Raw genomic sequence first — 72,089 nt, forward strand, 5'->3', positions numbered from 1 at the left:
AATCAGATAAACCCGAGTAAAGAATGTGTTAGGCTGACTATCCGAGAAGCAATATCCAAATGATTAAATCAGGCGGATGGTGAAACAGTCTATTAAGTGGAGTGGTTAGCAGTGCCACCTCCGGGGCCGTAAGAACGGACCGCACCGGGCATTTCCCGAGGAGGTTCGTCCGCCGCTCCACGAGATAAGCACACGTCAAGTCCGTCTCCAGTTTCCAGGAACGCTACCGCCTTTTGTTCTGGCATCCATTAATCATCCGTTCAGTGACCCAAAGTCAGATCTTCGCCAGTCCTTCTGTTCTGACTCAAGTAACCTCAGTGAAATATATAATAATATTTTAGGTAGATGCCCCCCTGCTCCCCCCGACATGCAGGACAAAAAGGTTCTTTGGAGACAATTATGCATTCAAAACACTTAATCGACACACAGAATTTCAAATAAGCAGGGAAATAGTGAAAACAAGTGACTAACCAGGCCATGCTGTCGATCAGAAAAACTACCTTTGAAATTTTTTTGGCCTATAGTATTGTTTATCAGTATTTATTTCCAATGGCTCAATATATGACTTAATGTATCCAATTTTAAGAGACTTCTTATTGTGTTATCTTACAAATCTATAAAACGATATTCAATCATGAATAAAAAGCACAAAAGAATCCTTAAAAAAAGATAAATAATTTTCAAAAGAGACACTACCCTCAAACTCACATGGAACTCAGTTAGGAATTTCATTTGCAGATACAAGAACGTGGAGCCAACATGGATTGCAAGTAATTCTTTGACATTAGAAATAGCAAGAGACCTTGACTTTTCTAATAAGGATAATTTCATGCAATAACCGTTACTCGTCTGCCCATTTGCAATTCACTAAGCTGAGTATCAGCATCAGTAGCTGCTTTGAATCCCTTTAAAGAACCGAACGCATAGATTGTCTTTGCAAACATGGCCGTTGGTTCCGTGTAACTTGGCCCCTCAGAGCACGTGCTTGTCTTTTTGTGTGGCTCTCCAGAATGCCTGTGAAAGCAGCTAGCGTGTTTCTATGTAACCCCCTTCCTCATCCTCGTGTCTTCTGTCCAAGCATTTTGGCAAGCTGTTGTCTGGGGGTCATGTTCATAAAAGATCCAGATATCATAGGATGACCAATACATGGCTGTCTACCACAGTCCCTGGATCACATTGTATAGTTTAGGGTTCAGCTCCCTTCTATGTGCTTTGATGTGCTATCGACATATTTGGTTTTACTCGTTCTAAAATCTTCCTTCTTTTCATTGCGTTTCGAGTTAGGGAACGCTGTAGAAATACCGAGGCCGCCAAATCAAGTGTCCGGGGGCCCTGGGCGGCAGTCAGCAGGCACGTGAGGAAGTGTGAGGGGAAGCGGCTTTCAAGGAGCGCCCACTCACCTGGTGTTCTGCTCAGAATCACACCCGCAGAGCCTAGCCATCTTCCATCTCTAAGGTGCTTAGTCCACGTTTCAGAATCAACAGAAGCTAGATCATTAGCATATCTAATCACGCACTTACATGTCGGGTGGGCAGTAAACCCTTTAGGACAGCAAGAAAACCTCTTTGGCACTTGCTTTGTTGCGGTTTTGTTGCTGCTGCGTGGGATTGACCAACAAAAGGGCCGAGAGAAGGCAGGAACAAGAGGCCGTTGTGCAGAACTGCGAAGTCACGCCCAAAACCTAAATCTCTGCCCTGCGCAGTTGAGACGGTGCCCCGTTCCTGAGGGCTCTGCTCCTTTCTTAGATTTCTGACCTCCTGACGTTTACTGTTGTCACTTAGTCACCTGCTTTCACTCTCTGCTCTTGACTGGGTCCCCAAAGTGTCCGATGAAACTATCGCCTCCTCGGGAAGATCTGGTTCTGACCATTCATTCCCTGCGTCATCCCTGAAATAAACCACGCCTGACTTGAATCTGCCACCAACTATCAATTCTGAGCGGCACCATGGGGGAGATTCGCATTTTCTCTCTGCCCCTTTCATTTCTGTCCTTAAATGATTGGCCCCTCTTGCAAAACCTTACTTGCTACCATTCCATGTAAAAGGAATTAATGGAGTATGTTAGAGAGTAGCAGATCTAGAAAAATACCTAAAAATAATAAACATCCAATGTGTTTTTTGACTAGGTAAACACTTCTGAGAGTTTTCTATTGTCTTTTCTCTGTAGGCCCTTCCGTGCTGCAACAATGGGCAAAGACAACATACCGTGTATGTAGCCTACACGCTTAGGAACGGCTAGCCTAGCTCTCTGCTCGCATTTGCAATTTGGCCCGAACAATAAAAAGTCCCGTGGGTCCTACCTGCTACCGGGCTTCCACACACACGTTCTCAGGGAAGGGCAAGTCTCAGGACCAGCTCTGTTTTGGGGCTCACCCTCTGACAACACAATGGCTCCCCTCAGTGTTCAACACTTAGCAAGAGGTCAAATGCAGTTCCTGGGCCTGAACTTTCATCTGGTACCTTAGGGGCATCAGTTTCTGCTGCCAGGAGTAAACATTTTAAAACTTTTTTATTGAACTTATTGGAGTGGCATTGATTAATAAAATTGTGTAGATTTCAGGTGTACAGGAGTAAAATTGTTTAAAAAGAGGAATTCCTCAGGGATTCTATGCTGTCTGCTGTAACGCATCCCAGACTTGCTGAGTTCCCACCTCGTGTGTGGCTTAGGGTAAAGCCTGTGTCTTCTTGTCAGGAAGCACCGAGAAGGCTCCCCCCCCAAAGCCAAAAGATGCAACCTGTCAGGATAACGAGGTGTTCACGTGGTATCAGACAGTACGATTGTTATTCTTCAAGTTACTCCCATATTTCAAAGTGCTCACAGAGGCTTCGGTTTGGAAAGCAACTGTTCAGTGAAGCGTCAGGACCACCTTCCAACCCCAATCTCCACTTCAGCGTTTAGATTTAGTCAAGCTCAGTAGGAAGGAGAGGCACGGAGGTGCCTGCCACCGCCTTCTGAGACCCGAGGGTCACCCCACGGCCACTGTTGTCAGGCGTGACACAGGTATGCTGCCAACATGTTGAAATTCACTAACACGTACATGTCCTCGTGGTTTCCATTGGAGTCACTGACCATCCGGACAAATCAGTGAGGATGAAAAGCTCAGCTTGTTCACGTACTCAGACCACAGCCAAGGATGCGTGTTTCCCGTGACCCCGTGCGGGTGAATTGATGGGGGCTGATGAGGACATTGGATGCGATGCATCAGGAGTTTGTCCCCTACCTGAAACAACATCTTTAGACACCTCCTCTCTGTGACGACTAATCTCAGGCTGAGAGATTTCTTAGGGGACGTTGAGGAATTGTGCCATGCAGTCTGAGGCCCACATACCTGGGATTCCATCACACAGGATGCTGGAATACAGGGTTTATTATTTTTATTGCAGATGGTAGAAATCCAACCAAACCACCCACAAACAAACAAGACGAGTGTGTTGGTTCACAGTAGCCAGGCACAGTTAAATCCAGGACTTCAAATGGGACTCCTCAGGGTCTTCTGGTTCTACTTGGTTTTATTCTTGGAATGATGGCAAGATGCCGTCTTCCAAGAACACATCCACTTTAGAACATAAAAGACATAAAGAAAAGCAGTTGGATCCCTGCTAAGATGTATATCAACCCCGGAAAAGTAACGGTGAAATGCCTTGTCCTGGTTGTGGCCTCAATCACAAACATCGTGGTGTCTGGGAGGAAGAGGCTGATTGCACGCGAGGAACACAGGGCAGCCCCCGTGAAAAGGGCAGCTGGACCGCTGATGAGTGGCGGAGCAGCACCGACAAGGACGAGATGCGGTCAGACCGTGGAGGGAGATGCACCCACCGGCAGGATCAGTTCCTAAACCCAAACCCATCTCATCCCGCTGGTGGCAAGTTACCGCCGCCGCTGCGAGCACTTCGTTCAGCATCTATTTCAAAACTGTCATGTGTTTAAAAGGATGGGTTATGGGTTTGTATTTTGCTTTTAGGCACCGAATCAAGATTCCTGTCTCACTCTGTCTACATACTGTGTATCTGCCCACTCCCTGCAGGGTGACAGTGAGAAACAATTTTGATATTTCAATACCCCTGTTCTGCCACCCGTGACTGCGAACACAGCTGGTCCACCCATCGGATTTTTTTTCTGTAATTCCTGAAATTTATCTACTAAAACATCCCTTCCTATAACAAACATAGCTTTCACCCCACATCCCTTACCAGGAGGACTATAGGCTAAGCAGAGCGATAATTAAAATATCTTGACTCTCAGAGGAAGCAAGTGGGATTCTGCCAACTGGGATTAATTGCTTGCCCACCCACCCCCTCGCCACAGGAATGGGGTGGGGCACTGCCCTTGCTAAATAGGCCTCCAGCTAACATGGGATCCCAAAGCTAAGATTCAGTGTCTGAAAATGTATAAACACAGCCTCGTGGTCAAAAGCCAAATTCTCTCTGCTGATTCTCCACCAATTCAGTTTGATAGAGAATTCAGTAAACTGCTGATACTCCGTTTTAATCAGTGGCAGCCAAGGACGACCTCAAGGGGCTGTTTCTCTGTGGTCCTTTCAGTCACGTGGAGGAGCAGGGGAAACTCGAGCCGCGTGGGTGGAGCCGCCCCTATCTCGAGGGGTCAGCTCCATTGCCGTCACTCCTGCCGTTCTGACTCCATTTGCTACGTTCTCCCCTGACTCTCCAGAAGCGAAGCACACAGCTCAGCAACACAGGATCTGCAGGGCATTTCCTTGGTGTAGGCAGGCACTCTCTCTGCCTTTCATTTCACCATGCTCAATCCTTCCCTTACTCCTCGAACCCAGAGTTGGTGGAATGAGGTATCCAGGACCGGCACCAGCCCACACGATGCACACTGATCAAAACATCTTACCTCCCTCCTTTGTCATGGAAGGTGATCAAGGCTCTAGATTATACTCCGAATTCTGTGAAATAGACAAGGCCCGAAAGAAACATTTCCTCCGAACGTTATCTGAGCACTCTCATGAAGGTTGTCCTCTCTCCTGGAGAGTGCGAACACTAACCACCGTGGAGCTCGAGTGCCTGCGGGATAGCTCGTCCACCTCCTCTCTAAACCTGCTTCTCGCTCCTGGACCCCCGGGGAACTCCATTTCCCAGCCTCCCTGCATGTAGTAGCCTCCCTGCCACTGAGGTGCAGCCAATAGAATGTGATTAACAGTGACAAGCTGCGGGGAACAATCCCTACCTTCCATTTGTCTTTTCCTGCACCCTGTTACCCTATTTCTTCGGCTGCCCCCACCACGCACCAGCAACCGAGGAGATCGGACACTTACTTCTATGCACACGTGACTCTCCAGAGAGCTCGCTCCACTGTGTTTCATCCTGCAGTGACTGCAAAATTGTACAAACCACGTTAGGCTGTCTTAGACTGGAAGACTGAGTTACATTTTTGTGCTCAGTCTCCATGTGAAATTGTTTCTCTTCTGTCCTTAAAGAAGAGTTTTAGCGTCAGCTTCACTTAGAATGCCGTCCTCAGCAAGCATACGTCATCAGGCTAATGTGTATCTCCCATGTATATTTTAGCAGGTGTGTCTGCGAGAGCTCATGCGAATCGCATTTCTCTGTGAATAATAAATGACTTCCTGTGTGCTGCTCACTTCAATGGATTTCGGAACGTGGCACCATTTTCTGCAGGCAATAAACATGAAAATATGTAATATTGTTTAGCAACTTCAAGTGTTCTCTGTGGATTTCAAAGTCAGTTGTAAATGTTGTTAATTATAAAGTCACGCTCAATGAATTTTCACAGTTTATCTCCCTCTGTGTGAAGTGATGCAGTGGGCAGATTTTTCCAAAAATTGATTTTTAACATGTGTAAGTGATTTCACACACTGGGCAAAATAATAAATTCATGCAGATTGGCATAGCAAGTGATTTTTAAAAACTGGAAACAGTTAAACCAATGTATTGGTGTTTTTCAAGCTGTTATTTTGCTATGTGTTTAACGTTTTCCCAGCCTACCGGTTGAGGCCCCCCCCCCCCACCCATACGGGCATCACAACAGATTTTTCTCCCATTTCCACTCAGATTAATTTTTACATGGGAGTGAATTTGTAAACTCCTAATCCTGAACCTCACCTCGAGTGTTTACATTATGAATTAAAATTCCAAGGACTGTATTGAAAAGATTACTATTAATATCTGAGGTTGGAGGGCTTGATGACAAAGGCATTGTGGGCCTTCGGTTGATTTGTACCCTAAGGGGTTGTGGAACTGGTGGCTGAATTCTTAAACTCTTTAGCCATCTGAGCAATCGAAGGAAGATTTCACATAAACCCTTTACAGGATTCTCCATCAACAATTACCTGAAACAACCTCGATATGCTTATGCCTCCGGATGACATTAAAACCTCCAAATGGATGAGACGATTCAGAAATGAGAAGTTTACGCTGCAGACCATCCATCATAACCGACAACGGCGGTGCGCTGAGCTCATTCCGCCGCTGCCAGAGGGCACCGTGCTTGATGGCACCCTGGGCCCGAGGACGGCTTTTCTCTGCAGTGACCTTTCTCAGGTGGGCTTAGACATTCTCACTGGAACTAAAACTAACGCGGAAAGCTACCTTCCGTGGCAGCACTGGAGCGTGATGGTTTCCAAACCAGCTTCCCGCTGGGTTTTGAGGATTTGGGAATTGTAACTCTCTGGCAAGTGTAAGCAGCGTTGGCGACTGATGCCCGCGCTGTGAGATTACCGCAGAAGAAATCCGGTGAAGCTGGTGATTCCAGTGGGCCCCTGGGGCATGGGGGCAGAGAGCTCAGAGCCTCTTGCTCTAACGAAGGGTTTCCTGTTGCCGTTTTCTGGGGATGAGTCTGAAATGTGAAACAGAAGTCATTTTCCACAGAAATTTTTGTACTGGCCTTGGGGGTTGCCCCAGAGGCTCTTTTTTATGGGGGATCCTCAGCTCCTCCAGGTCCTACTGGTTGGGTGAGGGATCACGCAGGGTGAACACGGCGTTTGCCGTAAGTGGACATGTTTCGAATAGAGTTAACAATAACTGTTTTAGCGGGATTTCAGCTTTAGCTGCCTTGGCAGATTAGGAATCCCTTTAGACTTTATCCAGGATTTGGGACTGCAGCTGCTTGAAGTGGTAGCAGAAAGAGTGTGAGTTACCAGAAATGATCATGTGACCAAGGAGTTCACAGAAGTGGGGGGTCTCCTGACGAAGTGAGTGACACTGCGTAGCTCTTGCAGAGGAGCGGACGGTAATGCATCAGCCACCATGTGCCATTCCCGTGACGGGGCCCACCACCTCTAGAAGACCTTGTAACCTTGGAGGAGGTCCACGCACATACACACGCACACGCACACACACTGGAATGTTATTCAGCCGTGACAATGAGGATATCTGACTACCTGTGACAACCTGGATGGGCCACAGAGGCATTACGCCAAGTACAGTAAGTCAGAGCGAGAAGTTCAAATACTGTGTGACCTCACACGTGGCATCTGGAAAACAAAATAAAACAACAAGTCATATAAAAGGAGATCAGACTCCTGGTCATCAGAGGCAGAGGATGGGGGGAGAGGGGTTGGAGAAAGGGGGTCACGTGATACAAACTTCCAGCTGTGATAAGTACCGGGGACACAGGTAAAGCGTGATAATTTACTGGACACTGCTGTATCATATATAGAAACACTGTCAAGGGAGTAAATCCTAAGAGGTCTCATTAAAAAGACATTTTTTTCCTTTTTTAATTTTCTTTCTTTATTCTCTATGAGATGGGGGCCATCAGCTGAAACTATTGTGGTAATTGCGGTATTTCACAATATAGGTTAAAAAACCCCATTAGGCTGAATGCATTAAACTTATACAGAAATAGATGCCGATTACTTCTCAATAAAACTGGATGCCAAAACAGATTTGAGATTAAAAAGATACCTGCTCGCTCCTTCTAGAGACAGAACTGACTCCAGCACGAACACACGGGGAAGGCAGGCAGGCAGGCAGGTCGCCTTCGATGACCTTGGTACTCATCGTGCGGCCGGAGAAAGGGGCTCTAGACCGGTGACCGAATGAGCTCATGGACACTTCCTCTCCACTGGCCGGGAGCAGCCATCCCTACATCTTGTGCGAGTGGGAGCAGCGAGTCCTGTGGAAACATTCAGAAGACAGCCTCGAGTTGCAACGAGAGGAAGAAGTGACGATCAAACGTGCCCTTTTCCAAACTCACCATTCAGGGAGGCGTGTGGAAGGATTAGGGACAGTTACTCTTGCAAACGGTGCCCACTATGAGAACAGGGGCCCGGGAGAAGGGACGGTCCGAGGGGAAGGGCAGTATTCGTTGTGCGTAAAAAGTGCAGTTGTTTAACCATCCTCTGTCTGTCCCCTTGTTGGGTATTTGTTCCTAGTGATTAACCAGAATAAATAGCATTTCAGTCACAGCCCGTGTGCATATGCATCTTTGTGTCTTCTCTGATAGATTTGCTGCTTTATGGAGAAAATAGCGGAAACCATTCGTTTTAGAAACGACTGTCAATAAAACCGAGCAGAGCGCCGGTTCAAATTTAAGGTCTCCTACTGCGAGGCATTCCGTTTCAGATTCAGTCTTGTCTAGCAAGGAATCGCGTAGAAAGTAATTTCAAACAACATGTTATGGCAAACAAAGCAACCCGTGTGTTTGACAGAGATTCTATTTTTCTCAGCCAGCGGGTACTCAGGAGTAGACGGGGCAGTCGGCACACGCCGTAAAAGGCAGGAATGGAGTCAGCGTCTCCGTTAGCTGGGGCACAGGGCCCGCCTGCCGCCTCGGGCGTCAGGTCAGTTGGCCAGAGCCGGCTTTGATGTGCCTCCCCCCAACACCATCTCCTTCTCTGATTGGTTCTTATCGTCCCCACTGCAGCAGCACACGGCATGACCAAATGCATACCAGCGGGGTCCTCTCTCTCCTCTGTGAGTCCAGATTTCTGTTAACGACGTAAACGCGCACCCAAGACAATGCCTTCCTTTGCCATGTGATATTAACCCAGCCATCTAACAGTTCCAACAGCAAGAAGACCAAGGGGATCCATAGGAGATAAATCGGTTGTAAAATGACCGCAATGGCCAGCTGCCGATTGATTCCCCATGGGTGGTCCTGGGATGATGCCCAGCAACAACTGGCTGAATTTTAGCAATGGCAGCTTAATTTTGTCCATGAAGATTCATCTTTATCACCTTTATAACCCGTTCTGAGTCAGCCTAAAGGATCCTCGTGCATTAGACCGTTCTAGAGCAGAGGAACTCTGGAGGGCAGGGAGAGATGGGAGTTTGGCTCCAGCTCAGAGATGACCCCCCGCGGACCTTGTGTGGGAGGACCCTGAGCGGGATGGCCCCGGGAAGACTACGTGCAGGATGACCCCCACGGACTGTATGTGGGTGCAATGAAGTCCAAGGGCTCAGTGGGTTTCGGCACCTCAGGGCTCCTTTAAGGGAGGAGAGACACAGGGTCCACACGGACTCCCTTGGGTCCCTTCAGAATCTGCCTGGCTTATATGACCTTACTTCACCATGAATGCTATGGGCCTAATGACAGGGGCTTCTATTTGAAAACATGTATTTCAGCCCTCTGTTCTTGAGGCTATTTGCCTCCTATTGATAATATTTTGTTCGCGCGTAAGAAGGTAAGCCCATTATGAATTTTCTGGCAAGCAGTAACTGCACCATACTGCTGAGTTGCGAGTTGCAAAGTTCTTTTTTTAAAAAAAATATTTTATTTATTTATTTATTTAGAGAGGGAAGGGAAGGAGAAAGAGAGAGAGAAACATCAATGCGCGGTTGCTGGGGGCCGTGGCCTGCAACCCAGGCATGTGCCCTTACTGGGAATCGAACCTGCGACACTTTGGTTCGCAGCCCGCACTCAATCCACTGAGCTACGCCAGCCAGGGTGAATTGCAAAGTTCTTTTTTGGAAGCAGAGAGGAAGCAATCTGGTGGTGTTGTGGAAGACTTCATGTACATTTTCATCAGCAAGCCCACTTTTAGGAAAAGTAGCTGATAGAAATGAAAGCATCATAATATTAGGATGTATGTACAGAATACTTATCACAGCACTGACACAGATATTAATTTTTGAGATTAAAGGTTATGTGTTGGAGAATATTTTACAGGTAGTTAAGATAGGTGGGCTATGTGTACTGGTATGAATGAACAGCATTAAGCATAAAGTAAAAGAATATTCTAGAACAGAGTGTGTGTGTTTCACCTTGCTAAACAAAGAAAAGAAAAAATAAAACCACATGAAAACATATTTTGTTATATTGTGAGAGCATATTGTTTGGTGCAGAAAGGTTCAAAACAAATATAATTTTGATCGGTTTAAAATTTATATTCTTTGCATCAATTTTTTGATCAGTCTAAAAAATTGATGCAAAGAATATAAATATTATTTTTTTCTTATTACTACTCAGTATTTTGAGTAGTTATATGGACATTGTCTTGCTTTGTAATTAATTTTTATTTTAACGTAAAAAAATCTCCCAGCAGAATTTCAAACATACTCCTATACATCAGGGTTATGTAATTGCTACATTTCCATCAGCAAGCCTGCAACACATATTGAAATTAATAGCCAGGGAATGTTAAGCTTAAAAAGTAAAATGAAGGAGTAGGATTATTAATATTTGAAAAATTGACATTCAAGGGAAATGGTTTTAATGTAGCAAAAGTATTTTATAATAAAACCCATAATATTCAGGGCACTTTGTTTAAAAGTAGTCTTACATATATTTGGCACAAAACTGTTAGACATGCAATAATTAATTGACATGAAAGTGATGAAAGTGTATTTGTTTCGCAGAATTATCTGTGTCAAGAAAACAAAAAACAAAGTTACAGAGAAATTAGTTAACAAAATCTCCTGGCCCCAAAGAAAGTCCTTCTGCTTTCAGCGCACACAGAAGTTTACCTTGATGGCTCAGACACAACATTTTCAAGAAACTCCAATAAATAAAAAGGACATTTTTTTACAGATTATGTTCTTCAACCCAAAGTCCATATAATTGAAATTATGGGTTTAGACAACATAAGCATTAACAATAACAAAGAGCCAAATACCTGAAGTTTTATAGAATATCACATTTAAAATTATGAATATTTAAAAATTAATACAACCCCAAAATATCACAAAGCACAACTCACAAGTTAAATCTCAATTTAACCTGTGCTATTAGGATATTTTTATTATATCTTTAAAATCACAAAATGCTAATTAGGATATTTTTATTGTATCTTTAAAATCATAATTGTTTTAGAAGGAAAGATATGCCAACTCCTACAGTGATGGACAATCAGCTTCTCTTATCAGAAAGCCCTGGATTCGCCATCTTGGCTTTGCATCAACTGGCAAATTATTGAATTTTACTGAGTCTCACATTTCTAAGATGTGTGATCTACTAGCATTTAACCCCTCCAAACTTCTATTTTACATAAATGATGAAAATATTACCCACCTCATGTATTTTTGTAAGTATCAAATGTGTTGTCCTCAATCCTATGTCCTCAGTAAGTGTTGGGTAACTCACCATTATTAATTCGAACATTAATATTGGATTTATCACGAAGCAAGTTCTTTTCAAACAATCTCCAAATTATCCCTTATTGATTATCGGCTAACTCTGTCGATAAATACCATGGGCCTTGTGCACGACGTTTGGGTATACCCCAGAGCATTCGCGTGTCCTAAAGCACAAAAATTTGTCATCAGGACCCGGAAGCTGGCTGCCAGTCGGAGTGCATCCCTTTGCTAAGCGGATTGATGACTCATCTGCAACTTATCAATAATAACCTCTTGGATGGGGTTATTATAAAGCATTCTGTTGAGAGATGGTGTTAAGGGATTTTTAACATGCAGACATACTTTGCACATTACAGCTGTTAGTTTATGCCACCACACAGGGTAGAGAGTTTCTTAGCATCCTCTTTCTTAAGCAAATCACTCCTCCCCTGGAAAAGTATGTTGCTTAGGAAAAGAGCATCATTCCCTCCAGTGGAATCTGGATATTCATGAGAATCTGTCTCGGCTGATGCTGAGACCTAATGGGACACAGGGTTTGAGCTGAGAGGTTCTTTCAAGTGAAGACGTGAGACCAGGGATTTGACGCTATTAAGTCTGTGGAGGGGTAAGGAGATAGAATCTGAGAACTAAGCAAGGCAGCACAATTTCCTCTGATGTAATCCAAAAGGTGGAAACCTTTGCTTAATTAAGAGATCAATCAGATGACAATTATTATCTTTATTTTACCTGTGCAGCTGACAGAACTGTAGCAACGATCACAATGAAAAAATGAACTGCCATCCTGTAAAAACGACTGTAAACATTAAAAAGGGAAAATATTATTAACGTGCAGGAATCACCTGAGGTATTTTCATGATTTCACAAACGTGTATGTTTTTGCATGCACCGACCCAATAAACAGGCCCCGTCTTCCCGAAGCAAGCGGCGGGTGGGCGGGGGCGCTGCCGGGGAATCAGAGAAATAATCCAGAGCTACACTGTGACAGGCTCTTCTCCGTGTCTGAATAAAAACTGCACACGGAGGGGGAAGCAGTCTTTGGTCAGGGAAAGATGAAAGAAAGCGAAACCATGCACCTTTCTCTTAAGAAGCCTACAATTTGTTTGGAAGTTGGGAGGCAGGCTCACTGAGCCACACACAATAAAGAAAGCACCGTTGCATGATGATTCTTTAGTGATATGGGAATTGAGGGAAGGAAGAAGGCCACGAGCAACATGGGAGTGTTCTAGAATGTTCCATAAGTAAATTGCTAAGTACTTTCACTGCATTACATGAAGGAAAAAAACGCAGGTGATGAGTGGGGAGGGTAGGAAATAGCAAAGGTAAATGCTTGAAGTATTTTACTTTAATGGGTTTAATGGTTCTGAAAATTAACTTCAAGCTTTGAAATACTGCTTCCAAAACCATGGGAAATGCCGGTTTCTCTCTGGCCCGGATCCAGGTGAAGATAATAGCGAGAATAATGCACAGAAACATATCTTGGATGGAGCGAATAAATAAAACTAATGGTCAGAGAGAAAATAGCTGGTTCTATTAAATGCTGTGCCATTTCAAACCTGCTGGTGAGGACCCAGGCGGAGGAGGACCATTTGGAGTGTGGAAGAGGAAGAGGCCTTACATCTTAAAAGGCCTGCGATGCGGTTTCTGTGCTCACGAGCTTCTCTAAGGCAGGAAATAAACCCACACGCAGTGTTTTAAGGTCGAGGACCATCACATGTGCTTTTAACTCATCAGGAACTGACTATTGAAATAACTGAGTAATAAAAACTCGAGAACACATTTGTGATCTCTGAAAGAGATTGTGGGAGAAACTATCAAGTTTATTGCAAATTGTACTCAGTGGCAACGCAGACTAACCCGCATATGAGGAAGACACATGAAACACGCCAATCTAGCATTTTATTTTCCTTGAAACAAAAGTAATATTGTAATGTAATGAGTTATTTCTTTCAGCCAGTTCTAAAGATTAGTCTTAATTTGCTCGTCGTGTGACAGGCAATGAGGCGACTCCTCAGGTGCCGGTCTCTATGCTGCCGTCATAAAAATCTCATTTGGTGCAAAGTGTTCTACAATCTATCACGCAGGCTGTAATCAATTGTTTGTGTCAGTTAGTCCAGCCAGCCTTTTAGTCCTGAGAGAAGGTACAAGAATTGGAGCAAATTATTAAGCCTTCCTAGGCTTCTATGTTACATTGCTTCTTTATGTCCTAAAGATATTTGGAGGATTAAAAGAAATTATCTGCTGTTAACTAAGAGGCAGAACTCTGTCGCGCAAGAAGAGGTATCACTGCCACTGCTGCTGTTACTCCCCTCCTCAATGATGATACCTTCGCTGGTTCTATCCCCTTGTCCACATAACGTCTCCAGGGATTTTAATATTTTACATACTGTGTGTATGGCCAGGTAGACTATTCAGGCCACCCACATATTTGAATTTATTATCTTGGTTTATATCACAACGGACTTTTGTAAATATTGTTAGAGATTATTTTTGCGGAAAGATGCCCAACCAACTGAGCTACCCCAGTCCCTTCATTAAAGATAATTTTTAAACCTCTTGGATTCTACACACAAAGATAAGGAAGAACTAGGAGTGTAAATTTTTCCATCCTTTGGCTCCTTGGCAGAGCGGCGAACAGGGAATGAGTATCATTTTCGAAATGAGGTAGACAGGCAGGGTCACAGGAAACCCCGCTCCTCAAAACTACCCCCCGAGACTGCTCGCCACGTGGAACAGCAGCGCCCAGTCCAGCGCCTGAAACAATAACCCACGTTCCCCTGATTAGCAAGACCCCAATGAGCCCTCCTCCTTGGGGAGGGCAGTTCTCTGCCCTCTGGAAATACACTGAACTAGAGATGAAGTTCGGTGGACATTTGTTTCCTGAGAGACAAATTTGTATGGCCAGCCTGGCTTAGGGCAAAGAACTCTGAGATCAGTCTAATGCATACAATGCTCGCAAAATTTTGTCAAATAAATAATTCATCTCAACATAGTAAAAATCAGCAAGGAGAGGAAAATTGGGCATAGGATACTTGAAAAATAGAAAGGTTAGTCTTATAGTGATGATGGTGATGGTAAAAGGAAACGATTGCCTAAACATAGCACGATGTCCCAAATATAAGGCCCATCGTGGCCCATCTACCTAACTAGTTCTTGCATGAATAATTGTGAGGCAAGAATCAAGAGGTCTTCAGAAAGAAAGTTATTTGATTAAATATGAAAGATTTCTTTGAAAGTTCACAAAATTCATATAGAGAGATCATTAAAAGCTATAGCATTAGCTATCCTCAGGCCCAGTGTGTGAAGCTGTGGTCAGCCCTTTCATCCAGAAATGTTTAGTTCGGGCCACGGTAATGTCTCCAGCCGGCTCTTCCACTGAACCAACGGGAGAAGTAGATGATGGAGGGAAATAAAAACATAAAAGAACATGTATGCAGATTCATGCTCTTCAGCTCATTTTGTGAAGCACCTACATGATATCATTTTTGTCATCTTTGTACTGAAAAGGAGATATTTTAAAGGAATGGAAATTGCACACCTGTCTACTTTAAGGAGCTAAGACAATACTGCCCAGTCTGTATTGTTCTTGATGTATTCATGAAGATTTTAAAAGTGATTCCCACTCTAGATTTCAGCATCTATTTCATAATGTTTTCAACTATAGCTGAAGCTGAGAATTTCCATATAGAAAATCAATATATTTAAAATCAGTCTATTTAATTCCTTGTTCACATTATTTTAAGGAAATTGTATGGACTTATAAAATGATGTGCGAAGCAGTAATGTCCAAGAGAATAGATAACCTTTTTGTGTCAATGTGGTGTAAATATAAAATTTGTTGATATGAAAGCTACTGGGCAGAATGGCCGTCATGAACACGTCAACAAACAACAAGTGTTGGAGAGGATGTGGAGGAAAGGGGACCCTCGTGCACTGTGGGTGGGAATGCAGACTCGTGCAGCCACTGTGGAAAACAGTATGGAATTTCCTCAGAAAACTAAAAATGGATCTGCCTTTTGACCTGGCAATTCCACTGCTGGGATTATACCCTAAGCACCCTGAAACACCAATCCAAAAGAACCTATGCACCCCAATGTTCATAGCAGCACAATTTACAATAGCCAAGTGCTGAAAGCAACCTAAGTGCCCATCAGTAAATGAGTGGCTATAAAAATTATGGTACATTTGTACAATGGAATTCTATGCAGCAGAAAGAAAGAAGGAGCTCCTACCCTTCATGACAGCATGGATGGAACTGGAGAGCATTATGCTAATAAGTAAAATACACTGGGTGGCAGGGAGACAAATACCATATGCTCTCACCTATAAGTGGAACCTAATCAACAAAATAAAGAAGCAAGCAAAATAGAACCAGAGACATAGAATAAAGAATAAACTGACAGTAACCAGAGGGGAAAGGGGAGAGGGATAGTGGGAGAAAATATGGGAAGAGCCATCAAGGAACACGTGTAAAGGACCCATGGACAAAGCCAAAGGGGGTAGGTTTGAGGGTGGGAAGAGGGGGTGGGTGGGGTGGGGGGGTACGTGGTGGGGGTGAATGGAGACAACTGTACTTGAACAATAATAAAAAACATTATATATATAAAAAGAAAGCTACTGGAAGAAATCAGCCAAAGAATATGTGTGCGTATATGTGTAGCCATGGACACAGACAACAATGTGGTGAAGGTTAGGGGGAGCAGGGGCTGAGTGGAAAGGGACAAAGCAGGGGAAATGGGGGACATCCGTAATAGTGTCAACAACAAAAAGTACAAAAAAGGACACTGCAGTTAATCTTATATTTTAAATACCTCTAAAATGGCGTACACTAGCACAGTCGTTTTAACTGCCTGATTGAACATTATAGTCCCTCTCCAAAACCTTGATGTCGGCCTCACGCTGGCAACCAATCAGGGATATACGGTGACCCTGCAACCTTGGACCACTCACCACCCTGCAGATAATGCTACATCTGCAGTAACTCTGTGCCAGTGAGGGGGTGCAAAAGCAAGCGTTCAATGGGGACTACCTCACTGCAAAGTGTGATTGTATTTCACGACATACTACATTTCATACATCGTTCATGAATCCCCTTCAGATTAGCCTAGTTGCGTGAGCCACCTGTCTTGTTATGACGGTGACCAATAGACCACTATACCTGCTCCTCCTCTGCAGAGACAAATACGGATGTCAAGAGAGGGTGGGGGAGGAAGGGTGGACCTCCTCAGGTAGAAGATAGTCCAGTGCCTGTCTTACCGAACCACTCTGATTGGCTGAGACTTCCGTTTTACGGCACTCAGAAGCCAATGAGCTACTAAGACTTGAAATGACCTGGGAGGTCATCAGCTCAAACTCACTCAATTTCCTACGTGGGGAAACTGGGGTGGAGTGTGTGTTGCCTACCATGGCAACCGGAGCCTCTCAAATGGTCTTCTCCCTTCCACCTGCATCCACCTTGAACTAGATTCAACTTAGCACCCCGAAGATAGGGTCATTTCTTTGCTCAAAGCCTTTCCATGGCATTTCCATTCATTCGGAGGTAAAACCAAAGCTCTTGAAGTCACTGTATGATCTACTCCCCCCTCTGCCTCTGCGATGCCAGCAACTCCTTCCCTTCGCTCTCTCCTCTGTCTACAGCTTCTTCTGTGTTCCCTGTTCAGATTCCTGTCTGGGCTAAGCTCTTTGCACCAGAAAGCCTCTCTCCAAATACTTTCATGGATTACTCCTTCAATGACAGCAAGATGTCACTGTGTCAACTAGGACTTTCCTAGCCACTCATTTAAAACAGGAGCTTTCACTTGTGTTCCATATGCTTTCCCCTTACGCTGCTTAATTTTTTTTAATCCATCACGTTTATATGGACTATATTGTACTTAATCGCTTATTTACTCTTATTTTCATCTATTTAAATGTAAGCTCATTAAAAGGCAGGGATTCTTTTTTTGTTTCTCTGTTTTATTACCAAATTCCTGGTGCCTATAAGAATCTCTGGCCCATAAGAGGTGGTAAATAGATGTTTGTTAAATGAATAAATGCAATTGAGAATGGCATAGAAACTCCTGTTTGTGTGATGGGATAGTCGATGCTAATGAACCATTCTATGGTTTCACTGGGGTCTTCTTAGACGTACGCAGACACTGAGCATCCATTTCTAATTTACTGGATTTTTGTTATCAGCACAATCATAACTACTCTACTACATGACAAATCCAAGTACATATTATAGCAAAGAACAAAAAAATTCCCTGCTTTTCTAGGATGTAGATTAAAAAAAATCAATCCAGCTGAAACACACGGTAATCAAGCAAGAGAGAGTTCAGGTCACATTGTCCAGTTACTCCTCCATAAATTACACCTGGATATATTGGCAATAATACTGTGGGGAGGCAAACGAAAGAGGACTTCCTTGCTATATATTTCCCACACTTACTGTTATGCGAATTTAATTAGGATACTAAGCTTGTTTTACAAGGTGATGCTAGACAAAGAAATATATTTTGTTCTTAGGGAGAAAAGTACAGGAATTCATGTTCAAGTTTTCATTGCAAAGCCAGAGATTTACAGCGCTGCTTATCCCTAGTGCATTTTGTAGATTCGAGCATCAGAGAGTGGCCTTCTGCCCCTAAAGGTTCGCTTTCTGGAACCAAGAAGTAGCTACCAGGAAATATTTTGTGCAAAGTGGCAGATTCTGGTATTCATGTACCTATTTCCACTGTGTTCTGGAAAGGAAGCTATTATCTAAAAGAGTTTACAAATTCCTCTGTTATAGAACTTGGATTCGTCATATTTTTTAAAATGTCATGAAAATATACATGTCTGCTTTTATCTTCCTGCGTGACAGCTCAACAGGGTCTTGAAATTTTAGGAAGTACGCCTTTGTTTTCTTCTTTTAACTTTTTCTTTTGATGTTGTTTCAAGCTTACAGAAAAGTTGCTAGAATAGTGCAAAGGATTCTGTATAACCTTCAACCAGATTTCTCCCCAGTTAGCATTTTGTCATGTTTGCTTTTGTTTTATCTTCCTGGCTTTCTCTTTCTCTCTCTTAATTTGTGTGCAGATTGACACACTCACACACATACACACATATACATGTGCTGTTTTCCAAATCTGTGAAATTGTAGCTATATATATGCCCTGGTACTTGGACCTTAAATTGAGGATTGTCATGGTACTGACTCAGGAGAGAAATAGAGTTAAAAAATGTTTTTGTTGTGGATTGCTATAAAAGAGGAAAATGCAATGATATTTCTGTTCAAATGTGTGTGAGGAAGACATCGATAGAGTATGTTTTTTATGAAGATAGACTTGGGATAGAGTTTCCAGCATGCTTTTCTGGCGAAGGTCCTGTGTCCCTCCAGTCCCTCATCACACTGTCCTTCGTACCCTCGCGGAAACTGTCTTCTCAGGCTTTCACTGGATAACTGGTTATTTATTGGATACAATGATCACCTGAAAACCATGCCATGCCCACCTATGCGCGAAAGGGTAAAACCACAGCCAGAGGAACCCAGGTTTATTACCTACCAAGTACCATGGAGGGGTTCGTCAGAGGGGTTCGTGTCTTCCTTTGCTTCTTGCTCTGCTTAATCACTCTTGCACTAAGCTTTCCCTGGAGCCAGAAACAGGAGAAATTTAGCTCCAGTTAAGACTGCAAGTATCCTGTGCTGAATTCTTATCAGCGCCGTGTGATGTGAGTGTGCGGTTTCGTTCCAGGCTGCCTAATTCCCAGGAACATCACTGAAGATAATGATGGCGGACAGCCCACTCTGAGGACCACATTTATTTTTAGTATTTCAACAACATATGGCATGGACAGGCACACAGTCCATTACTGTAGCTAATGCATAATCATTTTGTTTATGTTTTAAAAATGCATCGCACTTGAAATAGCAGAAAACAAAATTGGTCAGAATTTGAGATGGCACAAAACTCACTGAAATATCTTTTATTTCCTTGAACTACAATCACCATCACCAAAATGCTACTCTTTGTATTTTTTCCTTTGCTATGTACTGAAAAGTGTAACTTACTTTTTAAAAAATATTGTTTTTAAAAAGATTATAGTTCAAAAACATCTGTGACGGACGATCGATATTTGTAAGAGCCCACAATGATAAAGGGGAGCTCTGACCAAAAAAAGAATATTTAGCTCAACATCCCTTGGTTTTTTCCTGTATTTAAGAACCAAATATATACTACCCATCACTAATAAAGATGGAGTAACAGCAAGTGCTACAAATTCTGTAATAACGTTGCAGATCACATTTAGATACCAAATGAAGCTCTTAGTCATGACCTTGAAGACAGACATTTATTCAGTTTTCTTTTTTGTTGGTTCTTGCGTGTATCTTCAGAAACATCGTTGGGTGCGGTCTAATAGAAATGGTGACTTTTGGTAATCTTCAGGATGATGTAAATGAATACAATGTAATGCCTATTAATGGAAAGTACTCTCAGGGTGTTAATAATGATCACATTTAGGTTCAGCGAGTAAAAGAATACACATTATTATGTGACCCATTTTTATTGAATCTAAAATTAAAAGTAGTCTGAAGGGGAAAATAAACTCAGAACAAGACACTGTGAAATTACTTATTGATCAGACTTTTGAAAATATTTGGGATGTCGCATGTCCAAAGCAAAGCAGGCAAACACACTGTGTGCCCACAGAAGTGACAGGGACATGGAATCTCAAAGCCGGTCACGAGAAGATAAAGGTTCTTGGATTGTTAACATGGACATATTTTCATACTTTTAAATGGGACATAATTAATTATGTAACTAGAATCACTACAACTGTCTTCTAATGTAGTAGCTGAGCAATAGTAAGAGGACACTATGAAATGCACAAGTACAAAACTCCGGAACATGGAGAGAACTGCATTTTGCAAAAATTCTTAGTGAGCCAGAAGTTCATGCCCATGAAATGAGTCATTGAGATACCTCACTTTAAAACAGCAAGTGTGTCTGGGCGGATGAAGGTGACAGTGTGTGGGTCGGAGCCAGCCAGGGTATGTGTTGACTGAAGAATGAGAATCTGTGAAAAACGACCCTTGGTAACGGAAGAAGGTATGGCGCCAGCTTGGACTAGGGGAGAGAAAAAGAAAATTTGCACACCCTGTATTTGCACTGTGATCTTCTTTTCCTTCCTCACCTTCCCTGCCCACCATTCAGCCTCAGGGACATGTACGGATACTCTTGGGACTAAGAAATTGTAAACTCAATAATCTCAAGGAACCATTCTTTTATTAAAATATCTTTTAATTAAGTCAGATGGTTACAAACTATGGTACTTGATAACGCTCGCCACCCCTTCCCTAAGGTAATTACTGTCTCAATTTATTTTTTATAACATGGAAGAGGTTGGTTAATACTACCTTGAGTAGGTATTAGTAAAGTTCTTTCTTTCATGAAGGTAAGGTTATAGTATTCAGTATTTCACTATTGAAATGAGTTCCACTAATAAGCTTTCAAACGTTAAACACACCTTGCAGTTCTGGGTAAACTTCATTTGGGGATGGTGCATCTGGCTGACTTTGTACTGCTTGACCCTGTTTGCTCATGGATCCTACGTGCATAGTTTGAGGCCTGCATCCTTGTGTGTCTAGAAAATTTTGTTTTCATGTTTATCATTGTCCTACTGTGCACTGAGTGCCTCAATGAGGTTGTTTTCTTCTGGAATTTATAATTTTGACTAATACTTGTGTTAGTTAAATACAATTTGATCTAAAAAATTAAAATGTAAGATTCAGATACAACCAACATGCCATAAAATTACCCCTTTAGAGTGTAGAATTCAGTGAATTTTAGCGTATTTTGAAATTATACAAACATCACAATGCCAAATGTTTTCATCACCCCCCAAACTGTCCTCATACTCATTAAACGTCATTCCTCCATTTCCCCCCAGTCCTGGCAAATGCAAATATTTCACTTTCTACCCATTTGCCTATTCTGTACATTTCATATAAATAGAATCATATAATGCGTGGCCTTTTGTGTCTGACTTCCTACCGTACATTTTCAAGGGTTCTCCATGTTGTATCATAAATCATGGTATCATTACTTTTTATGGCTAAACACTAGTCCATAGTATGGATATACCAAATGTGTTTATCCATTCATCGGTTGACAGGCATTTGGCTTACTTATTTTTTTTTTAGTTATTATGAGTAATGCTGCAAGATTTTTGTGTGAGCCTCTGATTTTATTCTCTTAGGTGTATATTACCTAGATGTAAATATTCTAGGGTGTATGCTAATGATGTTTAACATTTTTAGAAAGGAATGAAACATAGTGACTTTAATATTTGACATTAACAATCTACTATGCAAGCCATTCATGAGAGTATTTAAAGAGACTGGGATAATATAAAATTATAACTTTAAAGTAGTAAAGTAACCCTCAAAATTGTAGGTGAACTCGGAATGGCCAATTTGATGTCATCAATTGCAATTAGTTGGGATTAATTATGTAACTCTATGTAAAAAATCAATATGCTATTTTATAATCTTAAAATGAATACATTTTTAATGTAGCTGCTGCTTTAAGGTCAAAACTTAGCTGAGGTATTTAATTGGAAATGTTGGAATATGTTCCTGGACACATTTGGTTCAATATTGATCTTAAACCCTTTAATTAGACACTTTTATTACATAACATAATTACACAATTGTGTATCCTTCTAATTTTCTCAGGCCATCAAATTTCACTTTTCCATTGGTCTCTCATTCTGAAATTAATTTTTCTGACCACTTTTTAATGATTATCTTGAAATATGAAAACAGTTCTCCAAAGACACTAAAAATCAATAACTATTTAATATAAGCTATGTAATTGTACAGCTTTCCTACTCCTATGAAGTTTGGTCATCAATAAAAGTGGTAAAATAGGCTGCTACCATAAATACATGTTTAATGTATTTTATGCTTGCCACCAACTTCACCCCGGTATTTTCTCTAGTTACATTCCTCCTAAAGAGGAAGATGATTTAGATATCATTTTAATAGTTCAAGACGTCCCAGTTTTTAAAGACCAAGGGCTTCACGGGAAGGCTGCCGTCTCTACAATCAGCCATCACATGTGAACCCCCCTTCTCAAGGTCATGAATGGATGTACCACTAAGGGCCTTATTTTCCCCGCTCTCTGTCACGTGCCACTCAATGCCATACTCAGGACCTCCCCCTCATTTCCAGGCACTTGGCCTGGTTTCCTGATCACCTCCTAAACTTCTGTTCATGCTGCATGACTTCCTGCTGTTCCCACTGTCACGGTAGATTCTAGACACCTGGACGGATCTTCAGCACCTACCTGTCATCCCTTCAGGCTACATTAAGGGCCTGACTTCACAGCAATACAAGGCTTTGGCTTTGGCTCCTGCCAACATTTTCTGCATCACAATGGCAAGGCACGAACCCCTGCTTTCGTGTTCTCCCTGGCAGCTGCTTTCCTTTACACCTCCTCCTTGCAGACCGCCACCAAGGTCTCCTGCTCCTGCCATCCTCTGTCTTGGCACCATCTACTTCTTGCTGTGAAAATACAGCTGTGGGAATGGACTGTGTTATTTAAGCCGAATATCTGACTCTCTCATCCTTCCCATAAACACAAATCTCTCAGGCACTTTACTGAGAGTGTTTGAATAAGAGGCGCAAACTCTATTCCTTGGTGCTTAGGTATCCAAATGTACCTGTGTCTCTCTGTTCTTAATGTTCTTATTCCCACTTGTAATTTTTCAGAAATATAAATGGTATAATGAGTTAACCAATGTTTATCGAGTAACAATAATCTGACCAGAACAGTGTCAGAAGTGAGGGATTGAAAAAAAAGTTTAAGGTGTGACGGTTAAGTGATTAACCATGTGTGACGGAAAGATAATAAAGGGGATGTCACCTCCTTTACTTTATTTTTCCAAAAAAAGTAAGTCTTGCCAAGAAGGTAAAAATCAAGCCATGGTAATATTTTAAGGTGGTAAAGGTTTTCATCCATGTTATAAACTAGGAAACAGGGTTAGGGTTTACTATTTAAATAGAATAATGTCTACCCAAGTTATAACTGAAGGTTTAAAAGGGATTAAAGTATTCTCATTTTATATTACTTTATTAGAGATAATTAAATGTGGCTATAAAATCATGCATTTCCTCCTTGAAAGTTATGTGAGTTTTATGAAGCTAAAACTATATGAATAATTTAAAAAATATATGTTACTTTTATTTTAATAAATGTGGCTATGCTAGCTCAACAGTTCAGTCATCAAAAATAGCAGGAGTAATGTGTACATGGTTTTCAGAAACCTAGAGTCTGTATATTTTGTATATTTCTATTTAAAAATATTAAGTGCTTGATATGTTGCATGCACAGTTAAATGAGTTAGGAGCGTGCAGGTCTCATTAAGGCGCTCTAACGTAGTTTCCTGTTGCATTGAGAGAGAAACACAAGCACAAAAGAAAGAAAGCTAAGTTACACCAGATAGTAGAGATTCCAGATGAATGGAGGAGGTTCTTAACTCATTGTTAGAGACAGAACTTGTTTTTAACTAAATATTATTTTGCACAAACTTGATCATTTTATCTATTTCACAGTGCACGTAAAATCAGTAATCAAGTGAGGGTTAGCATAGTTTTCAAACCGAATAGGGTCATGCGTTTCATTTAGTATTTTCTAAATCTGTATTGATCATTTTTATTAATTCTATTAGTTTGATAGTAAGGGAAGCATTTCTCTATAAACTATGAAATATAGCATAGGTACAGTGGGATATTTTTCTCATTTGTTTAGGGCCTAGCCATGAATTAATAAGCCCCACACCCTTTCACCTCTATCATATAACGCTACTGTTTTAAAAAGCGACAAACGGTTTACTTGGTAACGAGGAGTAAAGGAGGGGTGTCTAATTCCTTTCCTCTCTCTCTCCCTCTGGGACTGAACTTCGATAGTCAGATGCGTAGCACCATGCAAGCACGTCCTCAACCTGCTGCAGAAGTGCAAAGATGCCTGAGTTACGTGGCTTGCAATGCTCCTTTTCTAGACAGAAGTGCCCGCTCTTGTGCTGTCCACTGTCTCAGCAGTTGCTACATTTTCCTTCTTATCATCAGGTTTCATGGCAGGAAACAGCAGCACCTCCTTGATGTTACTGGAATCTGTGAGCAGCATGGTGACGCGGTCAATGCCCATGCCCCAGCCGGCTGTGGGGGGCAGCCCGTATTCCAGGGCAGTGCAGAAGTTCTCGTCTATGAACATGGCCTCGTCATCCCCAGCAGCCTTGGCGTTGGCCTGTTCTTCGAAAAGCTGCCGCTGCCTCACCGGGTCATTCAGCTCGGTGTAGGCATTGCATATCTCCTTCTTCACGACAAAAAGCTCGAAGCGCTCAGTCAGACCCTCTTTGGAGCGGTGCCACTTAGCCAGAGGGCTCATTATCTGCGGGTGGTCACAGAGGAAGGTGGGATTGACGCACGTCACTTCCAGGAACTCCCCCACAAGCTTATCCAGGAGCCTGGCTGTGGTCCGAGGTGGAGGGCAGTCAATAGCTCTGGCCACGCAAATGTCATCAAGCATTTTGTGAGTTTCTTCAGTTTCCAAGAGGTTGGTTTCCGGCAACTTCACACCCAGGGATTTCTCAAGCTCTTCCACCATGCTGATTTTCCGGAAGGGTGGGGTGAAGTCAACCTCATAGGCTTGGCCCTCGGGGCCATCTGGATGGTAGGTGACCTTGTAACTGCCTGTAATACTCTTCACCATCCCAGAGATCATCTTCTCCGTGATTTCCATGAGGTCGTGATAGTCTGCGTAGGCCATGTAGAACTCACAGGTGGTGAACTTGGGATTGTGAGTCATGTCAATTCCTTCCTTCCGGAACTGGCGTCCAATCTCATACACCCGGTCAATGCCACCAACCACCAGCATCTTATGGTAGAGTTCTGGGGCGATCCTCATGTACAAGTTCATGTCCAGCTCATTGTGGTAGGTGATAAAAGGCTTGGCCACCGCTCCCCCTGGGATGATGTTCATCATGGGAGTTTCGACCTCCAGGAATCCCAGCTCATCCAAGAAGTTTCTTATGTATGTGATGATCTTAGCGCGGATGATAAATTTCTGTCTCACAGAGTCATTCAGGATCAAGTCCAAATATCTCTGACGATACCGTGTTTCCTTGTCTTTGAGGCCGAAGTGCAGATGAGGCAGCATATGCAAGCAAGGAGACAGCAATGTGATCTCATGGGGCACGATGCTCAGCTCTCCCATCTTGGTTTTCCCAGGATTCCCCAGAACTCCAATGATGTCTCCCTGGCGTAGTTTGTTATTGATATGAATAAACTCTTCTTCTGATTTATAATTCCTGGAATTGGCCATGACTTGCAACTTGACCCCCTCTCCTCGGAGGTCATAGAAGATGAGCTTTCCCCCAGAAGCTCTTTTGGCATGGATCCTACCTGCCACCTTTAGGGTGACGTCACTCAGGTGGTCCCCAGGCTGCAGGTGACTGTATTCTTGGATGAAGTGAGTCAGCGAGATGTCTACATGGAATTTGTGTGGGTACGGGTCTTCCCCATTGGCCTTCAGCTGCTGGACCGCGTGGCTGCGGATCTTGTAGTACTGGTTCGGATCCAGGCCCTCCTCCTCGGGACCCACATTGTCATCAGTGGTGTGGGCAGCGGTGGCAGCGTGGGCCCGGCTCGGTGGTTTCTCACTGAGCCCCTTCTGCGTGGCCACCTTCTCCACCATTTTCTTTTCAGCTTTCAGGCGTCTCTTCTGCTCATTCTTGCTCAGTGTTGGTTCGCCACCATCCCCGTTCTCTCCGGACCGCTGCACCGTAGCCATCTCCCTGGGGGCCTGGACCGGAAGGGAAAGCTACTTGTTAACATCCAGATGTATATTGTCCAGAACCTTTACTAATGTTCTTCATTTACTGATGATTCAGAAATGAATTTGACGAAATTCGATTTGTTCATACTTCATGTCTAACATGTAAATAAAATATAATAACTAATTTAGAAGTGTTATAGGCATGTAGTTATACACCGTAAAGAGGGGTAGCGTATGTCATGGGTTTTCTTAAATTTCTCCTTCAATAGAAATTCTAGATTCAGCATCTTATATTCTATTATAGATTTTCATTTAGTATTTTCTTTCCATTGGATATTATTGTTTTAAACTTTGACTTGAAAAAAACATATACATTTCTATTGAAATATTTACCTTAGTTGTACCAAACTACAACTATTATTGGCATTATTAGGTTCAATATTCTTAATTATGTCCCATCTAAACAGAGAGACTCGTTTTCTGATCGATGTTATTCGACACTCTTTAAGTGGTTTAGTATGCTCTTATTTTTTTTTTCTTTAGGATGCTCTTTGACCCGACACCAAGTGCTCTCCTTTGTCCAGGACACCCTTTCCATGTGCGTCCTGGATTTCTTCTCACCTGCCCACCCCGGATCTGCGGGACTGTACGCGATACCTGTCTGTCCCACTACAATTCCGCTTCCTTCTTCCAAACCCTCCTCTACCCTCCCCTTTATAGCTGGCCTGCAGGGTCTGTTTTCCTTATTGTTTTGTAAGGGATTACCTGGCAACCAGGTACCTACCTACCAAGGTTCTTCTCAATAAGGGCAAACACTTCCTTTTATAAATAAGATTACCCCTAATTATTTTGTATGGGGGTTTCGACTTCCATACACTCTCTCTGGTTCAGCTTCTCTTTAGTATGTCTTTTTTTTTAAATGTTGATACTCATACAATCTAAAAACCTCCAATATTTATTTATTTATGTATTTATTTTTTAATTTTATTTATTTTTAGAGAGGGAAGGGAGGGAGATAGAGAGAGAGAGAGAAACATCAATGTGCGGTTGCTGGGGGTCATGGCCTGCAACCCAGGCATGTACCCTGACTGGGAATCGAACCTGTGACACTTTGGTTCGCAGCCCGCGCTCAATCCACTGAGCTATGCCAGCCAGGGCCTCTTTAGTATGTCTTGAATGTTCTGTAGCACTTACCGTTTGCAGAGCACGGCCGCAGTGGATCCCACAGTTTTGACAATGCAAACGGCTGTGCATCTCATTCTTATGTGTGGGCCCCACTGCACTGTACAAAGTAATTGGACTGGCCTAGTGTCTTAAAGTGACACGTAGCATATTTTCATTCCCCTTAGCAGCTTTGTTGTGATACATACTTAATCTTCATTTAATTCACATTTAGTTTCATTCTTAACATTTACGATAGACCTTCCTGTGAAATAACACAATTTGCACCATGCTAAAACTTCCTGATAATGTTCTTGAAGCATTTTTGTGATATGAGATGGCATTAAATTATAGAAAGCCTCAAAGGACAATGAAAGTAGATAATATATCTTGAGGTTTTTTAATGTTTCCAAATGTACCACATCCATGCCGAACATCTTACAGAAAATATTACTTTATAAATTAAGTGAAAAACCAACACTGTGAGAAAAAATGGGTTTTTGAGTCCTTTTCAGCAAGCACAAATTCACAAAATGGACCGCAACTTTATATCGCAATTTGTGCGAAAGGCAAACAAATTTGATTTCTTACAGCCAGTAAATAAGAATATAGGAAATTTTCTTTAAGATGGTGAAGCCAGCATTCTTTCCTCTGATTTTTTTTCTCTCTGAAACCAGCAAAAACATGACAAAAATAAAAAATAGCAAAGAATACAGTTTCCTAATGAAATTAGGAGTCATTACCCCTAGCCATTTGAATACTATAAAAATATACCGCAATTAAATCGAAATCGGGACCAACAGGGAAAGAAAACATTTGAATCTACCTCTGCAGACTTTGGACAGCAAGCGATAATCGGCAAGAAAATGGGCTGGGTGACCTTAAGGTTCTGAACAGCGATTATTCTTCTGTTCTTCCGTCATTCGAGGTTTCCTGGAGCAGCCAGACCGGGCCACGGGGGCTGGGGAAGGGCCACGCCCTGGGCACTGTGGGAAGGTGAAAAAGGAGAGGGTGTTCAAACAGAGAAGTGACGTGGGAGCTACTGGTGGCCCCGGTCTTGAAATCAAACAGGGACAGTGGGTGACAGCTCTGTGGCAGGCAGCGTCCTGGAGGCCGTTGATTGTATGAATGATGACTTCCTGAGAGTGAGCTTGGGGCGTCCCTGTAAGACACACTCGTTCTCGCTCACCCCAAGGGAAGAAGTGGGCAATGTGGGTGGACTCTGTGTAAGTATCTTTGCCTTTAAGCTGATTACTTTTCTGTTGTTCCTTTTGATTTGTATAATAAGTAACTCTTCTAAAGGGGGTTTTGGGTTAATCTTCGATGTTCTTGTATCTGGTTAGAATGGGACCTCAGGCTCCAGAACCTTCCAATCCAGCCTAAGCCAGCCTGCAGACTAATGGTTGGACGTCTTATTAGACTGGTGAACAAGAGTGAGAAGACATTGGTCAGACTTTGCTTTGAACCTTCATGAGAACACGTCCTGCCTAGTTAACTAATTAAAGAAGCTCACTGTGTATTTTCAAGGTCAAGGGTCAAGAGTGGTCCAGTGGCCACTGAGCTGGAGCTTCTTATTCTCCGAACGGCCAAGGATCCCGTGACACACCCCTTTGTAAACACATCCTTTGGACCAGCTCGGGGCCTTGGACACCTCTTTTCTGTTTGCCATAGTTCTATCTGTTTCAACACTGCCGCTTCCTCCCAGAAGACCCCACCCTTTCCGTATGGAGTCTCACTAGAATCCTAAACTTGTTTGGGGAAAACACTCCAGATGGGAAGTTATCCTAACATTGGCCATGATAGGGAACTCCAGGCCAGCTGAATTCAACAGATGGAGAGGAAATCGAGACATTCGGTGAAGTGGTACTCGAACGTGGATCAGCTCTTAAAGTTGAAATGGTCAGGCCTGCCCACATAATGCTTACTCCCAAGCAGTGTTTCTCTGGGACTCTGAAACCGTGTGCAGTGTGCCCTCGGTGGTTGATGCCTTTCTCTACTCGGCTCCACTCTCCTCAGCCAGTGGGACTCTTTCTCTTCCCTCTGCTCCTTCTCTGGCCTCCAGAATAAACGGTTCCCTTTTTTCAGGGTTTTCCCCCCACTCAGGAAATTAAAAATCACGTTGCACCAACTTTTTCCTAAAATTAGTCAGACTATCTTCAGCCTTTGCACTAGGATTTCCTTGAAGTCTGAAGTTAACGCATGCAGTCCAGCCTTGATTGCTAAATAAAAACACACACTGATTTTCAAGTGGGTAATTAAATAACTATAAAAAATGTGTTACTTTCTCCTGTTCCCATTGCCATCTGTTTATGTAACACATTCAATCCAGCGACTTCACTACTCCTACCCATCAAGGAAAACCTCCTAACTATGGATGGCTCTGAAGTTTAGGGAGAGTTCGTGCCTTAAATCTGGTGGATACTTCAGGACCAAAGCCCACTTTACAAGGATTTTTGATGGATTTATAATAAAAAAGAACACAGTAATTTCGTGAATAATAACTATTCCGTATTCTTCTGTTGAATGAATCTCTTTGAAGCCGAATGAACGTAGGTGGCCACCCGAGGATAGAGTTTTGATCAAGCTTCAGGGTCACTCTAGACAAGAAGTTGTACAGAAGTTACGGGAAATGATCTAGCAGGTTATTATGCGAAACAGGCTCCGTCGATTTAGTCTGTACAAAGGCCACTTGCAGAGAGGCGAGAAAAATGCACAGAGAGATTCATGAGGATTCCACCGCAGATGAGCAGACGTGGCTGACCGTAGTGAAAGGAAAAGAAGGTGAGGACCATCAGGAGGTAGGAGCCCGGGCGCCGAGATGCGGAGACACAGGGTGGTCACCAGGAAGATGGATGTCAGCCTCCGTGCTCCTGAGGTCACATCAAGGAGGAACAGAAGTCTGCAGGAAAAGATCACGCGCCATAGCAGAGGACGTGGGCTGGTGGTGGTGAACGTGGAGGTAGATTTCTCTGCTGTGATCCCAGAAGGCAAATTTTTGTGCAATGCAAACACTACGGTTAAAAGCATTATTCTTTCTAGATTACGAAATCTATAGAGTGGAAGTTATACTTAGTAGGGAAGGGATGTGATCTATAATCATAGCTAAAAAATTATAATATGTTACCAGTGAAACAGAAGCTGTAGTTGTCAAAATTTATAACAATGTACACACAATTCATAAACCCGTTAAAGTAACTGAACCGCAATGTTTGGGGATGAAGCAGCTTTGAATATCAAATACAAGCACGTGACTACCAAGTTAGTATGCCCCTTTTTTCGCCCATCATATGTTAAAGTGTAGGGATATTTTAGACTTTGAGGAACTACTTCATACATCCACTGAAATGTGTTTTATCCTCATAAAGACAAATGGAGCGAGGATGGTTTCTCATGTTTCACAGCCGTGTTCCGCTTGAGGAAAAGCGATCTTTTTTAACATTAATTTGAGGTTAGAAGATTCACAAAACTCATTTTTTTGTCATTTTAAGAACTTGAGCATTTTATGAGTTGCTTTTTATATAGATAACATGGCATGTGTTTTATAACTTCTTTAGCTTGTTTTATTATTCTGAAGGAAAAAGGGATGAACAGTACCAGGGATTATGTAAGAGGCAAGCTGTTACTTAAGGTACTGAAATAAAGTTGAGTTAAGTGCTGGGCTGCAAGGTGTTTTTACGATCCACACAATATAAATGGTGAATGGACTTCAAAAGCATCTTTCAATTGCTTAGAGCATAACAAAGCTGGAGGAAATTTTCTTTGTAAAGCTTTTATAATTTTAGTGCACTTCTCATGTTTAATGGGGTTTATTCCTTTGAGTGATAAACAAAATGACCTGGGCTATTTATATTTACCTATTTCTAAGTTATATATTCATTAGCTATGCCAGTGTATCTTCTTTTAATACCCTATTATTTTAAAAAGCAGTATAATGGCATTTATATATGCTTTTAAGCAAGCAAGGTATTTTACAAGGTTTATTTTACATGGTTATAAAACAAAGTAAATATAGATTATTTTTGTGATATGTTGAAACAGGTGATTAAAATGCTTTGCATAATTTCATATGTTGAAAAATACATATTGTTAGCACCTGATTTTAACAACATAACAAAGTAAGTTCTATGGTTACCCATTACAATCATTTAAAGTGAGTTGAGGTCCAAATTTGGCCTCATACCACCACCTCCCAACCTGTTTGCAAAGTTCTCCAAGTATCTCCCCAGAGAATGTTCGTTTGGACTCAAAATCCAGTGCCTGTAGTTTTAACAGTTTCTCCTGCTTCAGGTTAAAACGTTTAAAAGAACTAAACAGAATTGTATGCACCTGTGTGTGTGTGCACGTGTTTACTGGTACGCATCAATAATCAGTGACTTTTGAAATAATCTTTACACTTTACACTTTAAAGTTAAAATCTCATGGGGTAACTATAATAATTAAGTGATATTGTGATGATCACCATATTCTGGGGGTGTGCAAATAAATTGTCAGTGTTGAAATGAACACTGGATCTTAGATTGATGTTACTAATTTATTTTAAAAGACCTTTAATGCAATGAGTGGTTGAACAACTTAAAATAACACAATGTTGGCAAATGATTAAGTGGCTCCAAACAGGACTTTGATGCAGAAACATTAATTAATAAAGTCATACTGAAAGAAAATGCATTTCTTATTTCAGAGGAAAATTGTAGGCCTGAGCTATTCTCTAGACTTTATTTTTTTGTATAGCGATTTAGTTTCACACATTTAAATACATATTTGGTAGTAAGACATCAGGCCTTTATTGAATGAATGAACATAAAATATTGAGCATCTACTGACATCCGTACAACTTTCTTCAATAAAAAAATAATGTATTTGGGTAGGATTATTTCTGTAATTGACATGTTGAGCCTGAGTTATGAACTTGATATCTAAGGAAATGTATCAGCTGGAATGCACAGGGGTTGGTTGCAGAGAACTTCATTTCTACTAGGTGTCAGATTTCACTAAATGATGTGCTGACCTCGCCATTTAAAGCTCACCACGTAATCCCGGCAGGTATTTTCATCCCAAGTTTTTAGTATAAACAAAGGATAACAGTGATAGATTTTCATGAACAAAATTTTCTCTCAAACATTTTAATGCATTTCCAGTTTCAAAGTATGAAACTGGAGTTTGTGATGATAAATTATTTTCTGTGTAAAATTTAACAAAAATTTTGGCTATTGAGCACTATTCCAAAGGTGAAGTTTACTATTTACAGATATTATGTCTTGTTTAATATTTATGCTATATTAATTGTGGTATGTTTAATATAAAATGATGCCATAAACCTAAAAATTAATGGCTGCATTTATACATTTTGGGTACCTTTCTATACATTATATTTTTAGTTCAAAGACAACAATGTTTCTAAGCCTATTGCTACCAGATTTTAGAGTCCCTTTTTCAGAAATAAAAGACACGTAATTCTACCAAAACTCAGGAAACATTTCTTCAAAACACACCACGCACACTGTACACAAATACTTACGCATTTAAGTATGTTGTTATAGTTATATTTAAAATTTCTTTATATCCGTCTTTCTTTCAGATTTTTATTGGAAACCCAAGGACTTTCTAAAGTGTCTTATTCTCTCGTCAGGTAACTGAGTTATAGCAGACCTGCTGGGTCCTCGGTTTCTGTCCCCGCAACAGTGATGCGGCGCTTGGGTCCCCCACTGGCCGCCCACGGCCTTTCATCTGTTCCTTTTCCTAATGACTGACTTGAATTTACTTCTTACCCTCTATTCTTTCTGGCGCTCTTTTATTTCTTCTTCTCTGTTCTTTTTCCGAAGACAATGTGTATGTTGGCACAGAAGATAAGTGAGCCTACAGGTTGTTAAACACAGCCCTCTCCGTTCTGTCACCTAATAGTTGTTGGTTCTGATCGTGTTTATTTCTTCATCGACTCAGCAGACACGAGTGAGATATAGCTTTAAAAATTTCCACGTGATTTTAGTGTTGGCTGTGGAGCGGTGGTAGAGTTTGTTCAAGATTCTCATTACTAGCTAGTACCGTTGTGCCATACCATTGAGAGTACATCCCATGTAAGTTCCAGTTTCCGAAACATGCTGAGCTTTTTGGATGCTACGTGATACTTAGAAATGTCTTCGGTGAACACGTGAAGTTAATTTCTAGTCTATATATTTAATAAAGCCCAGTGAGTTCATGTTGTTTAATTTGCCCCCCCCATTGCCTGCAGGACTGCCTGGGGCGCAGGAGGCAACTGATAAATAACTGTTGCCCGAGCAAAGAGGGTCTTGAGTACTACTACTAAAGGTGAGAACATACGTGACTCCATTTCAAAAATGTGTAACCTGGACTAAAAGATTGACATGACATAGAGAAGAGAAAGCCCTGCCCGGCAGAACGTGACAGCTGAAGGGTTACTTAGTTTTACGAAGGACCGACACGAACAGTGAACCATACTTCTGCCTCCCTCATGTCTCTAATGACACAGCGCTCCCTTACAAGGAGAATGAAAGCAGGGCTGGAGTCAAGTTCAAACTGACATCTCGGTTTGCTGTTTGAGAGATGTTTTCACTTAGAAGGCTTATCTAGAGTCAACGCGTTGTAGTTCATGAGCTGCCATGACCTGTCACCTACTTCCTAGCTCTTGAGGCTCACCTAAGAGTGAGTCCCAAACAGGAATGTCTTCCACAGATAGAAAGGTTGTGGGTTCGATTCCCGGTCAGGGCGTACCTTCGCCAGTTTTGCCTAGCAACACTGTTTACTGTGATTATTCATTTTCAAAACCATTTGTATTTAAACACAACTTCCCTTATCTTTTGGGTGGTTTATGAGGTGGATTCAACTTTAACAGCTTTTTGAGAGGACAGAATATACCATGTTAAGGGAATTAATCAGTGAGGTCTTTGTACATAGGGCGAGAGGTTTGACTAGTGGTAATAGAATTTTCTACTTTTCTGTTGAAATTTGTGACATTAAATCATTTGTCATAGCAACTGCGCTATCATAAGCATGGGAAAATTACTTCAATAGAGGTTTAATAACAAAAAACAAAGGATAAACAAAATTAGAAATACTTTAAAGATTTTTTCATACTTGTATTTTTTATATAACTGACATCAAGTATTTCTTCAAATACAAAACATGATTACATATGTATGCATAAGTAGATAATTACAAAATATACAGGGTCCGACACAAATAACACCCCTCTTTCATTACAAAATCTTTTATTACAAAATCATAAGCATGTAATTCTGTAACATGATAATATCACACTCAAGCACACCCTATGACATTTTAGGTGCAATGTTCACATTAAAACTATACATTATTACACCCATATTATTACCCTACCCACCACACTCCAGCAGGCCTTACTTCTGCCAGACCGTGTATAATATTTGTGAATCACATCAATCAAAGTTTATTTAATGTTTGCAACTAACCTATATTTGCTAACAGAATATTTAAAAATGAACAATATAGATTCCATTTACCTTCCGGGGACCTCAGCTTCCCGGGTGGATTTGACCGCCAACAGTCAGCAATGACCGAGGGAAACAAGACGGAGAAGGTTCCAGCAGCCTGGCGGTCACAGAACTGGATCTGTTATTGTCTGAACTTCAGAGATGACAGTACCCGGACTTCCGCTTTCCGGGCCACACCCGGCACCCGGCCTGTAGCAAGCCTTGCGGCCGCCACCAGTGCCCATGCTGTTTAAGAAAAGCGAGTCCTAATGACTCTTCCAAAACAGCCTAGAGGAAACGAACCTGGACTCTGAGATGTCCAGAGCTTAAAATCATCACTGTCATCCTAACAAAAAGAAAAAAGGTGATGAAGCTGACAACCTGTGAGTTTTCCTTAGCCCACCATAACATAGACACCCCAGTGTCCCTGAAATCTGGAGAAGCAGTTGAGTCGCAATGACTACACAGGACACGGGAGCTGCTGGACCCATCACCTGGCAAGGACATCTATCTGGTCACGTCGACAAGTCGCTGGAGGCTGTGGACAGGAGTGCAAAGAGGCTGTGGACAGGAGGGTGTACACAGGAGTGAAAGTGACAAGCTCACCAGGCCAGGGTCTGGGGGGGTAGGTGGGTCTCACTTTGTGGGTTTTACCTCCAGGGACCTCACAAGAGTCTCACCATGAAGAGCCAGGACAAAAATCACTTCCCGTCTTCTTCAGGGATGCGGAAACTGAACCATTTTTGGAAAACATCCAGCACACTCTCATAACGAAGGCCAGCTGCCCCAGGGAAGAGCTTTTCCGGAGGAAAGAGCACTTCCCCGAGACTGGCCCCTCCAGGCTTCCAGCCCCTCCTAAGGGAGGAAAGGTGAAAGGCAAAGAAACCGTCCGCAGGTAACAACCCAAGGACACAGACCGACAGAAAGACGTGGACGAGGTGTGGTGGTTTCTGTGTGGGGGTGGGGGGGTGGGGGGTGGGTACAAGGGCAATAAGTGGTAATGGGAAAAATACAATAAAGTTTAAACTTAAAAAGGAGATTGCAGACTGATTCCCCCCTCCACCCCAAACACACATCCCACGAACAGGACTCTGCTATAACGGTGAATTACAACAGACTCAGCTTGTATTTGAGAGGAGACTTCCTAGGAAAACCAAAGACGACAGGGGAGAGCAAGGCAAGGACCCCAGAAGAAAATGCAGCCCCAGTACCTACAGCTGCAGCAAACTTGAAACCCAGCCCAAGTCCCACTAAACTAACATAAACCTCCCAGGGAAGACCTCCGCTTCCATTTCCTGATGTATCGCATCCACCTTTCACTAAAAACAGTTCGAGTCCTGCTAAAAAGGCCAGAAGAAAAGGCAGACCCAAAGGAAGCATCAGAACCGAACCCAGATAAGACAGTGACTTTGTGACTGTCAGGCAGGACATCTAAAATACCGATAGGAATGTACTGAGGTCTCCAGTGGAAAAAATAGGCAACGTGTAACAAAATATGGGTAAACAGAGGGTTTTTACTAAAGAACAGATTACAAATAGAGGTTAAAAGTGTAAACATTAGATGCTATTTTGAGTTCCGTGAAAACAGCAGTACACAATTTTAAACTATAATGAATATCATCAAAACAATGAAAATAATGTCTATCACTCAAACTAACTGGGGAAATGACTCGGGGCCCAGGGGAAACCAAAGCAGATACAGCGTAAGAGAGATGCATCTTCATCTGCTGGTAGGACAGAGTCAGTAGGTCAAGTTCAGCACGGCTTCTGTGTCGTAGATGGTGCGTCATCCTAAGGCCAGATTCACAGATTAAAAATTCTGGGAAGTTTCCATGGGCTATGTTTTTGTTTTTTATTGTGTGTGGGTGTCTTTGTCAATCCCCATCCAATTCAGGTACTTCCCATCATTATAACAAATACCGTTGCACAATAAATATTTTTGGTGAGTTTCTAGCGAGACAGAAGGGGAAAGCTCCTGAGGTTTCTTGCCGAGCGGGTCCCATCTGGTGCTCTTGTCATCTGTGTGTGCTCTGAACGCTTTATGACTTACAGCACCTGTCAATTAGCACTGTACCACCCGCAGATGGATTCTGGGGAATTTGCATGCTGCCGCTGAGGATCCGCTCTAAACCTATGCACGCCCTGGTTCCCCAGCCAGCCTGCTCTCCCCACCCCCCGAAGAAGAACCGTTGCTTGAATCCAATATTTAACTGCCAGTGGGGGATCTTGTTGCTAACTCTCCAAGACAAGAGCCTATTCAGTGCTGTAAAGAAATTTAAAGGCCAGCGGACGGCTGAGAAAAACATGCTAGAGGAGGTGTTACACCGTATAAGTGCACGGTCATGTCATTTATCGTGCAAACTGAGATATTTTTAGAAGGAAACAGAATGCCGTGATTGTGCCAGCTAACAGACATGAACTGGGACAATCACAGTTCATGCCACGCTCCTTTCGGAGTCTACCAGAGGAGGCATGGTGGAGTCCTGAGGGGCAGTAAGAGGAAGTTGAGTGGGCACCGCATGCGAGAGGCCTCTCTAGTTCGCCTTGTCTTAAGAACGCTTAGCATTACTAGGACTAGTGTGTGCTTGCACGGACCATTACCGTCTGCTTCTCTGCACCCACATGCCTCACTTATTTCCTTTATAGTCCTGTGTTTTGTTTGCTTAGTGACTTCCTCCCGTGGCCTGGGAGAGCTTCCCTCCCCATTGTTAGAGGCTGACGTTGTTTGCAGATAGTACAAACACTGTTCACTAGAATAATTTCTACCTTAATTTTCTGTTCGTTCCTCGACACCTTACTGGAGAAGTGGCAGGTTCAACATTTTGCTCACTACTGTGTGAGTGAATAAGAAGAGGGAAGGGTCCGGGGAGAAGGGTGGAGCCTTCTCATCGAATCTACTTTTTCTACCGAGCCCTTCTCGTGGCTCGCTGCTGGCCATCCGTTCAACGGTGCTGGACACCGCAGAGCCGGTAACCCTCATCTTCTTCGTTTCCTTCCATGCCGGTGCTGAGAACTTTACTTCTTCTATGCCTGGAACCATTCCCTCCCCCACTAGAGCAGACCCAGAAATGAGCGTCTGACTCATCTCTCCGGGGTTTGATTTAAATCTCTTTTGCCATACTTTTTCTTACTCCTGATGTTCAACATAATATCCTGCTCAAATTGACTCCTTGTCATAAATAATGCAAGGAAACATGGATCAGTTTAAAGTGGGTAGCATTTTATGGATAAAAACAAATAAATTACCTATTTACTACTTGGCAGGAAGTTCCTGATTCTACCCGTGGTATGGCGGCATAAAATACAGCTTGCAATTCCTGCTCCATTAGCCTCGGCTTCCACTACTTAACTCAGTATGTGATTATATCCTCTGAAAGTTTTAGCGGTGCCTGTTTTTGAGTTAATACTATCTTCTCACTGTGCACTGCACAGTCTTATCTTCATCAAAATTTTACATATATATGTGTGTGCATAGATATATGATATTTGTACTTGTAATTCTGCGATAGAATTAACTCTTAAAGATAACTGCCATAAAGAATTATGGACTAAATCAGGCATGCTAAAAATACCATTTTTATGCTGAGGTTATGAATACACATGTCAAAACAACTGGCTGAAAACGCGAGGTACTCAGTCAATCAACCAGTTATGTCGCCTGCATCATGCCAAACAGCCAGCTTGATTGATATTCGTTCCCAACCAAATAAATTGACTTCCAGAGTCATCGAAGTTATACAGTCATAAAGAACAAAGTTGATCATGTCATAGCTCTGCTTAAACATTCGCCCATAACTTAGAGGATGAAATCCAAAATCTTGCCCTGACTGGCGTAGCTCAGTGGATTGAGCACAGGCTGCAAACCAAAGTGTCACAGGTTCAATTCCCAGTCAGGGTACGTGCCTGGGTTGCAGGCCATGACCCCCAGCAACCTCACATTGATGTTTCTCTCTCTCTCTTTCTCCCTCCCTTCCCTCTCTAAAAATAAAGAAATAAAATCTTTAAAAATATCCAAAATCTTTAGCTTGACTGACCCCCCCAACAAAAGGCCTCTCAAGATCTGTCCATAAATTGCTTTTCCAACTTCATTTCCTATCAGCCTTTCTACCTTCCCTACCCATCATGACCTTGACTTTTCACCTGGGCTTGTCTTTGCTGCTCTTTAAATCACAGCCTACAGGTTGCGATGTCGGTTACGCCTTACCTTGCACCCCCGCTGTGCTCAGTCTCATTTGCTCCCATAAAATTTTTATTTGGGGCGCAGTAAATAAATGAGTAATGTCAGGTGGATGAATATGTGAGTGAATAAATTAATAACTTGTTCGGTTATTTACTTTTTAGTATCTGAGTCAACGTTCATAAGGTTAATTATGTATCCAGGGGACCCCTTCCATTTCAGTTCATTTGGAAACGGGACACACACCTTCAGGTTCGTGAGAAAAATAATTGTGACTACAGTTACAGCCTCTTCATGTGTGGTCAGAGTGTTATAAAAAGTAATCTAGGAAATCAGATGTAGTACTTAATATATTCCCTTATTTATTACTTCTGTTAGTGAGCATTTTTACTTAAATCTTCCTAAATGTTAACATACCTTTAACACTTTTCTTCATGAGTCTTTTTCCATCATCTTCACTTTTCTTCTACAGCAATTCCAGTATGTAAATGGCACACAGAATCCCTGATGTAGTTCATTGTGTATTGTTCTGAGTTTAGAGGGTGGGTGGGGAACAAGAAAATTGGATCTTTTTTTCCCCTCTTGGATTTAGAGAATAGCTTGCAACAGGTAGAATTAGCAGATAAGGGTATTGAAAAAGTTCTTATGCCTATAGTTCATATATTCAGAGAGGCAGAGAAAATATTCAATGGGTTAAGTAGAGGAGTTTTCAAAAAGACCCAAATCAAGCTTTGTTTTTATATGCCCTTTGTTTTCTAAACCTGGAGAATTTAGGAACCAAAAGATCTTATTTTATTATGCCTAACTGAATTATGCTCCATAGGCTGGATGCAGATGATAGAAATATAATTTTATTTCCCTTGGTTGACAACTTGAATGTTTAAATGTTTTTTTAAGCCACTAGAGGCAAAGGAATTCCCAACCCAATGAAATATGAAGGCATTAGTTGTATGTTATAATAGTTTGTTTCCAGAAATGAAAAACTTAGTGGACCTTATAAGAGACCAATATAGAAGTAGGCAATTTAAAAATACTCAATTTATCTGTCAAATTTAGGGGTTTTTTCCCGAAAAAAAATTAATAACAATTTAGAACATGGGTTGACAAGCTCTAGTCTGCCAACTAGGGACAAACTTGGCCAACCGCATACTTTTGAAAATGAGATTTCACTGGGGCCACGTAGCCATATATTGTCTAAGGCTTCTCTCATGCTACAAGGGCAGAGTTTAGTAACTGGCAGAGACCAGATGGCTTGCAAGGCCTCAAATATTTACTATCTAACCTTTACGTAAGGAGTTTATGACTGTAGCTTAGGGCCACCAAACTATTTTTTATTTCCCTCTCTTTAAAAAAAGATACAAGGTCATCCTGAAATGCCTATAATTACAGAGAACTAAACAAAACTTCCTATTGTTGAAGTGTTTTGAATTCCCTGGCTGGTGCTGGGAGAATTGCAAGTGAACATTGTGTCAGTGTAAGTCAGTGGGTCTCAGCCGTGGCGACACACTAGATGACCTAGGAACTTTTAACAATTCAGTGTCCAAGCCACGCCTCAAACTAATGACATGAGAACGAGTATTATTTTTAACTCTCCCTAGGGGATTTCCATGGGCTGCCAATGTTAGGTCACATGTCCACAGGCAGAGTCGGACCTCTTTGCTTCTAGAACGTTCTAGTCAGGTCAAGGCATAGCTAACATGAAGCAACAAAAGAGAACTAATAGGCTTCCAACAGCTCTTACAATTCAAAAAAATTGTATTTTTAAGTGACGATAAATACGAAGCAAGTAAAACTACTCAGAAGAGTATGATTGAAAAGTAGTTTTCCAAATTATAGTGCTCAAGCCTGAAAAGAAACCTTCAGAATATACATAAAAGGCACAGGCAAAGACATGTGTAACCTGCCCAAATCTCAATGTCAACTGTGCTTAGTTAGGTACCTCAATTAAATTATTCCTCTCTCAGCATAATTTATTTTCTTTTACTCTTTCTATGGGAAGGAATCTTTCAAAACCTATCTGCAATATACATGAACACTTTTAAAGTTCATTCTTTCAATGAAAGATACGATTCGAGCAAAGAAACAACAGCAACAAACCCTCAATTGTGATGACAAAAAGAAGACTTCCCTGCATCTCTATTACAAGACGGCAGTGCAGGCAGAGGGCTGTGAGGGCTGTCTTTCTAAGTGCATGAAGCCCAGGGAGGCAGCAAGTGTTAATTATGAAGTTCTATTCTGACAACTCGGTGAAAATCAAGCAATAAATCTTGAATATAAAATTGCTGCAGGGTTTATTAATAGAGAGAGAGGTTGCAGTCTCCAAGAAAAAAGTCACATTATGTAGCTCTAATGAAGAAAGCATATGCTTTATAGCCTCGATGTTTTTCTTAGGAAATAACAAACTCTAAACTGTAGGAAAAAATATCCGGTGGAGGCTAGGCTGCTACTCACTTAGGGCCGTACGGAACTGAGGGCCTTAAGAAACATACACTTATTATTAAAAAGTGAAAAGGTAATTAATGCCAGGATTTCTGTATCTGAGAAACAGAAGGAAAAAATGAGATATTGTTAAATTGAATTGGTTCTGGGGAATATTATCAAGAGAAGGACATAGGAATGAGGAGTCAAAGACTTAAATAATAATAATATTGTTGACAATAATGCTGATGAACACATAATTAATAAAAAAGACCAAAAATAATAGATGATGATTTCATAATTTTGCAAAAATTGTTCTTGAAGTAAATGATAACAAATTAATATTGACAAAGTTTATGCCATCACACTTGATGAGTCAAGTTGCAGAATACCCACTTTCAACTGGAATTACAAGGCCTATGTACAGAAATGCCTTCATTTTTTACATGTCTGAAATCAATTTTCCTACAAAACTCATGAGTGGGCAGGGGGAATGTAACTCTGTACCCTAAAAGGCATGATAACTTTTCCCAGTTTAGTTAGGTAAGTGGTCTTTTACACTTTATCCCTACACTTCCTTTATTTTTTCTGGGTTCAGATACATTTTCTATGAAGTTCATGGCCTTGACCGAGACAGGCCTTTGGTGCTGGGCTGTTTCTAGTCCCCAGCGGGCTCCGTGAATTGTTTCATCCATTCGTTTCCTCGAGTGTCTGGGGGCTTCCTCAGTGCCCGTGCAGAGGAGGAGTTCACAGGCAGGTAACCCGTGTTCCTTTCCCACGCGATGACGGAGAGTCGCGACCAAGTCACAATCGCCACAGCGTGCTCAGGGCCCGCTATCTTTGCCATCTCCCGATATGACAGACTGGCAAGGAGCTGGGCAAGTATTTCTTTCTTTAAAATTTTTTTTATTTTAATTGTTATTGTAGTACAATTTTCTATCTTTTACTCCCATCCCAACCCACTCACCCAGCCCTCCCCTCCTCCCTCCCATTTCCACCCACCCCTAGTTTTTATCGATGTGTCCTTTATACTTGTTCCTGTAAACCCTTCCCCTTTTCCCCTGAAATTGCCCTGAAATTCCCTCTCCCCTCCCCTCTGAACTGTGTCTGTCTGTTCTCTATTTCAGTGTCTTTGGTTATATTTTGCTTGCTTCTTTATTTTGTTGATTAGGTTCCACTTATAGGTGAGATCATACGGTATTTGTCCCTTACCACCTGGCTTATTTCGCTTAGCATAATGCTTTCCAGTTGCATCCACACTGTTGCAAAGGGTAGGAGCTCCTTCTTTCTTTCTGCTGCATAGAATTCCATTGTGTAAATGTGCCATAGTTTTTTGATCCATTCATTGACTGATGGGTACCTAGGTTGCTTCCAACACTTGGCTATTGTAAATTGTGCTGCTATGAACATTGGGGTGCATAGTTTCTTCTGGATTGGTGTCTCAAGGTTCTTAGGATATAATCCTAACAGTGGAATTGCCGGGTCAAAAGGCAGATCCATTTTTAGTTTTCTGAGAAAATTCCATACTGTTTTCCACAGTGGCTGCACCAGTCTGCAGTCCCACCAACAGTGCACTAGGGTCCCCTTTTCTCCACAACCTCTCCAACACTTGTTGTTTGTTGCTTTGTTTATGATGGCCATTCTGACTGGTATAAATTGGTATCTCATTGTGGTTTTAATCTGCATCTCTCTGATAGTTAGCAATATTGAGCATCTTTTCATGTGTCTCTGGATCCTCTGTATGTCCTCCTGCGAGAAGTGTCTGTTCAAGTCCTTTGTCCATTTTTTAATTGTGTTGCTTGTCTTCTTAGAGTGCAGTCATGTAAGTTCTTTATATATTTTGGAGATTAAACCCTTGTCTGAGGTATCGTTGGCAAGTAAAAACAGGCAAATATGTTTTCCCATACAGTTGGTTCTCTTTTTATTTTAATACTGTTTTCTTTAGCTGTGCAGAAGCTTTTTATTTTGATGAGATCCCATTTGTTTATTCTTTCCTTTATGTCCCTTGCTCTGGGGGACGTATCAGTAAAAATGTTGTGGCGTGAAATATCTGAGATTTTCCTGCCTATGTTTTCCTCTAGGACTTTAATAGTGACATGGCTTATATTTAAGTCTTTTATCCACCTTGAATTTATTTTTGTGTGTGGTGTAAGTTGGTGCTCGAGTTTCATTTTTTTGCATGTAGCTGTCCAGTTCTCCCAACACCATTTGTTGAAGAGACTGTTTTTACTCCATTTTATGTTGCTGCCCCCTTTGTCAAATATTAATTGACCGTAGAGACTTGGGCTTATTTCTGGGCTCTCTGTTCTGTTCCATTGGTCCATGTGCCTGTTTTTATGCTGGTACCAGGCTTTTCTGATTACAGTGGCCTTGTAATACAGTTTGGTATCAGGTATTGTGATCCCTCCTACTTTGCTTTTCTTTCTCAAAATTGCAGCAGCTATTCGGGGTTGTTTATGGTTCCATATAAATTTTTGAAGTGTTTGTTCTATGTCTGTGAAATATGGGCAAGTACTTCTTACCTCACAGTTTTCCTGGGTTAGCAGTTCAAGCCCAGGTCAGTGGGGTCCTCTGCTTAGGGTCTCCTGATAGGGCAGTTGAGCTGTCAATCAGAGCCGCGATTTCATCTGAGACGTGACTTGGGACAGCAGATTTGTTTTCAAATTCACACAGGTTCTTGGCAAAATCCAGTTTTCTATTTATAAAATAAGAATAAATATCTAATAAGCTAACAGTAGAGAAAAATGCACTTTGGAACAATGAGGGCCTAGACAGTTTAGTACACATATGCCTCTTGACTGGGAATTATTAGAAGCATTTTCTTTATATTAGAAGTAAGTAAATAAAAACAAGGATGACCACTACCATTTTTTCAAATTAAACTAGTGCAGAATGTCTAAATTAGCACAATAGAAGTAGACAATAATACAAGCTTTAACATTGGAAATGAAGGAAAAAAACTTGTTATTCTCATGTAATGTAATAGAAACCAAAAAACTAGTTACGGACAAATTGTTAGAATTATTTTAAAATTTCAAAAATTTGCTGGGTAGGAAAACTTTCATGCATAATGATAAATCACAATTTTCACACTAGCCATGCCACATTAGAGTGTAATTTCAGGAAGATATTATGGATCACAGCAGTAGAAAAACAAAGTAACTGGAAAAAATTATAAAATTATGTTAAAACATTCTCAAAAGGCTTCACTGGGATTCATGCATTTTTATAAGTCAACATTTTGTTTTGTTTTCTTATTCACATGACTGGAGACCAGGAACAAAGGGAAGATTCCCACCTGTGAGGCCCACAGCATTTTATCATCCAGTTCCCCAAGTTGTTCGTGTGCCATAACATATCTGTGGCCATCATTAAATAAGTACCCCCTAATTTCAGCTGTACTAATGAGCACCTTGAATGCTCTTTGTAAATTAGTATCATGTTTTATTATCTACATATAATTACTCTAAAATGGTACGCCCTTTGCTAATCTTTGCAAATAATTACACTTTCTATAGGAGGCGTGGAAATGATGCCTACATTTAGTGATGATAGCTGAATTTTCATGATTATAAGTGACAGATGTCTGCAGCCTGTGATCATTTTAACTTGACATTTCTAATTATTACAGCTATATTGATGAAAGATTAAGGAGCTCTCAAACACCAAATCCCATTATTCCAACTTTATATACAGCTGTCAGGGGCTAAACCTTCCAAAGGGATGGACCTGTTCTTTAGTAACAAACAACACATTGAGAAGGTCCTCCTGGCACAGGGAAATAAGATGTAACCTCTCAAAATATAAACTAAGAAAATCGCACGTGTACATCTATTTGTTAACCTTTCATTCTCTCTAAAAATAATGCCTGACTGAGCCTGGCTGGCATAGCTCAGTGGATTGAGCGTGGGCTGTGAACCAAAGCATTGCAGGTTCAATTCCCAGTCAGGGCACATGCCTGGGTTGCAGGCCATGGCCCCCAGCAACTGCACATTGATGTTTCTCTCTCTCTATTTCTCCCTTCCTTCCCTTTCTAAAAATAAATAAATAAATCTTAAAAAAATAATGCCATGACCTTAAAAGCGATAACCAACAAGGAAGGTTCTATTGCTTAATAAACTTTGGCAAGTTAATTATTTGCCCTAAATTTCTTCATAAAGCTGTAACCCAGAGCATACAAACAACTTTAGAGATGCTAGGTTTTCTGCATTTATAGAACTTACTGTTCTGGATGATGCCTTCTTCTGTGCAAACCTTTTCTCAGCAGTGTGCAGCCCAGTGCTTTCTGATGCATCCTTGAAGGGAAGTGCCCCATAAAGAGGATCATATTTGAGTCTCAGACGCTGTCACGGAAACCACGTGTGTGCCTCGGTGCACTTCTAACCTGTGGAAGATTACTATGAATGCCTCGCTTAAAAATAAAATAAAAAAATCTAAATTTACCCGGTTCCCCTTTTCCTTTAGTTTTTAAAAATGTTATATTTTGAACCAGAATATAAGCCTAACACAAAAATAATGTCCTCTCTGCATGACTGGGCAGAAAAAGCATTCACATAAAATGTGTTATGGGCATTGAGTATAAAATGAGAGGCCGTTAGGTTTGGAGACTTTATAATTCATGATATTTTTAAATAGTTAAGCAATTTCATATCATCTTCTAATTTCTTTTGGAAACTTTCCAATGATTTGCACCTAAATAGTTTTTAGAAGCCACAGGATCCCACGGACCATCGAGGATCAGCTGAGCCCAGTGTTTCCTTCTCCATTCCTGACCTCCCTGTTACATTTTTAAACATGTTTTAGATGCAATAAACGTACTATAAAATGCACATGGTTAAAGTATGAAATCTGATACATTTTGACATATGCACACACTGGTGAGTCTCTTTCTGTTTGTACCCGTTCTTTTGCATTTCCTAGAATGGTCTGTAAGTGGAATGAAACGTGTGGCAGTTTTGGCCTCGGATGTCAAAGCAGGATACATTCAGGGTAAGCACGTTAGAGGTGGAGGGTTGCACTTGGGGGGTCCGGTAAGGTTCGGCTGAGAAGGAGATACCACGTCAAGCCCTGGAGGGGTGAGGCTGCGAGCTCTTTGCGTGTCTGTGGGAAGAGTGGCGTGGCCAGAGACTTAGCAAATGCGAACACTCTGATGCGGAAACTTGCTTTGTGTGTTCTTGGACCAGCAAGGAGGCTGGCAAGGTTGTGACCACATGAACGTTGCAGAGGATAGTATGAGGGGATGATAGGCTGATGTCTTGGTTTCCCAGGACTGCCATAATAAAGTACCGTAAATTTGGTGGCTTGAACAACAGAAATTCATCATGTCATCTTTCTAGAGACAAAGAGTCCAAGATCAAGGTAACATCAGGGTAGGTTTCTTCAGGGGGCTCTTGGTATTTCACACTCCTCACCTAGCTTCTGGGCATTTGCTGGCAATGTGTGATGCCCTTGGCTGCCAGAAGCACCAGCTCAATCCCTGCTTCACTCTCCAGGTGGCATTGCTGTGTGTGTCTCTGTCCCGTGTCTCCTTCTTATCAGAAGAACCGTCGTGTTAAAGTAAAGACCCACTCCACTCTGTGCCACTTAATCCTTGATTAACTAATTACATCTGAGGCACCGCAAGGTAGGACATCAACATATTACTTTTCCAGGGATGTAATTCAACCCACAACAGTAACTCAACCAATAAAATGGTGTGAACACACAGAGAAGAGATACTTTTTCCTAACCTAAACTAGCTGTTTCAGAAAACAGAGAAAGAGGCAATGGTTCTCCATTCATTTTATAAGGACACCATAAGCCTAGTACCAAAGTCAGACAAAGATGTTACTAGGAAGGAAATTAATGGACCGTAACTTTCCATGAACACAGATTTTTTAAAACAAAATCGTTAATAAATCTTATCAAAGGGAATCCAGCAACATCTAGAAAGTTGAATTTGTTTCAGGGATGCAAGTATTATTTGACACTAACAAGTAAATAAATCATGAAAATTGATCAAAGCAATAGAAAAAAGGAGAAAAATGTGAATATTTTCAATTAAACAAGTAAAACTTTGATAACGTTTAGCAAAATTCCATTAAAAATATCATTAAAGTGCACATTGACTGGATTTTTTTTTTTTTTTTTGGGAAAAGGCACTACATAAAGCATAAAGATGCTTAATAGTGAAATACTGAAAGAGACTTGACCAGCGAGGCATTGCACACTCTTTCACAACCATCAGAAATACCACTGTTACACTTCTGTTCATCAGTGTCCAGGAAGTCCAGGCCAATACAATATGACAAGAAAAACAAGTAAAATGCATGATGATAGAAGAAGCAAAGCTTTCATCTACATAAAGATTTGTATGGGACAGATTAGAGCAACTTTGTGTATAATATTCACAATCTGTTAATTACTCGAATGCCCATCAACAGGAGACTACCAGGAAAGTTGTGACATATCCATATAATGGAATGCTATTGGGCAATACAAACAATCAAACTACCAATAGAATTCATGAATGACACAGCAGTCATTGGTCAGAGAAGTCAGAAGATGTGCTTATGTGGTGCGGAAAATGAACTGAAGGGGACATGGGTAAATATTCTTGAATGATCGAGATGTTATCTTTTTAAAATATATGTTTTAGAGATTTTTTTCTTTATTTTTAGAGAAAGGGAAAGGGAGAGAGAAAGAGAGGGAGAGAAGAAACATCAGTGTGTGGTTGCCTCTCTCACGCCCCCTACTGGGAACCTGGCCCACAACCCTGGCATGTGCCCTGACTGGGAATCAAACTGGTGACGCTTTGGTTCACAGGCTGGCACTCAATCCACTGAGCCACACCAGCCAGGGAGATGTCATCTTCATTTTTGTTTGTTACATGGATGTCTACAGCTGCCAAAAGCCATGCAACTGAACAGCTAAGAATGCTGCATTTTATTTCCCATCAATTATACCGGAGCAAATGAATGAGTGAGTATGAACAGATGCATAAAGGGCCCATAAAGCGCTACATCTCCCCATTCTGACTGTCCTCGCTCTCCCTCGCGGAGCGGCTGGAAAATCTGACCTCGGTGTCTTTTGTTTTCAAAAGACTAAAAAATGAAATGAAATGAACATCACACCCAGCCACGTGTATTTTCATGGAGGTTTACTTCACAGTGTTCAAGACTTTTTCCATTTTTTGTTACCCCCCCTTCTCACACACACACACACACACACACACACGAACACAGGCCATTGAAGAGAACCTCCTGTTCACACATATTTCTTTATGTCACCCTAACCATTCTTTACATTTTTACTTTGACAGGGAGAAAAATTAAGTAGCTCACTATCTTTCCCCTCGACAGTTACCTACCTGACTTCTAGAAGTTCACCATCTGTTCAACTACGGCTTTGTTCTGATGCTTTTGTGCCTTGTGGCCACGCTTTACTCCACTTACACTTGTAGACAGCGAGTTTTCTGCCGTTTCGGTGATGTGTTGGTAGGCAGCTCTGTGGGGTCTAATGAGCCCAGTGCCTCACCCGGTGTCTGTGTCTCGTGTCGTTAACGAGCCCGGCCACTCGGTGGGTCACAGACAGGCCTGCGCTGAAGGGTGCAGTGAGCTTCAAGTTCAAAATAGATCTTCCTAGTTGAAACAAATAAGGTTTCAAACACTCATCCTGGAGGTTTTCTTTTTTCTTTTTTCTTTTTTTTTTTTGCAATGCTCAACACATATAAGGTTATGTGGAAAATTCAGAAATCTGCTATTTGTATTTTTTAAAATTGTAGTTTTTCTCTTCCCTTCAGAAAAACAAAAAACAAACAATGTTTATCATTCTGTAAAATAAAGAATGTTAGCTCCAGGATCCTTCCAAAAAGCCAGTGTTTGTTCTAAAGGTAGTCTGTAGAAAGTTGTCTTAGCTGGGGGTCAAAGGTTAGAAATCCAAATAGTTAAGCAGTGAAGAATACTGAATTTTCCAAGATCCGACTTAAATATATTCTAAATGTATGGAGGTTTATAAAATTTATTTGGGAGCAAAAGATAAGATTTTAAGTATTGTTGTTCTGAACAAACCCAAAATATTTGTTTTTTTTTTTAAATGGTTTTGAATGTCCTGAAAGCCCCTTAGGTTGGTGAAAATAAAATTCATCTCTTGTTAGAGTCTAACTATGTTGTTTAAAAAAATAATATATTTTTTCTCTAAAGTTAGCCAGTCATATTTGGACATTATTTATCTAGGTGACTGTTACATCACATACCTTGTTTTCAATCCAGACCAGACATGCCTGTCACTGATAGAGAATTACTATTACAGATATTAAAAATAATCATCTCAGAATGTTAATTTTATTCATGGTTGCTAGAAATATGAAATGACTTTGTGTGTGTACGGCACTTTAACCATGCTTTTTAAATGTTTTCATCTTTTCTGATGACAGATGAACATCCACGAAATTCACTTTACAAGTTTTCAAAAGGAACCTGTGATTGCACTTTAAGAAAACCTCTCTTGCCCTGGCTGGCGTAGCTCAGTGGATTGAGCCCGGGCTGCGAACCAAAGTGTCGCAGGTTCGATTCCCAGTCTGGGCACATGCCTGGGTTGCAGGCCAAGGCCCCCAGCAACCCCACATTGATGTTTCTCTCTCTCTCACTCTCTCCCTCCCTTACCTCTCTAAAAATAAATAAATAAAAAAATTTAAAAAAAAGAAAACCTCTCTTATTCGGTACTCCAAGGCTAGAAGCCAAGCTGGAGAAGTGCTCTGTAGTATGTTACATGCGGTACCTATAAAACTGAGTGCGCTCCTCTGTCCCTGACTTTGCCGAGGCCCCGGGCTTGCAGTGAATACCCTGATCGACCTCCGAGGGCCAGGGGCCCTCAGGCTGCACGCCAGCCTCGTCCTTCCAGCAGGGCTTCGCAGACGCTGGACCCGTACATAATGTGGCCTTAGACCCCCCAGAGTGTCTGGTGATACCTGGTTTAATGCAAATCATTCTCGACCAAGAAGATCCAGAAAAGGCCTCGGGGGCATAATTTGTCTGGTTATATTCTTGGCAAAAGGGAGAACAGATTCTTTTTAAGTCTTTGAAAATAAAAATAGCATACAATTTCATAGCATTAGATAGCATTAGAATCGGCAGGTCTCAGTGAGAATCTGATGTTTTAAAATATCTCATTTCCTTTTTAAAAACACAGCATTTGATAAATATTTCAGGGTCAGATAGCTAAAACCAATCAATAATTCAATTTCAGACATTTGGTTAATCTAAATTACTAATCTTATCTAGAGACGGAAAATTACTCCACACTCACAAACAAGAGACCAAGGCCTTCCCGATCCACAGACGCTGAGACCTACGGATGCCTCGCGCGTTCGCAGCTTCAGCTCTGGGATTAGGGACCGGAACACGGTTCAGACACCGAAGAGCTGTTTTCCTCCCTGGTTGGCGTGAACTTCTCAGTGGTTTGACCTCACATCGACCACACACACCAGCAAATGAAAGACCAACAGACCAACTTCCCCCCTGGCTCTCTCCCAATAGCTTATAAATCTCTGTAACGACGACTCCATTCCATCAGTGGTTGAGCATCCAGCGGTCAGACCACAAAACCAGCTTCCCAACCACCGCGGCCGCCGATGTAACACCATCAGATGAGTGAACAAACACACACCCGAAGGACGTCACAGTGGCAACAGACAGGAGGAAGGGAAAGGAAAGAGGACAAGGCAACACAGACTAGAGACGTAGCACAGCTCAAGTCCTTTCGTCCCTTGGATTTCACCCTGGAGAACCCAGCGGACGTACTCCCGGCTCAAACTGCGGCTGAGAAACACGCCCCTGACAAGGTGTCTCCTTATTTCTATCTCGTGAATTCCTCGGGCACCTTGCTGGATGACTTTCAGGAGTCTTTTATAGGAAATATATTTTTACAAATAAATACACATCCAATCTTTTACTTCACATATGAATTAATAAGGAAATTAGTAAGGCATGACAACGATGCAAAGGGAAATTAAATGCAAAATGGATGTATCGCTAGGGCAACAATTAAATTTTACTGATAAAACTAATTTCTGTGGGAAGAATCGGTTGGCTCGTGACAAAGTCTATACTTGCCGAGTTGTAAACTGTCTCAAAAGCAGTGAAGGGCTGAGATGACCGGGAAGGGCAGCCCAGACGAGACATCCATGACCTTCTTGGTCCATTTAAGCGTTTTCACATTTTTTCCGCCTATGCTGCTGGTGCCGGATAGTGGATCACCTATTTCTTTTTTTTTTTTTAACATTTTATTTATTTATTTTTAGAGAGAGAAGGGAGGGAGAAAGAGAGAGAGAGAGAAACATCAGTGTGCGGTTACTGGGGGCCGTGGCCTGCAGCCCAGGCATGTGCCCTGACTGGGAATCAAACCTGCCATGCTTTGGTTCACAGCCCGCACTCAATCCACTGAGCTACGCCAGCCAGGGCAGTAAAGCACCTATTTCTAAGCAGTTAAGGGTTATGATAAGGTTTCTATTATAAACCAAAAAGCTAAAAAATAAATAAATGGGATTTATCTAATAATTGTAAAACTTAGGATAGTAACAATAATTAATAAGATCTTATAATAGTCATTATAATGATAAAACTTTGGAAGGATTTTTCCAACCTCTAAACATATGGCGAATCGAGGCGCTCCCATAGCTTGAAGTCTCACACCCTCCTCTGGCTCTTCCCCTTACTCCTTGTTGTGGGAAACCAAAAAAGAGAAAGGAAATGCAAACACACTCGTTCTTCATGGAGTAAACATCTCCGCATTTTGGAGAGAAAATATTTACTTGGCTTGCTGAGTGCTGTTTTCAATTAAGTAAAACCATATGTTATAGTGAGATATCACTTTGAGAGTTGCTTTGGTTAGACAATATAAGGTCTGTAAAAACAGATACATTTTTACTCACACATCAATCTGATGTACTATTTAGACTTAATTCGTAATAGTATTAACAGATAGTTATATCAGTTAATCTTACCTGATAACTATTAAACATATTTTTTTTAGTTTGGAACAGATTAGCATATAAATTGTCAGTAAATACTGTAAGGTAGAAATAAAAGACTTAAAGATCCATAAAAACAGGAAATGTCAAGTTCATTGCAGAGCTTCTTGATTTTCAAAATAAAGCTTAGCTCTTCCCCAGATATCTGGTAATGAAATATTAAAAATAATAATATTTCAATAGTTTTATGTAGTGGTTGTGATACGTTTTTCTTCAAATGCAATATGCTGTGATTCTGATCTGATTTTGGACACAAAATCACATTATAATGTCAGCACGGAGTTCAGGAAACCTGTAGGGCTAGCCTGTCACGAGAACAAAAAGGGCAGCGTGTGGTTTTCATGATTGAAAGCCCTTCGCCGGTGGCAATGCTGAGAGCTCAGAGCACTCACATCTTCGCATTCCTGTGCAGCCAAGTGAATGCTGCATTAATTGTCTTAGAAAGTTCAATTTGTCAGAGAGGATAAGGAGATAATATCAGTGCTACTAATATAAGAAAATGATTAGGTAACATTAGGAGATCAATTATATAATGGTTAATATTGTGTATTTGCCATTTTCACTATTTTACACTATTATAAGCAAAAAAAAATATTGACTTTCAGCTCAACATTACATTTTTTTAGTGAGAGATTTTCCTTTTTTTTTTTGCAACCCAGCATGTAAATATATGCTTTCAAAGTCTTTGTAAACATACTGTTATATTTTTTACACAAATGTCTTTTAAAATAATTCTGGGGATAAATGATTGCTTTTTGTTTGATATCAAAAGGGAGTAGATAGGTGAATATTAACCTTTTGCATTTTAAAATTGCTTTTATGCATTGTCAGTTATAATTTAAATTTGGATCTCAGTGCTTTGTGTTCACAAGTAGCAGCTTCTTTCTGATTGCAAATATCTCTGATTCTTGGGGGAGGATATCAATTCGAAGCTTATCATTTCAAAATGCATAATAAAAAGAAAATAGAGGTATAAATGCATACTCAATGGTATCTTTCTAATTAGCCCTTAAAACTGCACTGTTGTTTTTTTAATTTAAGAGGTAAAGAAGGCATTTGTCTCTGTGATAAGTGAAGTTATCTTTAGAGATGCTAGAAATTGGGATTTTCCCTTTTGAGAGAGGATGTACAAATAATTGTTCTCTGCTTCACGGTTCAGTTCTAGAATCATCTTACCATTATCAAACCTACAGCAGCGCCTTGAAATGGGGGTCTGTTTCGACTCAGGCTCACGATGGGAACTTTTAACGAGAAAAAAAAATACTGGAACTTTGTCATTAGTTGCCATTCTGAGAAAAATCATGTGAACCCTGGTTTCTGCTCTTCTAAAGTGATTATTATTTTTAACTTCTCCACGTTAGCCTTCATTATGTTTTTGTGAAAATCAAACACTGTGTAGAAAAATAAAAAATGGGCTAGGATTCAAACTACAGATATTTTGGATTCAGAATACGGTAAATGCACTCAAGGACGGAAAGGGCAAGGTTGAAAGGGAACTGTGACGATTCCCCTTTCAATTTCAGGAAAGCTTTTTATTTGGAAATCATTCCACATAATTCACCATTGCATAAATAAAACATAGTTCAAAGAACACCCGTATGTTCTTTTTTCCAAAATCATCTATTTTAAAACTTGTCCCATTTGCTTTATTGCTTGCTTTTTCTCTCGTAACATTTCTATGTTAGGACAAAGTAGGATCAGTAAAAATATTTTTTTTAATGTAAGGCATTGTTCTATTGCCAGATGTTTTACTTTAATTTCACTTTTAATCATTTATCTTTCTCCCCATATTTAATATTTCTAAAACTTTTCTTATTTTTAGGCACACAGCTGGACTAGATAATATTCATCACAATGTTTAAATAATTTCAATGACTTTTCATCATTTGGCTATATGTAAAGGGATTAATGGCCAATTTGCCACTGATGTGAAATCGATCTCACGAAAACATTTTGTACATTCTGGACACACTGCAGGGGATGTTAGTGATGTGCTCAGAGGGCCGCACAATATTATGTAAATGTAGATTTTGCCACTGCAGATGCTGTATTTAAAGTGTTCTGCTAGCTCCACGACAAGGCCCATGCAGTAGCGAATCAGGGCGTGCTGCCAGCCGCTGTGACAGGCGGAGGCCTCCTGCCAAAAGCTAAGTCCATGTTAGGGGTGAATTATGTCCCCTCCCCAATTAATGTATTGATATGGTAACCCCCAGCACCTCAGAATGTGGCCTTATTTGAAAACAGGGTCACTGCAGATGTAATTAGTTAAGATGAGGTCCGTCAAATAAGCCATAATGTAATATGATTGGTGTCCTTATAACAAGGATAAACTTGAACTCGGAGACAGACTCACGGAGAGAAGGGGCCACGGACAGACCAAGGTGGGAGGTGCAGAGCCAATCCCAGCCCCGCCAGCATCTCAGGCGTGAGCTTCCGGCCTCTGGAACTGGGTGACCACACATTTCTGGTGCTCTAAGCTACCCAGTTTGTGGAATTGTGTTACAGCAGCCTGGGAAATTCAATATGTTAACTAAGATGATACTTTCAAGGGGCAATGATCAATTCACTTTATTATACAACAATGCACATTTTGTATTTTCTGTATGCATACATTGTTGACTTTGAAAATAACTTTAAAGCTTCAATGAAAGTCTCAGAAAAGAAACATGTATTTGCTCTGATATAGCTCGCACATTTTGTTATAATTAATGCAGAAAACTCCTTATACTTTAATCTCTGCTTATTTATGATTTGTACTTTTCACAGAAGGGAGTGATTGTAAACAACGGGTTTGGGGGTAACCCTTTCAAAGTTCTTGTGCATGCAATACTTGTGCTCAGTAAGGAGAATTAAATCTTCCTTAAAGGAAAAATATTAGGCAGTGGTAGCCTTCAGAAGCAGCAATATATACTCAGCAATTTATGTCTTTCTTCCTGACTTCATTATTTGGTGAACAAAATCCATAGTTGTTATAAGGACCTTTGTATTCACCCTCATTTAATAAATTTAGAAGAGAAATCACATCAATGCATTGTGATATCAACCGGGAAGAATCTTTTAAAATAGATTTTACTCTGAAATGTATATGGCATGCATTTTTAAGTCAATTCAACAAGTATTTCTTGAGAATGAAACTTCACTAACTTTCTTCCAGTTTCATTTTCAGATATAGCTAGATAATATGTTAGAAATGCTAATATTTTCAATGTTTCTTATTTACGTTGGCCTTCTTCTTCCTCATGAAACAGTTAGGTTATTTGAAATCTCTCCCCTTGAAAGGGGAGCATTTCTTGGCAGAAAGCAAAGCAAAAAAATAAGAAGCGTTTCCCCGCTAAGCCTTGATGTAGAAATCTTAGGTTATAAGAAGTAAAGAAATCATGACATGGACAACATGTTTAAAAGGAAACAATGAGCAAATTGAAACTACCACCCTCACCTCTTTCTCCTCACCTAAACTTAGACAAGAAAAGACTCCCCGAGTTCGAGATGAGAGAGATGCTGTGGGAGAACAGGCAATGTGCGCTACAAGGCTGGTGTGTCCCTCACGAAACAGAATCCTGCTTCTTGTCCCCTGCCTCCAAACAATTCCAAGGAGGAGGAACTCGAGATGAATTGATAATTTACTGTGTTCATTAGTGACATATCTACTTTTTAAAAAAGATTTTATTTATTTATTTTTAGAGAGGGAAGGGAGGGAGATAGAGAGAGAGAGAAACATCAATGTGCGGTTGCTGGGGGTTATGGCCTGCAACCCAGGCATGTGCCCTGGCTGGGAATCAAACCTGCGACACTTTGGTTCGCAGCCCGCGCTCAATCCACTGAGCTACGCCAGCCAGGGCTGACACATCTACTTTTTAGATCTGTTACCAGGAAGAGTTATTTCATTACACAGCCCCTCCCCTCCAAGATTGTGGACCTAACTTAATTACCAAAATCTAACCATAGTTTGGCATAGTATTTCAATATGTTTTCTTCAATAACATGTGATAAATGATTGATTGTCTTGACCGACTACTGAGAGGTATCCTTCAGTTGTTAAGAAGTCTGTTCAGCTGGTGTGGCTCAGTTGGTTGGAGCATCATCCTGTAGACTGAAAGGTTGCGGGTTCTATTCCCTCTCAGGGCACATACCCAGCCTGCTGGTTTGACCCCCAGTCAGGAGGCAACTGATCAATGTTTCTCTGTCTCCGTCTCTGTTTCTGTCTCTTTCGCTCTAAAAGCAAAAAAATTAAAATGTCCTTGGGTGAGGATAAAAAAAACTCAGTGTTCAGTGATCCGAATACTTGACTGCCTGCGTGTGTAGGGAAAAGACATGACAATGAAGGTATAGAAATCTTTAATTAATAATGAGTAAATACCCAGATATTACAGAATCGTTCACTTCCAGTTACAAAACGACAGTCCTGGATTTTCGGGTAGGGGGTCTTGAGAGTGTTTTCCTTATCTGGTACACTTGTTGAAAGGGAAACAACCAAACAAATATTGAACTTCAAGCAATTTTACAAGGCCATTGGACACCGAGAACAGTTCAGGGAAATCAATATTAATTTTCAAAATATTTGCTATCTGAAAACATCTCCCAAATATATAGGGTGGGATAGGGATAGGTTTACAGTCGTTCATATAGAAAATAATACGATAATTAATAAATAATGCAAGAATACCATGTTCTGCACACTCACAACTGTAAACCTACTTTTGTCCCACTCTGTATGATTCTTCATGTGTCTTTCAAGCGCTCGAGTTCAAAGGTGCTGGTATGCGTTACCTTTTCTGTTCCTTGCGTGACTGCACAGAATCGACCGTTCAGTTTTCCAGCCAAGAAGACAGAGAAAGACACTCTTGCCGAGGCTGTTTACAGACTTGAAACCTGGAGGGGAAACCGTTTGTTTTGCTCTGTGAGCCATTTTCTGACTTCGCGCTCGGCACTGGGATGCGGCGGAGAGAAGGAGGAGGTACCCTGTCCTCCGTCCCCAGACCACACTCTGCAGCACGGGAGAGTTGCATTCTTGCAGGTTCTCGGAGAGCAGGAGCGGTGAGCGTGGACACGGTGGACTGGGGCTGCCTTTGACAGAAAGGTCAAAGGCAAGGGCATTTAACTACCCTTGCTCTTTGCTTCCTGCTGGTGCCCAGATGTCCTAGCCTGTTACACGCTTCAGATGAGGGAAGGAGAAGGGCCAGCCGGTTCATCCTTTCTATCAGTATCTAATGGAATTAAGCATGCAGGCTCTCCACCTGGAGCTTGAGTCCTGGGGAGTAATCCTCCTCCTCACGCCTACTGAAGGTCTTCTCATTTGCTAATTCTCTAAGAAGCCTCATAGAAAGACCTCCAGTGACCCGGTTCTCCTACATTGTAAACTCTCGCCTACCCGTGCTTTTGAGAGAGAGGACTGCGAGGCTGAGGACGTATGGGTAGGTTTCCATGAGAGGAACTGATCACTGGCTGGGCGTGAGAGGGGGAAAGCGAGCTTTCTGAAACATCCAAGCGCGTTGACATTGGTGTGCTTGCCCGGACTCCGAGGGCCCGCCCGATCGGGTCGGTATTGATGGAAATGCGTCAGAGTCATTTTCCCATCCGGCGTGACCGCTCTGCTGTCACCGCGTTCAGTCCTGTGCAGCCATCCGTGCGCGCTGTCATATTCTTTCAATCAAGCAGAGATAAGCTTTTTCTCTGAAAAATAAAGGAAACGTCTCAGCATTTTAAGTCCTTTCAAAAAGTCAGCTTTTCTTTTCCTTTTTTCCAGCTTGAACTGATGCACATTGCTTAGTTCTGATAAACAAAATATAATGTGGCCTTGGCCATGAGAACTATAGAACTGCCCACATCCCTGATGAAAATGTGGGTTCAAGGCAGTAGGATTTTTCTCCAGAAAACTCCATGTTTGAGCCCCAGTTAAGACCCCATAGCAGGACACGAATAACCTATATAATCTATAGGCTCTTTGAAGTTGTCCACTGTAATGAAAGGCGGGGGCAGGGGGAAAGAGAGAGTCAGAGAGTCTAAATTACTCCACTCGCTCCACAAAACTGTGCTTGGAGCCGAATGGTACTGGTGATGGAAGAAGACAAAAGAGCTCATCTAATTTAAGGACTTCAGCTGCTTTTGATCCGGATTAAAGACGGTGACCCCAGCTGGCGAGAGGTTTTTCAGCACAGTGGGTGGCTGACCATCTCGCCTAGAAGGCAGCCGGCAGCAGGGAGGATCCATATTTCAGAGGCAACCATGCGATCCCTCATTCTTATGGATGATACGAATCTGGCGAAACAGCCAGGAGACAGGGCAGCCTGCCGCAGACCAAGCATCCCTGGGACGTGTATCCACCCCTTCAATGGGAGGACGTGACCGAAAGTGAAATCTTTGTAGAGGCAGAAAGAGTGGGCATCAAGAAATCGATGAATGGCTTCAGGGTAGCAATGAAACTCATCCCGAAGCCGTCCACTCCAGATTTAACCAGTTCAGAAAGAAGGAGATTCAACAGAACATGTTCTAGTCTGGTCTCCTTGGGCCTCCGAAGTTCGGCAAAGCAAGGAGTGGAAATTAAAGTTATCGAGGTAAACACATTTAGGAATAGGTAAGACTGTACCTCCTGGGCTTCAGCGCTCATGGTCAAGGTGAAAGTCACTTCCTGAAGACTGGTCTTCGAATGAGTCAGGACTAGATGATGATAGGGAGAATGAACGGCTTCTGTTCGCTTTCTCCTTTGAACTCGCTTTCCCGCATCTTTGGTGAAATCTGGGCTAGAGTCTGCCCCAATTTAGATCAATGTCATGACAACTCTTTGAAATTAACCGAACTTCAATCAAACCTGCACAAGCAATTAATGTTTGAGAACATAGCAAGCCAACTATTAGATTAAATTAAAGATCATTTATAACTCCGCTTGAAGGCCGTCAAGCATTTATGTTTTACTGTATTTTATTATACAAATGACTTTGTATTATTATTTTAGGATTGGTACATTTACCATGCAATTGTAAATAGAACTAGGAGATATTAAGTTAGTAATGAACTTTTGTAGTTTTTTCTTTCTTTTGAATTTAGTACATATTTTTGCCTCATAAATAAAAAATACAAATACATAACAGTTGAATAAGGAGACAAGTTAAATATCCAACTTAATTTGGAAGGAGAAGAAACTAAGTTCCCATTTTTTCCCCTATTTGTTGCACTAGTTAAAATTTTGAATACAAGTGGGGCATCTCAATGAAAAGTATTTCATATACTGATGGAATTAAGATTCACTTTAAATTACCATTTGACCAATTATTATACTTTAGCTACAGAATTTTAATGATAAATTAGTCAACCTCCCCAGCATTTATAATGTGTTTCGCACAACACTAGGTTCAGTGGAAAAATACAACACGGTGATGCTCCAGATGGAGAATGAATATTTGCACATCAAATTTTACAATTAGGGAAAAATAAGCAAGCAAACCAAGACAAGTACTACTACTACACACGTAGTAACTGGAAGAGTAACTGGTGCTTGAAGAAAGGGTGGGGTGGGTGTGGGTTGTTATCGTCACGGAACTATTGGAAGTTAGCCTGGGCCTACACAGAAGCAGGGGACCTGGGCCAGGACGGGGGTGCGTTCTTCCAGAGCTGGGGACATGAGGAGCGGTGCAGTGGGCATGCGTGGCATATGGAAGCCACTGAGGAGAGGAGACGGAGGATGTGAAAACATTTGGGGGGTCGTTCTGAAGAGGAAAGAGTGAGACCTGTTGGGGAAGAAATTAACTGACTCAAAAGTATCTTGAGGGCCATTATCGTCCTTGACTTGTGGGAAATACAAGTCAAGGACTATACAGACAAGAAAATGATATTTTAAATAATGATCTGCTGATTTTTTATGCATGTTTTCACTGACTTAAGCAATCAGTCTAATTAAGGAATTCAACACGGAATGACCATACCCTGTTGAGCACACAGTGAGTAAAAAATACTCAGTGACAGATACTGTCGGACACAATGAGAAATGCAAGGCAGTGGCTGTGCCTCCCATAAGCTCAAACGTTCTGAGTGAGTGGCTGAAAAATAAGTGCTTCCCTGTGGATGTGAAAAGGCTTAGAGATTCCTAGAAATAATAGTTTTGTGCTATTTGATTGTTAGGGGGAAAATAATTCAATATAACGTAGTGTGCACGGTGTTATCACCAACTGTTTAACAGCAACTAATTCATCAATCAATTTCTGAGAACCCACAGTACTGGAGGAAGTGTTTCAGGACCACAGGATGGGGAAAAACAGCCTCTCTGCCCAAGAAGTCTTCTGTCTCAATGTGGGTGAATGCGAATGGCTACCAGCAAGAGGCATACGCGCTACTATCTCAGGTGGTGCTAGTGCAGGAGAAGGAGGAGCAGGGAGGGGGAAGGGAAGGTTGTCTTTGTGGATTGTAGGTGCAGTTTTATGTGTAGTGTTTGGGAACACATTAAGATCAAGTTTAGGCAGAGGCCTCAAGGAAACATGGCAATGAACAATATAGATATGCAGAAGCATTATATTGTGGGCAGAAGGGGTGCCATGTGCAGGAGCCCGATATTGAGTATGTGTGAAAACGGATCTAAATCACTCGGTTGCAATAAAGCGAGAGAAAAGTGGAGGCGGAAGGCAGAGAGAACGGTGGGTGCTCTGGTCGACGTGCGTGTGCGTGAGAAGTCTGGGGCAAAGTAGAGCCCGCAGGGCCTTGGAGGTCATTACCGAGTCTTTTGCTTTTGTCCTGAATGGGATGGTGGGATACTGGTGGGTTTTAATCAGAGAAATAACCACGGGGCAATCACTTTGGAGACGGCTAACAGGAAGATTTTGCAAAGTGAGGCTATTAATAACTTTGACAAGCGCTGTTGAGAATGGTGAAGGGGGAAAAGCCTTCCTGAAATGTTGGTGAAGAAACAGATCAGAGGAACAGAAGACAAGAATGGATAACTTGAAGAGCTGAGCTTCCTGGAAATCAAAAGAGAGGAGGGTGACTCAAGAGAATGTGGCTTAAAGAGAGGGGTTTTTTTGTCTATTGCTCTAATTTTTAAGATAGGTATTTCCTATAGCAAATTTAAATGCTTACAGAAATACAGAAGGGGGCGGGAAAGCTCGGTTGACAAAACTGAGTCAAGAGGAGAGATTTATCGGGCCTTGGGAAGGTACACATTGTAACCCAAGGGTCTGCAGAGTAAGTACATCTGCCCAGATGCAGGTGGGCTAATCAGTGTGGTTTGCTGATGATCACTTCCGTTTCCTCAGTGAAACAGGGAAAAATCAAAGATGGGATAGTGGTTGAAGGAGAGAAAAGAGAACATGAAATGCTTGCCTAGGGAAGAAGGAGATTGAATGACCGGACAGGGACAGGGGCAGTGGAATGGCCAGCAGGACCAGGGTCCTTCAGAGGTCAACAGTCAAAGTGAGTGTAAAGTGAGGCCAGCCAGCAGGGTTCTGTGTTTCTCTCCCGCCATGTTCACCCGCCATGGGTGTAGGCGAGAAGAGAAGGTTGGACTTCTTCAGTGCTGACCTCTGTCTTTGCGGGAGAGCAGGGATAAAGGAGACAAGGATATATGCATTGGAATGGTTTGAATGAAAAACAGTAGAATCACAGCTGGATAAAACCAGGGAGGAGGGAGTGGAGTGGGGGTGGAGAAGGTGACATGTGTCTCATTAAAGTCAATAGAGTGTAGGACCTGGTGGACACAAAGACGCTTAGCAGCTGAAGTGCTCTGGGGAGTGAGCGGGAACGTCAGAGGTGACCTGGGGGCAAGGAATGCTTCACATTGAGGTTATACAGGGATTACAGTTAGGTAAGTACAAGACTTAAGCTACAAGTGCAGGAGTGGATGGCTGACGTAGTTGGACACACTCAGAGAATCCTGGGTATTGAAAAGCTGATCTTCCTTAAGGACAAAGAAAGACGGAAAACAAGAGGCTCCATTCTTCCTGCTGAACATAAGGGAAGTCTTCTCTCTCTTTTCTCAGAGCATGCACTTCAGAACACTGGTAACTGTGAATTCCATCTCTGTCTCTTTGAAATGTATACACATCTTTTCAGACTCTGTGTAAGCCTCTGGCCAGTTCTGTGGCTCAGGACTGTCTTTTTCAAGGACCTGGGGCCATCTCTTTGAAGTGCACAGGTCTGTGGGAAGGCAGGGGCCTGACTCCACGGCCCTCGCAGGTGTAGAAGCGTGAGTCCTGCCGCGAAGCTGTGAGCAGCCTGCTGCTCCTAGGGGTAGCGTCCATTAGCTAACACAGACCCTCGCCCCGTGAGCAGGCGAATTTAGGATGAACCGTGTGGTGTGCCGAAATGGGGTTTTCCAGCCCTCTTATATGAGGGCTACTTATTGTTCTCTGGAGAGCGTATGTCTACTGGCTTGGGTCTAGTTCACCGTAGTAAAGGGGGAGAGGTCTTTCTGTCCTCACAACCTCTTAGCAGATTGCCGGGGGTGCCCCTCACATTCTGGTTTAATACTTTTTTAAAAATATTGTATGTATTTACTTTTAGAGAGAGGGGAAGGGAGGGAGAGAAACATTAATGTGTGAGAGATACATCAATTGGTTGCCTCTCACACCCTCCCAAATGAGGACCTGGCCTGGAACCCAGGCATGTGCCCTGACTAGGAATTGAACCTGTGATGTTTTGGTTTGGAGGTCAGTGCTCAATCCACTGAGCCCCTCCCGCCAGGGCTGGTTTAATACTTATTTAATAATAAAATTGGTTTCTTTTAGTTTTACCATTGTAAAGACATTTTCTAGGTTGGGAGAATATTTTGTTGTTTATTTCCCCAACAACATGGGGATTAAAATCATGGAGGATCATGATCCTGTTCTAAAATCGTCTAGGGATGAGGAGTGACCTAGGGCGCCATAGGCGCTGTAACAGAAAGATTAGGGGAAAATACAAGCAGGAGCCATGGGCCGCAGAGGTACGTTGCACAAGCACACATCAGGGCAAACCTGGGTCAGCAAGAGGGGTGTTTTGTGTGGTCATCATGTCAGAAGTCTCTCGGACTCACTGCCTGGAACTCTGACCACCTGGCCAGGTGTGGTGAAAACACAGACGTACACTTTGGGGAATAACGAGCCAGGAGAGGTTTCCTCACATGAAGAATTAAATACCAATGAAACCACAGTTCAGGAAATGTCACAGGCCAGCACATGAGTGATTGCCAAACGAGTTGTACAGACCATTTGTGCTGTAAGGTCAGAAAGAAAACCCAAATTGAATGAGTTGGAAAGATTTTTTAAAAATTAACATGTATGGAGTCTTCTCGGTATCAAATCAAAAAGGATCATGTTTAAAATAGCTTTCAAGTAACACCCAGGATGGACGATGCATCCCAGGGGCTCAGTGAGCGCTAATTACCATAATATCAAAGGACAAGAGGCATCTCGTCTGGTCCAGCCCTCAGGCAGCGGGCGAAGCCAGCCTAGACGGCTGAGTGGCGGTCCAAGTGGGAAACCTTTCCTCCAGAAACCCATTCGCCATCACTTCTGTTTAAGACCCTTTCTTGTTTTTCAATCTAATCCTATTCTCTGAGCAGCTACCATTATTATATTTGTAGACAATTAAATCGTAACGGTTAGATAATATTACCTTCTAACTGTGATTCTCTGATGAATTACTTCTTTTTCTCTTGTGATGGATATCAGAATCAGACATAGATACAGCACTCAGATAAAGCCCTGGTATCATTCATTCGTTCCTTCATCCATCCATCCATCCATTTTTCTTTATGCATTTTTGCAATATGCATTTTGAATCAAGTATTGTATTTTTAATTGCTTCATATTAAATTATCTCGAGCTCAGATGCTGAAGATCACACAGGTTTTGTCTCCCAGTTTCAATGGGCCAAAAAGCTGGGTAGGTGTGACTCAGGGCCTCTCAAAGGACTCAGTCCAGACACTGGCCAGGAATAGAGTCATTTCAAGGCTTAACTAGGAGGGTTCTGCTTCCATGCTCGCTCCCTTGTCTGTGAGCAGGTCTCAACATGTCCCTCTTCTAAAATCACTCTTGTGGGCATCTCCATTGGGCTGCCTTCCAGTATGCAGCTGGCTTTGTCTTAAAGCATGTGGTGCAAGAGAAAGTGACAGGGAACTTCCCAGACAAAAGCCACAGTCTGTTTTATAACTGAGTATTAGAAATGGCGGCCCATCACTTCTTCCATGTTTCTTTCTTTTTTTTTTTAAAGAATCTTTCAATCCAGCTTTCACCCAAGATGGCAGAAGTCATTAGGTGGCCCCAAGTATTGTTCTGTAATTGGTCTAATCCAGAGTATGGCCTGGGCAACAGGGTGGGGTAAAATAATAATGGGTTTTGATTGCAATAGGCCCAAGCTGGAATTCCACACTGTCCTTGCCTCCTTTCGGAAATGCACTCATTTTCTTAAGAGTTGTAACTTTCTCATGTTTAACATGACATGAATTGTAGTTATCTTACGAGGACATTATATAGATTAGGTGTTCTTGAGAGACACAGAGACAAGACATTAGAAGTGACCATTGCATTTAATAAAAGGAATGTTGAAAAGTCGTGCTAAATGAAAAATGTGAAATGGGGCCTTGGATACACAGAAGGGCGGAGATCCGTGTGCGCCCAGCAATCTAGAGACAATGAGAGCCGGTGGACCTAGGGGACAGTGGAGAGGTGAGCTCCTCATCTCCGCAGGACTGTGACTGATGGCATTTTCACCATGAGACACGTTCATCAGTAAGAGATTCATTCCAGCAGCAATCAGCTGCTTTGGTGGAAGCACGGGATGATCAGATAATTGGAAGTAACCTGAGTTGGAATTTTGCTGGATGAGCGTGAAAGAGAAATGGGTCAGTGGGTCAGGGTTTTTCGAGTGAGTGGTGATAGAACTGAACCATGGAATTTTAGCTGAAAATGGAAAAATGAAGATATAATTGAGAGTAAAAGTGGCTAGAATTCCAGCTCTTAACCAAGATACTACAGATACTACATTGTACTAAGAAACATTATTTTCATATTTGTATGCAGAGTAGAACAGTATATATTGATCAAAATAAATAATGAGAATCTATAGCACAACACAATGCATTCAGAATATTACCCATCTGCGTAGCAATAAAAATAATGTTTGAGTAAAAATACACCCTGAAAAACATTTAGAAATGGTCCTAAATGTTGTAATTCATCCCATACCCCTGGGTGTAAGCGAAAAATATCAACACTTGAAGATTTATTTAATCTAATATAATTTGTAGACTACCGTTTTTAAGTCCTAAGTCAATATTGATTTGCATAGATAGTCCATTATTATCCTAAAATATTTAAAAACGTCCTGGGCTTTACACTAGTCTTAACGACTTCCAGTGTTCCATCAGTGTTCAAGAAGCACTCATGACATCTACACTGAAGCTGTCTGAAGCCCTCTCACGCAAACGTACTTGAGTTGGCTGTGTTTGGTTCATTTTTTATTCGAGTCTTGGTTTGGAAACCCTCAACGGTTGAACTTGTGAATTGAGCCACAAATATCATTTTCTTCATATATTTATTTTGTTTCCCAGTATTACTTACTTATATTTCTTTATGTGAAGACTGAGCCATAAATATTGTATAGGAAGTCAGACTTTTTTGGAGCTGGCCAGGATCATGAGAAGGCGAGAGAGCAACTCAAGTCTTGTGGCCATTTGGTCCCGCTGCTTTCTTTGGTCCCACAAGATCCCCTTTCGTCTCAAATGCTGTTTTCTAATCAGATAATAGCAGGCACTGGAAGCAGGTTACGGTTTTGTGATTAGAGGTTAGTTCGCCAGCAAACAAGATACACTAAAGCTAAGTTGGTTGCTTCTGTCTTCAGTTGTGGTTTTTAGACTTAATAGATGTTTAATGGGAAAAAAAGAAACACTTTGGGACTTATTCTTTTAGGAAATGCTTTGGATGATTATGTTGTGTGAGGCTAGGACTACTGTGCAGACAAGCTGGATAGGAACAGAGGGGAAAACGATCACACATCTTAAACCACAGCGCACAGGGAAAGCCAGTTTGGTCGTTATAACGCCTTAGGCTCCATTTTGCATCTAAGTTCCAGCACATGCTATTGGGTGGATTTGTCCATCTACTCAATTTCTATAAACTGTAGTTTGCTGGTCCCTAAACTGGAAACAATGATAATATCCACCCCTGATCATTGTTCTGACATTTCAATAAAATATTCTACCACGGCCGTTGAAGAGCAATGCCAGATTCCCCATGAGAACACTAGGGATGAAAGCAGATTTTGTTATCAGTGCATTGGGGTTACATGCGTGGAGCTCGTGCCTGGGCCTCAGACACCGTCCTGGCCCAGCACCTGAGAAGATGGGACCTTGGGGGACGTTGTCTCTCAGTCCATGTTTAATGAACCCGTGGGACAGGAGCTCAGTGCGTCTGCCTACCAGGGTTTTTAGACGTGTTATACTGAGTTGATTAAAATAGCATTCCCACACACCCATGCATTTTTACTGATGTAATTCATATACAAAAATGCAAACACGCAATGCAAAGGTTTTTAACAATGACTACCGTCAGGGACCCACCATCAGCGCCTCACATGCATGTACGTAGGCACAGGCACATGCACACACGTGCACAGTTTCGTCTTCCCCCGGAGCTCCCCCGAGCGCTGTGGAGCCGGTCCTCTTCCCCATGCACGAGGCCCTGGAGACCAGTCATAAGTTACACTTTAAAAAAAATGTCTAAATGCTGAGATAACTTTAGAATTACACAACTTTACAACATCATGCAGAATGCTCGCACACCCCTTGTCCAGCTTCCCCGTCGGGTTAAGATGATAAGTGATCGTAGAACAATGATCAAAGTCAGATGGGCTTTGGTATTACACCACTAAGTAAATGACGGAACTCACTGGCACGGCCCCAGTTTCTTCCCCAGGGTCCCCTCTTCCTTCCAGGACCCAATCTCCAGCCTCAACCCGCAGCTAGTCACCTGGCCTCCTGGGGGAGACCTGGGGGGCAAGGGTCTCTGAGGCCAGCATTCTGGGTCCGCATACACCTCTGCGCAGTAATTCCAGCAGCCCTCCGCAGCCCGGCTCACAGCGGTTAATTACTGCGCTCTCACGGCGGTGTTCTGACTTTCTATTCTTTGCCTGCTCTCCAAGTTTCACTGGGAATAATACATTCTTCAATTTTATTAGCTTTCCCAAACGGAGGAATACCTCCCTCTACGCGCTCACATAATTTCTCATTTAACTTTACAATACGTGCAAGTGATTAGAGTTTAAAACCCCAGTGAATTCGAAGCTGTAAATTCAGATCCGCGCAACCTTTTGCCAACAGGTGAGCAGAATGATCTGCTGTTGCCAATCCCGCCCACTTCTCCTGTTTCCAGAGGAGGTGCGGATTACTGGTTGGCAAGCCCTGATTTTTTGCTAATCGCTTGTACAAGTGAAAATGTTCCTCATTCATTGAATGCATATTAAATGCCAAACATTGCACATGCCTTAGATACATATTTATTTCTATTTCATCCTCATAGATAATAATTTATGAATAGAAGTATGGTATCACACATATCTAAGGGTTTGAACATAGACTAAGTGACATGTCTTTCCTGTAAAAGTAATAATTATAGCACCCAACAGGTTGCAATCCTGCAATGCAGTTCTGACACGGATCACCTGGATTTCGGGCAGATGACACATGCATTGAGGACACAGCCCACAACAAGCTGTCCTCCTGTCTGATGCAGCCACAAGCTTGGGGGCCCCAGGGCCACCCATGCTTCCAACAAATGACTGTAAGAGCTGAGTCCTCCAACCCATTCAGATTCTGTAATTCTTATATAACTATTAGTGTTGTTTTCAGGAGATTAATATAATTTATAACAGGTAAAAGGAGAGAGAATTTCAGGGCAATTTACACTGTAAGAGAACCAAGGCAGAAGATGAAGTTACTAAGAGCGCAAGTTGGGGGTGCCTTCTGTCCAGGTGTTGGCGGGAGCACTTGTAGTGAATAACAAGTGTGTCTCCTTCAGCCGTCCTTCTCCAGTCTTCTGGGACATGTGTCCTATTTTAAATGCTGTCAACCAAGGAATCTTACCTCTCAAAACTAAAGATTGGGCAAATACATTGACAGATATGTAAGAATTCACAAAATGATACTGACTGTATGAGACTAAAATAGTGATTATGATAACTGTGGAAAGTATTAGTCTGGGGAGAATTAAAATCCTTGAAAACAAAACTAAGAAAGTCAGAAGTTTATCATCAGAAATAAATATAATGTGTTCTACATACTGTAAGCAAAGAGTATAAAGACATTAATTAATATTAGGATTTGACCAAAATCATAAGTCATAGCAATTGTGAAGAAAATAAAAAATTAGAGGATAATCTCCCCATAACTTGGAGGCAATATTTATAAATATTCATAATAATATGCAAAAAAATCAAACAAGCGATATTATGACCTAGAGTTTATCTCAAGAACTCAAATTTGGCATAAAATTGAAAAATATATAATTTATCACTGTAACAGGTAAATTAGGTGAAAAAATCACATTATATTATATTACATAAATAGATGTAACAATAGAATTGAATGACATTTAACAACCCTTCAAAATTAAAAAAATCAATGAAAATACTTTTAATTAGAAAAAAATGGAAGCTTTCCTAAATGGATAAAATATATCCACTAAAAAGACTGTGCAATATCAGCATAATGCATGCAATTTAATGCCAAGAACAAGAAAAAGATGCCCACCCATCACTTTTATGTAACATTGTGATGGGAATTCTGGAGGATCCATGAGGAGAAGAAAGAAATGCAATACATAGGGAATGGAACTAAAAATTAACCATTGCCTTTTTTTTGCATAGGCCAATTTAAGAAAAACCACAGATAAATTCTGCCAAGCCATAAGGAAGTTTAATACATTTACAAGATACAGACTTCATATGCTAAAACTAGTAGCACGTTTTACAAGAGTAACAAGGAAACTATGTAAATGAAAGATGTAGCACTTATAATGGCACAACACTTATTAAATACATATGAATAAACCTCACTAAAAGTGGACTTTATGGAAAAAATATAAGTGTTAATTGGCAGAAAATAAAGTTTAGATACAGAAATAGGTAATTCCACCATCTTCATAGATGGGAAGACATAGTGTTATAAAAATGTCAATTTTTTCCCTCTGATACAAAAATCACTGCAAGACAATTCAACACAATACAGACTGGTTGTCAAATAGATAAAAATCAGTTCCACACATATATGGAAAATCATAACCAAAAAATGTAACAATCATCAGGAAGGGAGACTACATTATAAACAGCAACGTATCTGCTCATTAAAATGCATAGTGATCATTAATGCGAGGTATTATTATCCTCAGAAGTAATGAATTGAGGTTCATAGAAGTTAAATCATTTGCTTACATAAATAAACACCAAAAGGGTTTTGAAAGAAAGAGGTTGAATTTGAATCTACTGAAACTCAGGCTGTCTTTATCTCAGCCCATTCTTCCTTGAGATGCAGAAACTGGTGTCTTTACATTTAATATGTAATTTCATAAAATAATAATGGAATGATAAATCACAATCATTGAGATTTTAAACTGACAGTGAGTAGTTTATTCCTTGCCAGAGTAAATTATATTTTTGTATTTCAAAAATTTTTACTGAAATGTATAATGCTGCTGGGCATCTTTATTATTTTCATACATTCTGTAAACCAGATTGCTCCAGAAGCGAAATGACGAGCAGCGAATGACTAGACCCCCGTCTCTACCTGCACTGCCCAGAGCCAGCCATACTCGATCGGCTCTTACTAATGACATGCTGTGTGTGTGTGACACTGTAAAAAAATGTACATTGAATCTAGCCCGTGGGCATGGCAACATAGGAACACACAGATTTCAATAGCGAAACAGTCTTAAGCATTTTAAAAAGGATCTTTTGATATATGATGAGGGCTCCGATGTCTGTGAATACCAGGAACTTCCTAGGCTCCTCACTCCTCATCATTAAGTTAAAAATCATCCAAGTGGAGCTGTGGTCTGACAACATGACACCTAAGTGGTCTGGGTCCCTGGCAGCCAACCAGTTCTTTGTCTGTGTTGTTTTCTCAAATGCATCCGACGTTCAAATCCTTGTTGAAGAAACTTTTATTTGTAACTTTTCCTATTTGTTTTTACTGCAAAATATTGAAAAGCGGGCCTCCTGTTAGGGAAATACGCTTAATTAACTTGTAGAAAAGCAGGCTGGAAGGTTTACATCAGGACAGAGGTCATGTGTGGTCATGAAAAAGCTGACTTCTGAAACCAAATGTCTCGATTCACTCATGTCCTTAAAAGACACAGAAAGATTGAAGAAATTAATCCATTAAGCCAACTGGCACAATTCAATTTTTTCCCCCTAAAATGTGACTGAATTAGGGGTGGAATTTTCTTTAAAAACTACTTGAGTGATTTCCCTGTGGCATTGACAGTTTTAAAGGAAGGAAGGGAGGGAGGGAGGCAGGCCTTGTTATTTCTAAGGATAAACAAATTCTAAAGCAATAAAAGATAGGGACTTTATTATGTATCAGTGGTAGTAATCTACATAATTTTAACGTTAAAAATCCTTTCCCAGCAAGCCGAATGTAAAATAGGAGTGTCAACGCAGCTGGGCTTTATTTCTGTAATTACCCGAAGAACAGCAGTAAAGAACGGTATTCACAGAGAACACTTGCTTTCCTCCCAATCCATAAAAATTAGCACTTTGTGAATCATCGCTAGTTACAGTAGTGGTAGGAGACACAATGCGAAATGCTAAGAGACGGTCTTTGCGAATGCGTGCCTCCGCTTGTTTAGGGCACGTGTTTTTAAAAGTCACTCTCCCTCCTGAGTTATAGAACACTGGGCTCCTTTGACACAACGTCCCATCCGGTGCCATTCTCACTGTGCCATTTCCCCTGAAGGGAGGCTGATGAGCGGCTGCACGACAATTCTGAGGAAGTACTCGTTTGGACCAGACAATGAAGTCTCCCTAGGAAAATGTGCTATTACAATCTCAGAGTGAATTGAAATGGAAATATCGCCCACATTTACATGCATTTAGAAAAATCTATAGAATTTCCTGCTACTTGTGGAGAACGGAGAGGGTGTGAGAAGTCACTGACAAACAGCAAAGTTAGCAGAAACAGCCAGTCTTTGGAGACTTTGCATTTTGAAGGGAAGTTTCTTGCTTTTGCAATGAATGTAGAAATCATAAAAATTCCCTGGAGTAAGGAGGTAGGAGAGGGTACAGGGGGGATAAATAGCGATGGAAGGAAACCTGACTTGGGTGAACATGTAACTGGAAAAGACACCAGCGTTCGGGCTGCCTGTCACTACCAAAACCCAATAAGCAATGACAGCGATTGAATCTTTATGGGCGCTGTATTCAGATGGCCAGTGATCTGAGAAGATGGCGGGTTCCTACCCTTATAGACCATCTTCTCTTCTCTTTCCAGGCCAGATTTTTTATAAGGGAATAAACAAGGTGCAGTGAGAGCTTTGAAATTCAGGGAGGATTAGGTGATAGAAGCTGCGGCATCCCTGTCCTGGGCAGCTAGCTGTTTCCAGGCGCGGGTGGTCCTCT

General features: G+C 41.5%; 1 protein-coding gene across 1 annotated transcript; it reads right to left on the reverse strand.

Annotated features, from left to right (window-relative positions):
• Positions 1–24,331: 24,331 nt before the first annotated feature.
• LOC114489010 (lysine--tRNA ligase-like) lies at positions 24,332–26,320 on the reverse strand. The gene has a single exon (XM_036015283.1). The coding sequence runs from the start codon at positions 26,303–26,305 to the stop codon at positions 24,512–24,514; it is 1,794 nt and encodes a 597-aa protein (XP_035871176.1). The 5' UTR covers positions 26,306–26,320; the 3' UTR covers positions 24,332–24,511.
• Positions 26,321–72,089: the final 45,769 nt, after the last annotated feature.

The sequence above is a fragment of the Phyllostomus discolor genome, chromosome 14, assembly GCF_004126475.2.
Source record: "Phyllostomus discolor isolate MPI-MPIP mPhyDis1 chromosome 14, mPhyDis1.pri.v3, whole genome shotgun sequence".
In the NCBI taxonomy this organism is placed as follows: domain Eukaryota; kingdom Metazoa; phylum Chordata; class Mammalia; order Chiroptera; family Phyllostomidae; genus Phyllostomus; species Phyllostomus discolor.

Coding starts and splice junctions, on each gene's coding strand:
- LOC114489010 (XM_036015283.1), bottom strand. CDS start 26,305: ATGGCTACGGTGCAGCGGTCCGGAGAGAACGGGGATGGTGGCGAACCA.